Genomic DNA, 72089 nt, shown 5'->3' with positions numbered 1-72089 from the left:
GAAGAAGAGTTCTCCCATGAAACTAAGATCCTAAATTGGGCACCACCAAGTGACCCAACCATGTGAAATAGGATTCTCATACGTCCTTGGATGCAGATATATTTTCTAAGAAATTTTCTCCTATATTGTGATAATTAGAATGTTGATAAATATTAATACACATGGCTAAAATAAAATATATTAGTATTTATCAGCGGTTAACAACAGGATGTCTAAAAATGTGTGTTTTTAGAGAATGGTGGATAAAATGGAGTGCATCAGAGCCTTATGTGATAGGCAAATATCATTTCAGATAAAAGGAAAATTCTATAAAATATTTGTAAGGTTAGTTATGTTGTATGGATCAGAGTATTGAACAGTTTATAAACAATATATCCAAGAACCGAAACCATAGGAAGGAATTTAGGAATAGCTCCAATAAATTATAAAATGAGACAAAAGTAGATTGAAATAGTTTGGTCATTGACACAGAAAACCAACTATAGCACTTGTTTAGGTAGATTGAAATAGTTTGCGCCAGAACCTATAGTTGGGATGACTAAACGAGATTCATGTAGTTGATCCCAAATAGTTGGAACAAGGCTGATTTTAACGTCTATTTTTATATTAGAGTTGCATTTTATATTTAATGAAGTGTTCAGTAAGCAAATAGTTATTTGTCAAAAATACGGGAACTCAGAAACTCAATCAATAATATTTAATATATTGTATAAAATAATATTTAGTTGTCCAAATCTTCCTTTATGTACTCCTTAAAACCAAACCACATACCTTTTTCCAGGTTTGCATTTTTTGACTTTGGCCGAATTTCTAGAAGCAGCAGCCACTCTAACGTGGGCTGTTACAAGCTAGTCAAGGAAGTTGAGCTGTCCTCAATGACATTTTCCATCTCGTGAGAAAAATTAGGGCCACGAATAAATAAATTTGTTCATGAGGTGAAAATACAGAACAATGACTGTAGCTTTGTTCTTAAAAAAACAACAAAAATTGCGTTATTCTAAATGGATTCAGAACAATGACTACTTTTTTTTTCTTTCTAAATGGATTCATTTTCCTTGCTCCTCAAGTTAACGATAATAATTTGAGGCATTCCAATGTTGTATTGATGATCAACATTATGATGCATATTTCCATTTTATTTTAATAATTGTTGTTGATGGGGCTTTTTCTGATATTACCACAGAAAGAGTCTTAAAAGTTTTTTACAAGTATCAAAAAAGAATAGTGTTTTTAACTTTGGGTAAATTGCTGAAATCTCTGAAGTTTGGTAATTGCAATTCTTTTCTGAACTTTCTACACGGTTGTAATTAGACCCCTTTTGTTAAAATACTTTAATAAGAGGCTCCAAAATGTCTAAAATATCTATGCAGTTACTATTAAGGCTGTTTTCTACATTAAAAACAATACAAACTTTATAAACAAAATAAAAGAGTTTAAAGTTGCAATTTTACCTTTGAATAATTAATATGAAGAGAAAGTTTAGAAATTAAATTAATTTCAGAAAAGAGATTAGATGGGCTTGGGGCAGGGATTGATATGAAGAAATAATTTGGAAAATAATCATTTTGGCAAAAGTAAGCATGGTTAATTGGTTATTTTGAACATTTTTGTGCCTCTTGCACAGAGTGGATCTATTTGCAATTGTGTTAAAAAGTTCAAGGTAGGTGATTGCAATTACCAAACTTCAGGGAAGGTTTCAGCAATGGTCAAAAACTTCAGGAGAAGTTTTAACAATTTACCCTATAACTTTTCAAGTATAAAAAAGAATATGGTGTTGCAATGCATAATGTAGAGGACCATAGCAACATCTGTCTTTGTTCCATGGTATCATTACAATGAAGTTGACTCTTAGCAAGAGATAACAAATACTATCATTATAGGCACATATTGAGAACTTATCCCGTATTTGCATGTTAATATGTTATTGTTCATGGGGAGATGTTCCTGATCTACAGCTATAGTGTCCTGTGGGTAGGAGATCTGGATTAACAAAGCATCATTTTCATTCTACACATTTGCGTGTAGGATTAAGGCCAACTACCAAATGCAAATGCTCCCAACACTATTCCAATAGGTCATTGCAGTTGTGCATTGGGAACATCTCCCTGTCATTCATGGGGAGATGTTTCCCATGTAAGATAGCTAGTACCTTTGTTTTTAGGTTAACCAAAACCAAACCAGTACCCTTGTTTTTGAAAAATACCAAATGATCAATTCAGTTAATTAGATTTTTCAATTTGGTTCATCTCCCCTGTCATTCGTGGGGACTGGGGAGATGTTTCAGATGTACGAATGTAATATCTAGTACCTATGTTTTTTAGGTTAACCAATACCCTTGTTTTTGAAACATACAGAATGATCAATTCAGTTAATTAGATTTTTCAATTTGGTTTTCCAAGTTCAGTTCAAATTTCCAGTTTTTTTATGAACACCTTGTATCTGACTAAAACTATCCACCAGAAATCAACATAACAAGATAGTTAAATATATTTTGCAGATATGATCTTTAGAGGACAAGTAGAAGATGAAAATTATATTATAGACCTTTAAATAGTTAGGTGTTTCTACTTTCTACACTGCACAATCTACACATTGTTGAGTAAGCCAGTAATTGGACTAGATTCTAAAAGGATCGAGCTCCATTTGAATCCGATCTAATTATTAAACAGTTGGATCTAATTCTGATATGAATCCAATATGTTGGAGTATCCAGATTTAATTAATTTTTATCCAACTTATTGTGCTTGGAATGATAAAAATCTATATATCTATATACTACTATTAAAAGTGTGAATGAGGTCAAGATTTAGGAACTTTTTGACTAAAATACTCATTTTTTTTTTTTGAATTTGGTCTCCTACAATATAAGGGCAAAAATCATAATTTGAACCGCTACTTTTATTAAATTCAATATATTCTTCATCATTAAGTCTTATATTTAAGGCATTAACTCCTATTTATTTTCATTAAATCTTATATTTAAAGCACATTAAATAAATGAGCTATGTATATTTTTCTTGACTAAAACACCCCTATTTATGAAATTAGTCCCTCTTTAATTGTATGAGCAAAATATATAATTTAAAGTACTATTAATTTCCATTTCATTACATTCCCTTTCATTAAGGTATTAATTATCATTCTCTCTACTTACATAATTTATTTGAAGTATTTTAGTTCCTCATTAATAAATTCTACAAATCAAATCTATCTCCAATATTTTCAATAATTTAAAACCCATGTTCAAAATCAACACAAAAAATAATTAAATAAACCACCCTTTTATCCAAGTGGCAAGTAAATAGTTCAACCATCCAAATCAAATGGGTTAACCAATGTTCTCATAGTTAAATGATAAAAAATTAATAATAAATATAAATATTACAAAAATTATAAAAAATTATGAACAAATTAGGCACATCTCTAATATTATTTATTTATTATATCAAGCAACAATAAAACATGCTAAATAAAAGTATTTTTTATTCGATGAGAATGAAATTCAAGATTTAAAATTGACCAAAAAACAAAATCATTTTCCAATTCAAGTGATGGGTCAACGATTCCACCTTTTAGGTCAAATGGATCAACCCATGATATCATAAATAAATAATAAAATTTTTAAAAATGATGGAGAAAAAATTTGTTAAAAACATAAAAATTTTGTAAAAAAAAAATAGTTTGTGCATTTCTAATATTATGTATTCAACATATTAAACAAATATAAGTTTGATAAATAAGAGTTATTTTTATTAATGATAGAAATATAATTAAAAAGCAAACTAACATAAAAAAGAATCTAATTGATAGTCAATGGTCCATAGGGAGGCAAATTAGGTGGGCTTAACTAGAGCTCAAATTAACCTTAATTTTAGACATGCTAGCTTTGATTTTTGGTCATCGACTTGAGCCTTGGCCTAGGCTCAAAATTTATTTATTTATTTTCCCTGGTTGGGCCTAAGCCTGGCCCTTGGGTAACTAAGGTCATGCTTAATTCTACACATACAATCATAAATACATATATAGCACATATTTGCATTCATGCATGTACATGCAATTATACAAATACATTTTATGTCAAGTTTTGTCATGAGACTAATTAGGGGTGGCCATGAGTCAAGCTTCTCACAAGCTATTCAAGCTCAGCTCGACTTAGTTTAAACCGAGCTTTGAGCTAGATATATAGACTCATTTGCTAATCGAGCCAAGCTCAAGCTTAGAGAAGTTCGGCTTGTGAGGATCGCGAACCTAATCGAGCCTAGTATAAAAAAATAATTTTTATTATATATACATACATATACATATAAATATAAATAATAAATAATAAATAATTTTTATTATATATAATGTTTTTATTTTTATGTATAATAGTAAATAATTTTTATAATTCTTATTTTTTTTGTATGTATAATAATAACTATTTTTTATAATTCTTAATTTTTTGTATGTAAAATAAAAAAATATTTTTATATGCATAATTCTTATTTTTTAGAAAAAGCTTGGCTTGCAGTCGAGCTTGAGCTGAGCTGAGCTCAAACTTGCAAGCTTTTGAACCGAGCTGAGTTTGAGAACTCGAGCTCGAGCCTAACACTATTTCTATGAGTGAGCTCAAATAATCAAATATTTGGTTCGGCTTAGCTCGAATCCATGCCTAAGACTAATTGACATAACCATGTCCAAGGCTAACCCGAGTGCATCAAATTTTAATGCAGGTCGGGCCCAAGTTGAATAGACTAGGCTTGACTTTGGTTAGAAGCCTTAGGTCTAATGTATAGGGTTGGGCTTGGGTTAAGCTTAAATTCAGCCCAACCTACTTGCACCATAATGGTCCAATTGCTTGGGTAAATGGGTTAACTAGTGTTGTCATAATTAAATAATAAAAATAGATAGAAACACAAAAAAAAAGAAACATAAATTTTATAGAAAGTTTTGACATTTCTAAGATATTATAAACTTATCCCATTAAACAAAAATTATTTTTAGAATTAATTATGTAAATTGAACAAAAAAGTTAAAGTTGCTAAAAATGAAACTGTTTTCTTTCAACTTGAATAGGCTAGCACACGGTGTCATATTATATAATAAAAACTCAAAAAATAGATAGAAATAAAAATATAGAAAACACAAAAATTTGTCTACAAAATTTGTGCACATCTCTAATATTATATATTTATCATAATAAACAAAAATAAATATAATAAATGAGAAGTATTTTTTATTAACAATGAAAGTGAAATATAAAATCTAAATCCACCAGCACATCATGTTTTAATTATTTATCATTTTTAAATGATTCTAATAAGGATATTAAAATTATTTATCACTTTTATCTTATACATGTATAATAAATGTATGCAATTTAAAATTTATCAATTATAAATTTTATATTATTGTATATATATATAGACAATAATTTTTTAAGTAGACTCAAAATTTAATCTTATTATTAATAGAAGTAAGAGCGGGATTAATAAGATATTGTGCAAGCCTACATGATTAAATATGGGTCACTCCTTGGTTCCTTCCAATGCTAAAGAAGTGACTTGAATATGAAATGTCACTAGCTTTGCCTCAAGCTCATTCCTCGATCCTCACTACAATGTCAACGCCTTATGTATTCAATTCAAAATCCGGCCAGCCATAGGCTCTGGCCGGTCATCGGTGTAGCTGTGGACCTGTGGCCAGGGGATAAGGGACGTTTCCTTATATTTTGCAAGTTGCAATTAGAGACTGTTACACTCTGTACCCCTTCTACAACTACAAGCAATACAATGTGGCGTTGGGGCCTTGGAGGAGATCGGAAATTAGGAATGGACCCCCCAACCTCAACAAAAAAAAGAGCCGTGCTGCAAAAACAAGGTGGCCTCAGCCGTGACGTACCCTATACCCCATGCGCCACGTGTTCTACCCACGTCTTTATTACTCTATCTTGTGGAGCAATAATGATTCAATAGGAACGCTCGCCGAGAGATCAAATCAGCCCCCCATCACACAAGATTGCCCTCCCACAGTACATCTCTGCCGTGTACTGTGAATATCTCCCAATGATGTCGGGACGTTGTGGAGTATGAACACGTAGCAGTTCCAAAGCACACATGTTTATTCGCGAGTACATTCACCACCTGAAACAGCCAACAAGAGGTAAACTAAAACCGCATCGGAAATATTTTCCCCCAGGGAGATGTTCTCAATGCATAGGAGGGATGGGCTGTGGCCTGTGCGGCGCATAATTCGGCTTGAGCAATTTGGTGTTCCCACCGTTCGAGCAGTCCCTTGCAACCTTACAACAACCTCTGCGACGCAAGGGTAATGGTGGTATAAATGGAATTTGAGAAAATATAATTAAAAAAATGAAAGTTTATAATAAAAAATAATATGGCACGAGAAGAGCTTTGATGAATCAAAACGTCTTAGTGAATTTTGACGAACACTATACTGACTGATTGGCTCTAATTTTTTTTAATACCATTTTTCTTTGATTAGGGTTCCAGTCGATTCGATTTTGATAGTCTGATAAAAAAGAAAAAATTATGATTTACTGCACTCACAAATTTGGATTGTTTTTTGACGGTTTCGACTTACGAGTATATATGATACCACAAAAACATAAACCAATCAAGGATCAATGAGGTGATCTTCATAAATTTGGAAAAATGATGCTTCAGCTCAGGGTTAGAATTTTTGGGTTTATTTATACTTTTTCACATTTTAAGAAAATAACGATTCAGCCTAGGGTTAGTACTTTTAAGCCCAGCCCAAAGTATAATTGGAATGGATGCCAATTCGAAATTAATATTAATTTACGGCCGAACATTGATATATAGAATGGGGTTTTTGGCATTTTGAATATTTATAAATCTGCAGTGGAATTCAGAATATGTTTCCGCATTTTCCCCTTCTCAGTTCTCTCACATATTAATATTAGAGAGCGGGAGGGGGAGAGAAAGATTCTCTACTTCTCTTGATCACCGCGCTCGAGTCCCTGCTACTCCTGTTGTTTGGACCTTGGGCGCTCTAATTTCAACACCACGTGTCCGTGTCACGCTTGACGCTCCCCTCCTTGTCCATGACTCCATGGACAATAGAAAGCCCTAGAATACTTACCTCCTCATATTCTAATAAAAAATTACCACAGACCACGGAGAGTGGAGAGTTCCCCTCTCGTTCCCATTTTTCCTACAGTACAGGCCCAACAGTTTCGGGATTCTCTTTCTCTTCGATTGCTCGAATAGAGCAGCAGAGTCTCTTCTCCTCCTTTCAGTCTTCTCTTCCTACTGCTACCCTTATCTTTACTAATTACCTTTCCTTTTGCTCTTCGGCATACTAAACTACTTGGTCGAATCTGAAGTCAATAAGGACAATTTCAACTTCAGTTCTGCTTTTCTTTTGTCAAAAGTATTACGAGGAAGAATTCGAGCTAATCTATTCGATCCTTTTTTTTTTGGTTATTCGTTGTGAATATTTTCCTGGGCTGTTTCTTTTCTCCATTGTTTTTATCAGAATCTCTGGTGGGTTTTGGTTTATTTATTCTCCTCTAAGTGAATTAAAGTCTGTTTTCCATTCGATCCCTGTCTTTAAACTTCTTCTGGTTCCTTTTCATTTTCTATCTCTCAAGTTATTATTTGGGGCGGCGAGTTTTTGGTGTAAAGGGATGGGGGGCTCAAGGCATAGTTTTCCTTCATGGATGAGCGCAGCGGCATCAAGAGTCGATTTCGACGGGAACGTTTCTTCGATGTCTGACGCCATGTTTAAAGATAGGAGGGAAGTTTCTTCACCTCAATCCAACAATCCTAACACACTTCCCGATGCCAAATTGGGATTCGGAGAGCGTGCCTTCTCTGCCGCTGGTGCTGCCTTCCTATCAGCGATCCTTGTTAACCCCCTTGATGTCGCCAAGGTATCTATTGCTCCCTATTATGTATTCGATGGTTTTATTTATTATTTCTGCGATTTTAGAGTATGCCCATTTGTTACTTTCTTCCTTCTTTGAGACTGTTGCTCGCCATTGTAAGTTCTCTATTCGGTTTTTTATTTGTAACTTTTCCCTTTTTCTTTTCTGGTTCGATATTTTTCTTCTTTCACTATGTTCGAGATAGATAGGTCGTTACGTATCCTGCTTTCCGCTTCTATTCAAATGCAGTAGCTTGAAGCAATACAGTTCCTGTAGTTGCATTCTTACTTTTTTTTTTTTGTTTTTAGAATAACGACCAAAAAAATTTCTTTTGGTGAAATATTGGTTGTTATTATGCTGTATTTGTTTTGGAGATTGATGTTGCTGACTTGTGATTGTGTTTATGTTTGCTCTTTTGTTTCTTTCCTTTTTTTTTTTTTTTTAATTTTAAAAGATAGAACAAAATTTGCCCTTGCTTCTTTGTTTTTTCATATAACAGATAGGACATAGATACTCCATAATTGGTTCTTTAGAAGAGTGTTTTTTTTTCCCATCCAATTTTTAGTGTTGTTGTATACATGTTTCTGAGAACAATGGTTGATGCTCGTTTCTGCAATTTGGAAATTTGACTTTTCTGCCAGATGCTTTGACTACATTTCTTAGATTTAGGTCTTGTAATGGATCTAAATTCGATAAAATATATATATTTTAATTCTTCCCTTACACTTCAGACGAGATTACAAGCTCAGGCCGCTGGAGTTCCTTATTCACATTCAAGACATCAAGTTAATGGTTGTATGGCATCTCTTGGACCAGACACGGTATGTTGTGTTCAATCTTGACATTCAGATTCAAGTTTTATTAACAATTGTCTTAATTCTTGTAAAGAATGTAAACAGCAATTCAACAAGAGAACAGGTTTCTCATGATTTAGAGAGAGTTTGGTATAATGATATGTATATGTAATAATACACGCAATAGCTGTTAACCAAATAATATTCCTAACAAATGATGGTTTTGTCTTTGTGATTTAGATGTTAAATATTGCTTCATATGCTGGAATTCTCTGTTTAACAATGCACTAAACGGTGGTAGTTGGTAACATTGAGCTTGCTTATTTATTTACTTATTTTTGACAAATCATTGAGCTTTCTTTTTCCAATTAATCCCCAATTTAGGTAATTTATCTGCTACATAATCATCCATGTCCTTGAAAGCAATCGTCCTTGGCAATCTATCTCAAAACCAGGTACAAGACCCTAAAAGCAGTCATGTCACTGGTCTTAAGAGATAACCTCCATGTCCTTTTCCTCGATCTTCAACTAGTCTAAAAAAGTATTCTTGAATTCTCCTTTCCCCAAACCATGGGCATTTGATTCACATGGTTCCCAAGTCAGAAGGATGAGCCATCACCTCTGCTTTGGTTCTTTAATTCATTATTTTTTTTTGCCAATGTGGTTCTTATATTATTGAAATGGGACTTCTATTATTTTCCATCTTTGCGTTGATTGTGCCAATTAATTTTGCTTTGGAATATGTTGGTTCAGATGTTTTCAGACCTAAGATGTTCTCCATCATGCACCCGTGCTGGATATTTTGGTGCTGAAATGGCTTGCCCTCCTGATTGTTTTCGGTACAAGGGAACACTTGATGTCTTCTACAAAATCATTAGACAGGTTTATTTCCATACTCAATTTTCTTTTGAAGACAAAGAACATAAGGAAAAATCTATACAAGTTGTAAGAACTCACTGTTGTATATTGGTACTTCTTAGGGCTTCTTTTGGCAACGGGGAATTGAGGTTTTTGACCATTTGACCTGGGACCTGGTCCTCTTACCTTTGGTTTACCTTATTGACTTGCTGGTCGGGAGCCAAAACATTAGGCTGGCGGTTCCCAACTTTCTATTTTTATTAATGAGATAAAAATAAAAGAAGGGAAAACTACATCCTTGCCCTTGGCGGCACACCCTAATAAAAAACAATAATAAAAGACAGTAAACAAGCTGACAACACCCTAAGACTGACAGCATAAAATGCTATAACAGCAGAAACAACTAACAAATCATTCTAACAACACTCCCCCTCAAGTTAAGCTGAATATATCTATCATGCCCAACTTGTCACATAGCTCATTATGTCGCAAGTATGGAAGTCCTTTTGTGAGAATATCGGCCATTTGCTCCTTGGAGTTAATATATGGGGTGCAGATTTGATCCTTTTCCAACTTCTCTTGTATGGAGTGCTTGTCCACTTCAATGTGTTTTGTCTTGTCGTGGAGGACAGGGTTAGTAGCAATGTTTATGGCTGCCTTATTATCGTAGTAAAGAGACATGGGGCTATTAACTGGAAACCCAAGCTCTCCTAACAAATTCTTCATCCAAAGTGCTTTAGTCACCCCATGTGCCATAGCCCTATACTTAGCTTGAGCACTAGATCTTGCAACCACGTTTTGTTTTTTACTCCTCCATGTCACTAGATTTCCTTCAACAAAAGTGCAGTACCCACTTGTAGATTTCCTGTCATCTATAGCACCTGCCCAATCGGCATTTGTATAAACTTCCACTTTCAGATGGTTGTGCTTATGGAACAGTAAGCCAGTTCTTGGATACTTCTTTAGGTACCTAAGAATTCTTTCTGCAGCCTCCATATGTGGTGTCTTAGGGGAATGCATAAACTAACTTAGAACACCAACCGGATAGGCTATGTCCAGGCGTGTCATGGACAAGTAATCTTCCCACTAGTATGTGAAACTGTTTTACATCTTTTAGAGGTTCACCATCACAATCACCCAATTTATGATTAAAATCCATAGGGGTGTCTACTGATTTTGCACCTAGCTTGCCTGTATCTTGTAGCAGATCTAGAATGTACTTCCTTCTAAGAGATGAAGATACCCATTTTTGAGCGGGCAACCTCAATCCCAAGAAAGTACTTTAGAGGACCTAGATCTTTCACCTCAAATTGAGAAGCCAAGAACTCCTTCAACCTTGGTATTTTAGACTTCCAGTTCCTTGTGATAATGATATCTTCCACATACACTATCAGCATTGCAACTTGTTCTTGACACCTCTTAACAAAGAGAACGTGATTAGGCTGACATTGTTTGAATCCTATTTGTTGAACTGCCATATGAAACCTGTTGAACCATGCTTTAGGAGATTGTTTTAGGCCATAGAGGGACTTTCTCAACTTACACACCTTATTCTCACTTTCTTTGGCATAGAAGCCTGGTGGCTGAACCATATAAACATCCTCCTCCAGATCACCATTTAAGAAGGCATTTTTTATATCAAGTTGATGCAATTCCCAATCAAGATTTGTAGCCAAAGATAACAAAACTCGGATTGAATTTATCTTCGCTACAGGGGTAAAAGTCTCATCATAGACAATTACCCTAAACCTGAGTGTGCCCTTTTGCTACTAGCCTTGCTTTGCATCGTTCTATTGTTCCATCAGCCTTGTGTTTCATAGTAAGCACCCACTTACACACCCCACCGGGTCTTTTCCTTTTGGAAGATCCACCAATTCCCAAGTGTGGTTCTTATGGAGGGCATTAACCTCCTCCTTCATAGCATCTGTCCATTCAGGACAAGTTAGGGCCTTTGCCACATTTTTTGGTATGGGAATACTATCAATAGACAACAACAGATAAGAATGCATGGTGAGAGGGGGAAATATGGTTATAAGATACATAGTGGGTAATAGGGTGTTTTGTAGTTCACGATCAAACTCCCTTTCTGTGAGCAATCGGGATGTCAAGATCGTCCACAACCGAAATGGGAACAAGGGAATCAACAGGGACAAGGGTGCTTGGCTCATTTGGACTTGCCTCTTGGGAGTTTGATGGCATTGTTTGCTTAGTATCCAATAGCTCTACATCTTTAGAAAAATGTTGGTCTCTATGACGTGTATGTAGGAAGACACGAAATGGAGTTGGATCTGGAATGGAGGGAAGAGAGACTTAAACTGTTTTTCCTCCCCTGTACTACTCTCCCCTTGAGGAGAGGCAGGGTAGAACGGTTCAGACCCGAAGAAGGAAACATCCATAGAGACAAAGTACTTATGACCAACAGGATCAAACCATCGGTACCCCTTCTGAGAGGAAGAATACTTAAGGAAGATGCATGGAATAGATTGAGGGTCCAACTTGCCATGAGGAGACAAATCATGAACAAAGGCATGACAACCAAACACCCTCATAGGGATGGAAAACAGAGGGGATTGAAGAAACAACAACTGATGGGGTGACTTGTAGTTCAATACTCTAGAGGGCATGTGATTGCTGACATATGCAACGGCAAGAACAACATCTACCCAGAAACGTTTCGACACATTCATATGTAACATCATCCCCCGTGCTACTTCAAGATGTCTATTCTTTCTTTCAACACCACCATTTTGTTGTGGTGTTCTTGCACGTGAGCTCTTGTGAAGGGATCCATGGAAAGCAAAAAATTCATTAAGCTCACCATGGAAATATCCTTTCGTGTTATTTGATTGAAAAATCTGAATCTCAACATGAAGTTGTGTGAACACCATCCTCTAGAAGTCCCTTATATTCTTTGGGACTTCGTCTTTGGTATGCGTAGGAAATATCCATGTATAACAAGAAAAGTCATCAATCAAGGTGATGAAGTATTTATATCCACCCTCAAAAGTTATAGTAGTAGGCCCCTAGACATCAGAATGCACAATATGGAAAGGGAAACTTGCTCTTTTATTACTTGAATGAAAAGTTATTCTACAATGTTTACTCAATTGACACGTTTGACATTGAAAATCTGACACCGAACATGACTTAAATAAGGACAGAAACAAATACTTTAATATTTCAAAGGACACATGACCTAGATGATTATGCCACAAAATAACTTTACTCTTATTGGATTGACCCAACTAACAATGTGACTCTGAAGACGACCCAACTAAAAATGACACCAAGAAACCAGTCTTGTTGTCAAGAGTATAGTGACCATCTACCAAGCCTCTACCAATTGTCCTCCCAGAAGTTAGATCCTGAAAAATACATGAACCAAGAAAAAATGTTATACTACAATTTAAAGACTTTGTGATACTACTAATGGAAAGCAAATTGATAGGAAGTTTAGGTATGTGTAACACCTTATTAAGGTTGAGGCCATGGGGAAGAGATATTGATCCCTAGCCTACAATGGATGAGAATGATCCATCTACAAGCCTCACCTTATCTCTTCCGGACAATAGACTATAAGATTAGAAATGATTTGGCTTATCGGTCATGTGGTTCGAGGCCCTCGAATCAGTAATCCAAGGGGAATGAGTGGCGATGGAAACATGGAAGGCGAAGGTAGCATTACCTGATATAGATGCAAATGAAGTTGAGGGAGTACTAGTAATTGAGTTGTCCATCTGATATAGAGCCCTACCATACAATTCCAGATGATTACAGAATGAGTTCATGATATCTTCCTTAGGGTCAGAGCTCATGGACTGTTCCTATGTAGCACTAGGGTTTCCAGTAGATTGAGAATTTTGAGCTGCCATATTTGCTGCATAGTACTTCTTCTGGCCCTGCACCTTACCCTGCTCTTCCTTTTTTACAGCCCACTTCGGTTTTCCAAAGTGCTCTCCCAGCATGAAGTACGAGTATGTCTTGAGCGTCGACAGTGACTGCACCACAACTTATCCTTGTCATCAGCTTTCTTGGGATCACCACTTTTCTTTCCTACATTAGTACCACCTGTTGCAGCTAATGCAATCTATTGCTCCCCCTCATTTGCAATCATTAAATTCCGTTTACTTTCCTCAAATTGGACCAAGGCATACACCTCTTGGAGAGAAGGCAATTCATGACTTCCCAAATCTGAACTCTTAGAGGCTCATACATAGGATTCAGTCCCAACAAGAAATCAAAGACCCGCTGCTGATATACCAACTTCTTATAGGCTTTGGCATCATCATTCTTCTATTCTATAGTCTGATAGTGATCCAACTTCTTCCAAACAGAAGTAAGAGCTGAATAATATGCTGACAAACTGCGGACACCCTGTTTACAGGTTGAGGATTCAGCCTGTAACTAATAAATCTTAGTATAGTGTCTTTGCTCAGAGTAGGTAGTTTTAACTTGTTCCCATATCTCATTTGCAGTCTCTGCCCATATAAAATTCTTCTTTACACTTGGTTCCATGGCTGCAAGTAGCTAAGTCATTACCATACTGTTCTCCTGATCTCACCTGTCATGTTCAGCTGTCCCACCTTTAGGTTCTTTTACTCTTCCATATATGTATCCAGCTTTTCCCCTAGCTGTAATATATAATTTTACACCTTTAGCCCACTCTAGATAGTTCAAACCATTCAAAGGGCTGATTAGCATCGGAAAAAACATATTCTCAGCATTCATACCAGCTGTACCACGAGTTGGTGTAACCCCAGACGAAACTGAATCCTCAGTTTCCATGTTGGGCAGGTTCTACAATTCAAAAAGAACCACTGATGTACACAGAAATAGGTCTCTACCCTATTTCTACTACGCAACACACATGTAGGCACAAAACACACACCAATCTGCCTCCTAGAATGGAACACCTTTGCTGAAAGCACCACTACCAGTAACTAACAGACCCAAAAAATTAGTATCACCATTATGCCCCACAAGCCACACCCGAAAAAAAAGGCAGCACATACCTGTAACAAGGGAGCACACAACCTCCTATATAGCAACTGTACGAAGGTGAACATAACAAGAATGCAGCCTTCACAGCATCGGCTGTCACCCACTAGGGTTTCCTCGGTGTTACGATCAAGGAAGAACCCAGAGAAGTCACAGTCTGAGAATTCTGACCACTCCGATTGGGCTCTTGCACCTCACAGTTCAAGAAATAAAAAAAAAAAAAGAAAACTGATGAGAGGATATGTAGTTCAGAGAGAGAAAAAATCCTCCTATTGCCCAGAAGTTTGCTCTGATATCATGTTTTCTTCTAGGAAGAAGAGAATAAAGGGAGAAGAAGGAAGAGAAGAGGGAGGGAGAAGGAGAAGAGAGATTGTCTGTTTGGGAGCCAAAACATTTGGCTGGTGGCGCCCAGCTTTCTCTATTTATATTAATGAGATAAAAATAAAAGAAGGAAAAATTACATCCTTGCCCCTGGCAGCACACCCTAATAAAAACAATAATAAAAGACAGTAAACAAGCTGACAGCACACTAAGACTGACAGCATTAACTACCATAACAGCAGAAACAACTAACAAATCATTCTAACAACAGTACTCAACTCAACCAAGCCTTGCAAAACTATACTGGGTTGGCTACATCCTGTTTTGCCAATTCACTTTCTCGAGAGCCCTATTTGTTGTTGTAAATTGCATACTTGTCACTTCTTCAATCCATGTCCTTTTTGGCCTGCTTTCTTCTAGATCCATCAACTTGCAACAGATCACTTCTTACTAATGCAGTAGGTGATCTTATATGGATATGTCCAAACTATACATAGCCTACTGTCCCTCATTTTATTACCTTCTAGAGATACTCCTAGAGCTTAAGAATACACCTAAGTGGATATGCCTGTTTATACTGCACATTTTTATTGGTTTTATGATGTTTGAATGGGGTTTGCTTGTTCAGGAAGGATTTGCAAGGCTGTGGAGAGGCACTAATGCAGGCTTAGCACTGGCTGTGCCAACTGTAAGTTCTTCCCACTCCCCTTTGTTCCTTTGCCATTGGTTAAGCTTCATCTATATTTTTAACATTTCTGTTGGTGACTGATCCTGTATCAGTGCATCTTTACTGAACAGTTCTGTTGGGATGCCAAAATTCTTTTTTACAAGGCTTCTCATGGTGGCCAATGATTTTTAAATTGTCAACCAGGTTGGGATATATTTGCCATGCTACGACATCTTCCGTAATTGGATCGAGGAATTTACGACCAAGAATTCTCCTAGCTTGACACCATATGTTCCCTTAGTGGCAGGATCAGTTGCACGATCCTTGGCTTGCATTACCTGCTATCCAATTGAATTAGCAAGAACCCGCATGCAGGTATTAAACTTGTGGAACTACATTTTTATATGCTTATGAGTTATGATTATCAGCTCATAACTTGGCCAGTGCATCAGAGCTTTTTTGTTAAATGCATCTGATCTATGGAGATTTTGTAATTGGGTCAAGTAGGAGAGCTTACAACTAACTAAATCCCATATAATTAATCCATGTGGAGGAATTTAGTGACTGGTCTGAATCTCATCCGTTGGATAGGGGACCTTATGGATTAGCCATGTATTCATCCCTCTTGGTCCATATCAGCACTATACCCACATTGCACCGGAGTTTTCACCAAGCAACATGAACCATTCAAAGTATATATTTAGTGATGATAATCTTTTTTTTTTTTTTGATCAGCAAAGAAAATCATTTATTGATTTAAATCTGGATTTACAATATTGCCCTATTTAATGACGATAATTTTGCTGGAGCATTCATGCTGAAATCTGAATATAGTATGTAAGCAGCAACATGTTCATCACCTAGGCTTGAAAATTTAAAAGATTACAAATTTTTGTAGTCTCCAGATTCCAGATTTCAGATATTTTGTTAAATAAGCATTAAACACATTATGGGTCAAACACTTTATTGAGTATCCATGTTTCTGCATGTTCCACTAAATAGAATGGAGTGGTGAAACATGATTCATGTAACCGAACAAGATTAGGCTTAGATGATTCCAACATGTTCAGCACCACTTCCAACTTCTATATAGGCCCCTATAGAAGGTCTGTCTTCAACATGTGGCAAGGGGTTTTGAGCCAAAATTTACCTCATGAACAAAGTTCAGCAAGAGGAACATGTGAGGCCCTCTTTATATGGAAGGTCTCTGGGTCATTTAGACTCTTTTACTAAACAAAAAGCAGACACTATCCTTGTATATAAACTTTGGTTGTCAGATCATGCAGTTGTCTTGATTGTTTTAATCAACTGGTTGTTTTGATTTAGGTCCAGTATATCCCCAGGATAGTATCCCATTTGTTCAAATGAAATAACCAAATCAAGTTGTTAATTTGCTATCTGAATCCTATCTCATTTTGATAAACTAATCTGGATATGACATGGTAGCCATTATAACCATTATGCAAAATACATGAAGCTGATGAGAAACAACTAGCACCACTATTACCATTATCTCTCTCTTTTTTTTTTTTTAAGTTTTCTATGTATTTGACATAATTATTTTGTTGGAAAGCAGGCTTAATCTTCTCTTGAGATCTGCTTTTTTTTAATGTTTTTTCCTTGGGTTGAAATTTCAAGTGTGACTGTGTGAGCTCGTTCACTTGTATGTTCTGGAGTACTGGTCTTCCAACTTAGTTTACTGACACATCTATAATTTCAGGCATTTAAAGAAACTCAAACTGGTGCAAAGCCTCCAGGAGTATGGAAAACTTTACTTGGGGTCCTTTCACCTGTCAGGAGTGCAAATAGTAACCTAAATAACTGTAAGTTGTACCGTACCCACCCTGTGGCTGCTGTATATTATGATGTTTCTTTTAATAAAATTACCTTACCTTTTATATATATACACACACATTAGGACATTAGGCACGGTTTATTATGATTCAACTTGTTATGTGGCATTAGATTTTCTTTGATAAAGAATATAGTGTAAAAAGTAATCAAATAGTCTTACTGAACTAGTTTTGTAGGTATAGGTACAAATGCAGTTTCTGGGAGAGAATGTATGGCCAATATACTAATAGTAAATATACTGGATGGACAGCTGATAGTGAATTCATATAACAGTCATGCACATAAAATGCGTATGCACATATTCTGACACGCAAGGAAACATTTATCTCTGTTGAATCTTTTATTGTGCCTGAAAAATCTTGAACTCTTATGATAAAATTTGCCCACATGTTCTGAATATCTAATTACTTGGTACTATTCATTTTAATTGGTTTTATTTTGCAACAAAATTTCCATTATTTAGAAAACAAAAATGTTATTAAAATTTAAAATAAAACTTGAAAGTTTACATATACTCACCAAGCCACTGAATCCCCTGTTTTGGGGTTTGCTGAGTTTACATGTACTAGTTTCAGAATTCAGATGCTGACAATCTTTTATCTCCATGCAACATTTATTCATACATATAAAGTATCTGTCATATATCCATCCTTTTAGTATTGATTGTTGAATTGAATTTGGTAACCAACTTTTGACTCATGACAGATGGCCATATCTTGCACATATTGGAAACACTCCCTAATTTTTATTAAAGGAACCTGAATTGCTGAATGATAAATATTTCCCCGTTTGAAACAAAGATTTGTGGGGTTATTAAACATGGAACTAAGCACCATGCAGTGTTTTAAAAGCGCAAGGCGCTGGGGGGCAATTTGTGCCTGAGGCGCAAGCCACAAGGCGAGGCATGCACCTTTTTAAGAAAGGCAGAAAACTACAAAAAAAGCTAAGAAATAAAAAAAGTCAAATTTCAAAACAATGCCAAAAAAATTTAAAAAATGCAAAAAATATTAAACATAATGTTAATAAAAAATATAAACATAAATTTTGAAATAAATGTTTTAAAAAGCAAATTATCTAAAATTAAAATACATAAGCATAACATGTAAAGCGTATTCAAATGAAAATTTAAAAATAAAAGCAAATATATAAAGCATTTTCAAGCATGTAAAACCCACAATCTCTTTTTTTTTTCCCTTAATTGCATTGCTTCAAGTAGATAATGTGATGTAAATCCTATTGCATTCTTGATTTTATAAGTCGCCTTTGTACCACGCTTCTTGAGGCAAGCCCGAACAAGTCTATGCTAGGGTTTGAAATTCTTATTTCTTACATGAAAAATAATGATTTTATAACTTTAATTGCCTTTTAAGAAGATATTTTATTGGAATGAATGAATGAACAACATTAGCAAATAGGGGTTTTCATGTGAGAAATAAGAATTTCAAACCCTAACATAGACTTGTTCGGGCTTGCCTCGAGGGGCTTGGTCGGGGGTCCGGGGGCGGAGACAAGGCAAAAAGCGCAAAATTTTAAAAAAGCGCATGCCTAGGTTGAGGTGCAAGGCGCATCAGGCATACGCCTAGGTGCACGCCTAGTGCGCCTTTTGAAAGGGGTGTGCCCAGGACCTGGGTGAGGCGCATACCCCAAAATGCGCCTCGCTTTGTGTCTAGGTGCCCTCAGGTGCGCCTTTTAAATCACTAGCACCATGCAAGAATTTCTGGGACATAAGTAGACTAATATGTCTACTAATATTCAATTAGTTTCACAAGAAAGTGGTAAGCATTAAGATTAAGATTTCTATGCATTTCTATTGAACTAATGTGTTTTTGTTGCTTTCGTTTTGCTATAGTTCAAAGCTACCGCGTCTTATGGACAGGTGTTGGAGCACAACTTGCCCGTGATGTCCCCTTCTCTGCTATTTGCTGGTCAACCCTTGAGCCAGTGAGTTCCTTCTTTCAACCACTTCCATTGCTACAAGGTTCAAAATTTCATCATGTATTGGCTAGTGATTTAAAAGGTGTGCCTAGGCGCATACCCTAATAAAACCAATAATGTTTAGGTATGCGCCTAGGTCGTAGGAGCACAAGCGAGTTGCATTTCATGTTTAATATTTTATTGTGTTTAATTTTAAAACATTCACTTTAAAATTTAAGTTTATATTTATTTTATTAATATTATGTTTAATATTTTTTGATTTTTTATTATTTTTTTTGTATTTTTTGCGCCTTGCTTCAAAAAGGCATGCGCCTTGCCTTGTGCCTTACGCCTCAGGTGCAAATTACCCCTTATGCCTTATGCTTTTAAAACATTGGTATCAACCTGTATCGTATAGGTGACCCACTGATACACCAAATATAATGTTTTGGTATTTGACTTGTTTTAGGGGGGTAGAGAAGCCTAGAGGTGTAAATCGGGTCGTGCTGGGCCTGACTCGTTATTGTAGCACACGAGCCATGCCGGGTTGGATTTTTAGTTGTGTAGGCTGGCACGACACGACACGACACGACACGACAAAGTGGGTCATACTGGACACAACAAAGTCTGCAGCATGGCCCGACACGACCCATATTTAAATTTTTATTTTCAAAATTTTATACTATTTTATTCCAATTGTATTGTAATCTTTAAATTTAATTTATAAACAATTATAAACATCAAAATTCATATAAAATAATGCAAGGTGCCAACCACCTGGTTGGTAAGATTTTTAAGATTTTTTTTTAATTTTTTGCCTATTTTGTTCATTTATTTTAAAATTTTCATTATGTTTTCAATTTTTTTTTCACAAAAAAAGCCTCTCATTGCCTGGTGCAAGGATGGCACAAGTTGTGGCATGGCACGGCCCGGGTCCAGCTGGTCTCGTGCCATGGGCTGTGCCAGGCCTGACCTGTTAAGGATCCCAGAGGAGGTAGGCACAACCACATAGGCCCGTGGGCTGGCATGGCATGGCCTGCTAAAGCATAGGCAGCCCGCAAGGTTGTGCCGTGCCAGTCCGGCCTAGCCCAATTTACACCTCTAGAGAAGCCTTTTATTTTTTTTGATCAGTCTCTAGAGAAGCCTTAGACTGACCCTTCTGAGCAAGTTTCGAAAAAAAAAATAAAAGAAGGGAGATCATGGGGTTGAAACACCTGATATGCCCCATCCAGTGTATGCGTGCATCGATACTTTGAACCTTGCATTGCTATATTTGTTTTTCTAACTTCTCTATATGTGCCTTGCCTACCCTTTAAGACAATGTTTGTCTTTTCTTTGATTTTCTCTTTCTTTAAATTATACAGATTAGGAGAAGAATCCTTGGTTTGGTTGGTGAGGATGCTAATGCTGGGAGCATCCTTGGGGCAAACTTCTCTGCTGGTTTTATTGCTGGTAGTCTTGCTGCTGCTGCTACGTGTCCCTTGGATGTTGTGAAAACTCGAAGACAAATTGAGGTACAAAACAACTCTTTATGCTATGCACAGACACACACCCAGTAACATACATTTTGTTTGTCCAAGCACCCCTTTAAAACTAAAAGAAAAAGGTGCATGGAAGGGACTGATACACCCCTTCTGCAGTATTTAAGGGTATTAATATTTTGAACATTGATTTGCACAACCAATATATAAACAATGCCTTTTGGGTGCTTGGTTGGAATCAGCATGATCTCTTATATAAAGGGATTTGGTTAAGTACACACACCATGGTTTGTATCAACAACATTTGGCAAAGTCTCCCCATTTTATTACACACAATCCAAAATATCCAAAATATCCCTTATCCTTATATCTCCAATATAAAGATGTAGCCTGCCCCATGTAGTTGGTACAAATATTAGATGATGGTGCTCTATGATATATTGCTGTAAAGTGTGAGAACACTGGATCGAGTCTGAGAGTGGTTAAAATGCCAAATGTTAAGACCGTATGCAGCCTACCTCTCCCAAGACTCTACATGGCTGGGGCCAACATTGGATAATAGCCTCTTGAGTTCTATTGATAAATTAAACATCTAAGATTTATAATTTTAGAATACCACCTATGCTTTCTGATATTTCATTAAAACCATTAAGTTTTTTCCTGAAAGAACAAATGGGTAGTCTGATTAGTAATGATTTCAGGGTTGTATACCCAACGTCTTTTGGTTGAGAATGGAGTTTATATTTGACAGTCATCTTATTCTGGTTGGAAACTTGGAATTGTATTTGTATTCCCTATTTGCCCCAACTCCATGGGATTGACTAGCCACCCTAGGAATTCATAGGGGAATACTGGGCCCCTACCTCGTTGGAGGACATACGTTCTACCACCTCTTGATTTTCATACTTGAACCCTGAAACCTAAACCCTAAAATCTAAACTCTGAACCCTTAAACTCTAAAATCTCTAAATCTAAACCTTGAATTTATTGTATGAAATGCCTTTGGTAGGACACATGTCCTCCAATGGGGTAGGAGCCAAGTATTTTCCGAATTCATAGGCTTAACGACTAATATTTCTGATATTCATGCAGTCGAATCTAAAACACTTGTGGAATTAGGGACTATCAATGTCCTATGTTTTCTTCTTTCTTTCTTTGTTTCTTTCTGATTTTCTATTTTATTTTATTTTTTTTTTTTGGGGGGGGGGTTGATTCTGTGAAAGGATAGCTTATTTGTCGGTGGGTAGTGGTTGGTATGATCTGGTGCTCAACCGCTAACCATACTGACTAAGCTAGTTACACCTTCAACCAATTCATATCCATCTACATTTATAGATATACTCTTGATGTGTTAACAGATGGTCACTTGTACATAGCATGAGCAACACCCTAGGATGTTCTGTCTGATTAGTTCTAATTCACCAACTTGTATTTTGTTCATATCCAGAAGGACCCAACAAGGGCATTGAGGATGACAACTAGGAAGACATTGGTGGAGGTCTGGAGGTATGATTTGTTTTAATATGCACATATGAATATATATACCCATTGCATTGGCTCAAAACACCTTGCTACCTGTGCAGAGTAAGCTAGTATGCTGATATAATTGGGATATAACATTTGCATGTCTAGTAGATCCCCTATGTGGTCGATGGTCTAAATTGACCACAACATCCCCTACATGGCAGAAATAGGTAGGTTTGTATAGTTTAATCCCTAATTCACCTGTCTAGTGAATCTTTACCCACATGCATATGTATGTAGTAGGTTCTCTAGTTGAGTCAATTAGGGATGCTTTCCTAGACAGCCTGTATTTATGTCACATGGAGGAATTGCATGGCTGATGTAGATCATACATCAAATAGTGGATCACTGGATCCAATGGACTCACTGGGTGCTAAATCCTTCTTTCCATATTAACTATTTTCTTTTTGATAAATCATATTATTTAACCTTTTAATTTAAAAGTTTTTCACGAAGGGGTTATTCCGAACATGTAGTGAGATCTTTCTGGCTGAAAATTTTCAGGATAAAATGGAGAGAGGAAATATAGATACTATATTTGAGCTTCAAACCAACTTACCAGTTACCACATTGAATTTAGAATTCTCAGCTCATTTGCACATGAATTCTAGAGGACTCAGAAAACTTTCCATATTGCAGTTAATCTGGTGGGTCATAGTTTGAATTGTCCTTTGACCCTCCTTTTGTTTACGGGGAATAAATTTTGTCAAGCCCTCACAAATAAGCTCTTCATTGTAGGTTTTCTCATTAAAATTTGAAAATTTTGTTGGGGCAAAAATCCATACAGAACTGATATCAACACGGGTGAACATATGACCAATTCTGGGAATTCTCAATCTGATGGATTGTCTGGATCAGCCATATAGTAGCTCCACTCGACAAAACTAGGTTGGTCATCTGGGTGATTAACTACTCGATTCAGAAACCATGTTTGGGGATGTCATGTCCATCAGAAAATTTCCAATTTCTGTGCCTGGATACTAAGCTGAAGACCAACTTTACATGAAATGATCATAAGCTTTTTAATGTAATTTCGGCAATTTCTCAGAGAACTCCCTATTATTGTTCTTGGGTTTGGAGATTCTTCATATCTCAAAACTCCGTAAAACCATGGAAAGATGGAAATTGGTTGTTTCACAAGGATGTGCTCTCTTTGGGACATTGTTGATGGGGTTAAATGGTGGTTGTGATTTGTTAAATAAACCTGCTTAGTGATAAGAACCATTTCTTGTCCTTTCTATTTACACCTCATATGAATACACGCATAACCCCATGATCGACAAATGAGTTGTTTAAGAAACACGCTGAAGTGGGACTTTTTAAATGATGCCTTTGAGCTGCTTATGATCAAGGTTTAAAATATCACAATGTATTGGGTTGATACGGGCCCATATTGGTCTGTTTCGGATCTGTATTGGTCGATACAAGCCCGAAATAGGCCGATACAAACCACTTCGATTTTAATACCCTGGTCATTTGATTTTAATGTCCATAATTTCGCCACTAAACCAGAGTCAATTTTCTCTTTTCTTAGTGCTTATTAATAAATGCTGAAATTGATTATTAAATTTTATATACTAATAAATCTTAAGATAATTTTATTGGTTATTTGAAAATTGATGTATATAAATTCATATTTTAGTTTTTTTTTTTCACATTTCAGTTATTCCATCATTTTACTAATTATATCTCGATATCTCGCATTTTATATAAACATTAAATTATGGTTTTTTTACATTTAAATGACTTATTTACAATAATATAAAACTTGTAAGTATTGTTAATAATATATTTTTTATGATTTATTTGAATTATTAATATATTTATATGTATTTTGGTTTTTTGTCTGTATTTATATATATCTAAAATGTATCTCGGTACGCTTTTTAAAATCGTCTTTTCCATACACCTTGCGTTTCATATACTTTGGACCAATAACCTTGCTTATGATATGACTATTTTTTTTGCTGAATAGGGACGGGGGAATTAAAGGACTTTTTACAGGTGCTGGCCCACGTGTTGGTCGTGCGGGTCCATCAGTCGGGATTGTTGTTTCCTTCTATGAAGTAGTGAAGTATGTCCTACCTCAAAGAAGTGCATCTTCATAATGAAATGGGAGAACTTTGCAGATCTAGGATTCCAGTCCATACATCATACTTCGGCCAAGGAAAGAAGAATTTGGCACAGAAGAATTTCTTGCAAGCTCCTCAGTTTTGCCTTTGAAATGGTAGAGCTTAGAGGCAAAGAAAGCTTCCTCTGGATCATTTCTCGGGCTGATAACTGACGCTGGTAATCTCTTTCTTCGTGGCCAAGTCGACCCAATTTTGCCTCTATTCACGTAAAAGTTTCGTCAATAATTCTGAAATTTTGTTACATTTAAGTCGATTTTTTTCTTTTTATCGGTCGAGGTTGGGGTGGTTCAGTTCGGTGATATCTTTTTCGTCATCTTTTGAGGCCATTTCATGTGGTTTGATTACAAATTGGCGGATTCTTGACTGATATCCAACCCTTTGTTTTAGTTACAAAAAAAAGGACTGATGTCTAACCCCTTTTTGTGAATTTATATTTCTTTTTTTTTCTTTCCCCTCCGAGTAGCACAACGCCACAGCCCCGAGCTATCCGAATTGTTTCTCATGGTCGGTAGTTGAAGCCTTTGCGGGCTCACGATCACCGAAAGATTTGCTTTGATTGATCTCTGGTATACCATCTGCAACACTGAACAGGTATATGTTTCCCCGGGAAGATATTTTGACCGATTTGTTAGATATTTTTCTCTGCTTCTTCCACCACTAATAATTGTTGTAGTCCGCGAGGACTTATTCCGCATTTTATTTATAGTATAAGAAACAATCCAAAATTTTCGATATATTTGTCTATGATTATCAATCTGGTAAACATTAATATACAGTCTTTAATTGCAATTCTTCATTGTTCTTGTAATTGCGATTTAAAATTCTTTTTCTTTTAAAGCAACTTTGGTTGAATGAGCAAAAATTAGAAAGGGAAGCTAAAGAGTAGTTTTAACTTTTAAGAAGGTAGATTAACATGGGTAAAAGGTGTAAGAAACGATTTTAAGTAAAAATGAGAGAAGGTGATAAAGCAAGGTTGTTTACGTCATATACCCCTCATTTTTTCATTTCCCCCAGTATTCTCCTTAAAACTCTCTCTCCTTTCTTCCTGCTCTCTCATTAGCTCTCTCCTTCCTCCCTTCCCCTACCTGCTCCCCCAGGCTCCAAAACTAACTTAAGCAATATGGTTTCTTTCTTTATATGGGCTTATGTTCTCCCTTTTACCAAAGCTAACCGGTTGAGACTCTTCTCTTCCCTTTCTTCTGCCAAAAGTGAACTGAGACTCTATCCCCTGTTTTGGAGAGATCCTAGTTCTTCACTGAAACGGCAGGTTCAGACTTGCATTGTGTTTTGTGGAGATGTAGAGGAAAATGGGTTCGTCAAGGATTGTGGTTCTAATTATGTTTGATTTTGATGGTTGGGTTTGGATATGCAATCATGTAATAATTCAGATCTCCTGCCCACAAGAATCTTGCCCATGCCTACCCACATGATACAATAGCTGTACATTGAGAATATATTCATGGAATCTCCCCATGAATGGTACATGCGTACATGAGAAGTGTTCTCAATGTACAATTGTAATGAGGTGTGGATAGGGTTCTTGTGGGTAGGAGATCCAAGCTCATCATTTAAGCACCCCCCCTTTTCTTATTCCTCTTTTTTAGTTTCTTCATACTCATCACAATGGAATCCAAGCCTAGCCTACCACCAAAATGTAAAGTCCCAACATTATTTTCTATTTTTTCCATCTTTTTACAAAAAAAAATAACCATGATTGTTAGATTAAAATTTTTGGACCCAAGCCCAACTATTACATTTTGTGTTGGTGAAAGGAGAGTTCAGACCATCTCATCGATTGATGACCCAAGCCCAACAATTGGTCATTTTATTAGTTTTTGGCAAGGATTAAAATATTGACATGATACGCCTTATATGTATTGGGTGTATTTATCGGTATCGATTAGAACCAAGACAAGCTAAGATTCGAATTCGAGTCCTAATGCATGTGCCATTATGCGACTAACGTCTTGAGGCACTATGCCATCATGCAACTTGTGATATCAAGTAAAATAAAATAACTGTTATTAAGTTCATTATTAATATGCAACCTAAATAAATAGTATATTTTCAAAAAGAAAAATTTTAAATAAAAAATTAACATTAAAAATTGTTTTTTATTCAATAAATTTATGCAAATAAAAATATTAATAATAAAATAATTATTTTAGTACTTGAAATTCATAAATTTGTACATTATATGTATTTTCAAATTTTAATATTTTTTTTTATAAATTATTCATTGATATTTTAATTTAGACTAAAAAGTAACATTTATTATTTATAAAAACAAAAAATTTTGTTTACAAAATATTCAGAAATATAATATTAAATTAAATTTATCAAATCTACTAATTTAAATTTATATAAAAATGATTTGTTATTTTAGAAAAATTTATAGAAAAAAATGTTGATAATGGAATCATTACTTTAGTAAATAAAAATTATCAATTTCATATGATATTATCTTAGAAATTTTAATAGTTTTAATATATTTTTAGTTAAGATTAAAGTAAATAAAATTTAATATTTAATTGACTTTTTATTAATGTTGAAAAGTAAAATTAGAAAATAATTGTTATAGTAATTAAAATATAATAATTGCATATGTTTTGTGTCTTGGATTTATAGAATTCAAAGTAATACTGGTTTTATGCGTGTTTTATTTTGTAAAAAGTAGTCTTAGACTCTTGATTGATTATCAACAAGATTGTATGATATTTATGTATCTTGTTACATTAGTAATATATTTCTTTATCATTAAAATATACATTTTTATGTATTTATAATTGTGGCTATTTTAACTTTTAAAATTAGTGTAATTAATGTACTTATAAAATTTGCATCATTTCTTTAGTGTATTTATGTATTTTCATATCTTTTGTCCATATCCATGCATTTTTAAAGCACATCCAATTATTATTTAGTGTATCAATGTGTTTTCCACTACAATTAAAATATCTTTTGTCCGATATTTTAATTCGTAATTTTATGTCAGCCAATTATTTCCTATTAGTCACTGATTTCGGGCAATCTCTTAATATTGATATAGCAACTATTAACAGTGCCTTGCAACAACCTTTAATTGCAGTGATTTCAGTCCCCTGAACATTGCTGGAAACTGGTTGTTTCATGGGTTTTTGGTTGGCCCATCCCCTTTAACGAGTCATCAATTTCCAGTAACATGTCAATATGATTAATTTCCTACTATCAAGATATGTTTAATGCTTTCACCTGTAATCACGGCGAGAAAGATGATGTCATCAGTTCATGCAACTTGTTTTTCAATTGTTTCAGGGTCAAGGGTCTACCCGACCCGTATCTTTTGAACTTTTGCAAACCACCATTAATGCTAATCTGCCCTTAACTTGCACAACTGGCGGCGACTAAATTTTATAGCAATTAATTCATGGTATAATTATTATATGACAAGACAATCTATAAGACTACTAGAATTAATAATATATTAATTAACAATTAAGAATTAATAGTAACATATAGTTACACTTAATTATAGATTACCAATTAATAGTATTTCCTAAGTCCTAACCAATGATGGTTCATAGTTAACTAATAACCGTTAGATGCATGAAACAGATTATAGTGGGGCAAAACAGAGTTTCGCGTGGTCAGGGCCCAATGTAGGTGGGGTAAAACTGGTCGAAGTATAACATTTTTTCTCTTATTTTTTATTTTGGTTTAATATTTAAGAACATGGTTTGTCACAGTTAATAATGGAGATGTGATTTGAATGGATAGCTTTCTACCCAAACCCCAAAAAATGAAAAAGCCAATACATATCAACCAGTTCATCCCCAAGGCAATGGTATAATAATCTTCTGGAAGGAAGCATGTCTGTCAACTTGTGTATAGAACATGTTTAACCGTCGTGACAAACGCATTGCAATGCGTTATTTTGTAGAGTTACTATCCAAGAGAACCAGATATCGTCCACACAAACGTCAGTTAAGAAACAAGGGGAAACAAATAAATAGCCTGAGATCAACAAAAGAACAAAACCCAAGAGGAAAAAGAATATGTAAAACTGACGATGGAATGAAAGGAAACAAGGTTGGAAGAAGAGAGACCCTTTCAACTAGACCAACTAAACTCCCCACCAAAACAAAATGCACCACCCAAATCCAAAAATAATTGTCAACATCAGACAAAGAGAAATTCATCACCGTTTCTATTTTTATGATTCAACACCACCATCTAGCAAAATCTCATATCTTTCCCTGTGTTCTCTCATCCAAAGCAGATTCCCTTAATCATATCTTTTGATCATCATCAACCCAATTCAGAAGAGGTTGTAAGATGAGGCGTCCAATGGGTGGATGAGATACGTGAGCACTAAGGCCACTAACATCAGCACGTATGCAACTCCTTGATCGATTGATGTCCCTGTAGCACAATAACAACACACACCGTCACCATCAATTGCAATTAATACAATCTAAGAGTTCAACCCGGAGGGGAGGGAGAGGGCATTGGCGCAGAAAGATTTGAGAAATCAAAATTACAAGGTAGAGTTGAGAGTAATTGAATGTAAAACAAAGATCAATTCCAATATCCTTAAGGTATGTGTAGACAAAGCTACCACAAAGGTTTTACCAGAATATCATTTTGGGTTAACAATATATCCTATCTTGTCAAATCGAACAAGTAAAAAGAAATTAACAAAGACTCTAAATAGATTTTGAAAACAACAGGTATTCAGAACCACAGATTCAGATTTTTTTCCGCCAAAGGGAGGGAATCAAAATTACATATACTAGTAGAGCTGCTCTCGACATTTGTAGTATGACTATATTTACATGCATTATACGCCAGTTCATGAGCAATTGAGCAGCCGAGTTCAGATTCAAGGTGAGGAGGAAGAGGGGAAAACAAAGATGAAATTGATGGATATCCAAAGAAAGAGAGAAACTCGAGGATCTTAAAGAAATGACGTGTCCGCAAGCATTTTTAGTTATAAAACCTAGATACAAGAGAAAAAAAAAAAACTACAACTTCGATAAAAGCAATGAACTGAAACGCGTTAAAAATACATCAATGAAGTGGACGTAAGATAATCATCGAAAAATAGTAGTGAAGGTAATGTAAGTAGCGGCCATCCAAACTCATGAACCGCTCGCTCAATAGGAACAACGACATCAGCATAAACATACCAGGGCAAAAGGGCCAAAAAACATGAAATTGGAAAAGATGACGTGATCGACGGAGCAGATCTAAACTATAACGTTCGCCTTCAAGAGACTAGCACAATAAAAGAAAACGACAAAATATAACCTTACCGTCGCTTGTAGGAGCCGGAGCAGGGGCCAAGGATTGAGCCTGGACGGCAGGGAATGCAATGCTGAAGATGAGGGCGACGATCGCCATTACTACGAAAGAAACCCTAGAAACCGCCATTGTTTTTCTCCCGCGACTTTTTTTTTTTCTGCTGTTGTTCTTGTGAAACCTAGATCGAAACCTGACCCCTCTCTCTCTCTCTCTCTCTCTCTCTACGGCTTCTCTTTCGCTCGCTTGAGAAAAAAAATAAACCTAGAAGACTTAAAACGCTTGAAATCTCTGCAAACGGCTCCGGAGAGCCGCAGAGAGAGGTGGAGACGGAAGAAGGAAAAAATCACAGAAAACGAATCCGAGGCGCGATGTTCTCTCTCTCTCTTTGAACTTTTGAAGAGGAGGTGGATTGATGGATGTGTGATTTTTATATACCTCTCTCTCTATGTGGGCCCCGTCATCGTCTGCGCGGGCCCCACACTGCAACTCAGCAAAGCAAGGCAGCACCCAACCACACCCCCACCCACCCCATCAGTCATGACCCATGTCATGCGATCGTCCTTCCTGTTTACTCTCGGAACGCTCGCCAGTCTGTCTTCTGCTCAGTTGTTTCCAGCTTATACGATCCAGATGCTCCCACGTGGGATTCTTTAACTGATCTCACTTTTCGGTGGGATAAGAGAAGGTGCACGGGTAGCCCTACCCCCCCCCCCCCCCAAATGTCCAAGGCTCGGTTTGGGATGAATGCAAAAGGTAAATTATAATTTATAAATACAAATACAAATATGCATGTTTCATAATTCATATACAGGCACTCTTCCCAAACGGAGCGTAAATGGTAATTTCGTATCTCCACTCCCTACTCCCAGAGTCCCAGGTAGCAGCCAGCAGGCAGGCGTGGAGCAGCCTTTCCATAGAGTGACGATGCTGCCAATCCGTGTTCAACAACTGGCAATTGGGGGGTCGAGATTCGGGAATAAAAAAAAAAAATGGTAATGGGTTCGACTGTATTCCATTAAACCTCCCTGGGTTTTCTGAAACCTCAAGTTTGGCTCCCTTTCAAACTTCTCCTCACTTTTGGGGATAAAGGGACTTATATCCCTTTTGACTTTTGTGAGTGACAATTGCTCTCTTAAACTTTCAATTGGCCCAAGGGATGTATTAAATTATCAAAATATTTATATAAACTTATTTTTATTTTATTTTTCTCACTTTTTTTTTTCTCTTAAATCCTAATCGGCTCCAAAATACCTCCATTTTCTTTAAAAAAAAAAGATAAAAATAACAAGAATCATTTCATTGACATAGAAAAATAAATTTATTTAAATTATCGTTTTATTTCACTAACATAAAATGTCTCTTTTCATCTTAAAATATAATATTTATTCACTCCTTTTTCTAATAAACCAAGAAAACCAAATAAAATCTTAAATTTATATCTATTAGAAAGAAATCTCTACCATTTTATCTAAATATTGAATTTAGCCAGAAATCTGCAAAGATCTATTAGAAATTTTTAAACAACTGAATAAAAACATTTTTTCAAGTTAACTAATGGATCTCTAATGGAGTGGATATTTGTCACAAATGAAAGTTTAAGGGGTGTCATTTTTTTCATATGTCACGACTAAAACCAAATTTATTTATTCTTTCTATAACCACATTAGTACGATAAATCAATTCAACTAAACAATGAATGATTCTTGCCACATAGATTTTGCTGTAAGTAATTAGGCAATCTTCAACAGAGCCTTAATCACTACTTGTTAGGGTTGCAAATGGATTAGATCATGATCTTATTTAAATTTGAATTTGATCCTATTTTATCAGATTTGGGTATCCTCCTATTAGATTTTCAATCAGATTGGATTGAACAATAGGATCCAGTTAAAAATTGGATCGACTTTGGATCACTCCTATCTGATTGACCTATGGGTAATCAAACCGGATTGAATCAAATATGGATATCTGACATCCTTAGTAGATTCAAATTCAAATTAATCTTTATAAGATTTACCAAATCATCAGATTGGATCGGATATGGTATTTATATTATTTGACCGGATTTGGATATATTCCTATCCCAATTTAATTTGATCCATTTGCATCCCTACTACTTGTGCTTCACTCTCTAACTCCTTGTTCCAAAACAAACTTAGGCCTCATTTGTTTTTCAGTAAATAGAGGGAGGGTAAGATGGTCAATGGAAAAGTTGACCAACTTATCCATGTTCACATATTGGTACGTATGGGTCCTATGGTAAATTGATTTTCTCATGGATGTTATCCATCTCCCAAGTAGATAAGTAATTTCTCCACACAAGGGGAAAATTGCAAAAACATTATTACAAAAAATTGCCCCTTCTAAATAATGAAATTTATCTATACTACTAATACAGTGTGAATGCGTGTGGAACTTTTGTTTGATTAAGGTGATGTTTGGCATCAATGATGATTTCTTGAAAATCACTGCTATGTCGGAGCAACATCAATGTTAGAGGAATTGGCATTGAAATTTCTGTTTGGTTGGTCGATTTTGGTGATTTTCAAGAAATCAACTAAAAACCTATTCTTGAAATCAGCCGTTTTCAAGGATTACTTATTTTTTTTGGTAATTTCTTCCTTTTCTAGTTGATTCCAATTTTTTGAGAATGACATGGCATCCAACATGACATTGAATAATAATTCTAATACGGAAATAATTGGGCCTTGAGAATCAGTATCAAACAAACTAAAAGCTGATTAAAAATCAGCTTACATGGCATAGATGGTACCAAATAACAATTTTTGGTGATTTTTTAGAAATCATCAATTCCAGAAATTTGTTTGGATAATTGGCGAGGAGGAATCATCATCAATGCCAAACATCACCTAAAATATCCCAATTTTGACTTTGGCCCCTCTAATTATAAAGATAGAAATGTAATTTGAATAATTACTTTTCTCCTCATTCAAATCCCTCTCATTTTGTTTTGTATTTAAGGTATTAACTCCCTTTAACATTCATTAAATTCAATTCTTGACTAGAATATCCCTAATTTTGAATTTGATCCCTCTAATTGTGAGGACACAAAACGTAACTTGAACTAGTACATTTATCCTCATTCAATTCCCTCTTATCAAGCATTTTCAATGCCCTAATTAAATAGTAATAACAATTAAAAAAAGATGAAAGCACATAAAGTATAAAATACACAAAAAATTATAAAAATATTTGGTCACATCTCTAATATCGTATATTCATCATGGGCCAGGCTGGGCCGGGCTTTGCACTTATGATAAGGGATATAGCTTAAGCACATGCCTGGGGTTTCAGGCCTGAAACATAAGCCCTAGCCCAGGTCTATACGGACTTGGGCATGATTCCGGGCCAATATCACTTTTATATAAAACATTACATATCTATATATTAAATGACATAACATGCATATAAACTTGTTTTATACATTATATAATATAAAATATTACATATAATATAAATTATACATGCTATAATATTTATATATAAAATATATAATATAATGTAAAATAACATGTATACATATGTATACATTATATACAAAATGTATAAGTTTAAATATATGCGGGCCGGGCCGGGCTTAAAGTATTAAGCCCAAACCTGGCCCTAAAATTTGCAGGCCTGATATGGGCCTGGCTCGGGCCTGAACACAAAACCCAGGCCCAAACCCAAAATTTCTGTGCCAGGCTTGTGCAGGCCAGGCTGGGCCAGGCTAAAATGATCACCCCTAATTCTTATTGTGATAGGAATATTAAAAGATTTAGAAAATTTTGAAAACCTTATTTACTATTATCATCATTACAAAAAAAAAAAAAATTAACACATACAAAGCACATACCCACTTACTAGTGGGTAAAAATTGTCAATTGTTCAACTGGCTTGCTTGTGTAGTCTCATTAAGTTATTATAAAAATGCTATTTTATGGTGACGCAAAAGATATTCCTTTTAATTTTCCAGAAGTTATTTTTCAATTAGAGGTTGAGTCCTATTGCATTATATTATACTTTTCAATACTCATCATGTCTATTTTTCAAGAAGTGAAAGACCATAAAAATTAGGAAAATGATTCATTTTTCTATTGAATATCGTTTTTTTGGAAGAAAACCATTCATTTTCCTTTCCAAACCAAATGCAGCCTTAAACGCAAAAAAATTTTTCTACCAAAATTTGGTGGTTCTATCAGCAAGACTGTAATTTCCGGTTCATTACTCATTTGTTTGAAACTTTTTTTTTGTTCATTTGATTTCGCGGCAAATGATACCACATTATTTAATTCTACCCTTTTTTTGCTATCAAAATAGTGAGGGAGTTTGAATAGTTCCATGAATCACAAACTTTTTTTTGGGGGGTTTTATGATTTCGTTGTGTCTGCTTGAAATTGCTTTTAAGTAAAAAATTCTTTGGGACATATGACACCCACTTGGATAATAATCTTGAGAGTTGAGGCTTCAATATGCAATTTGCAAGCCAACAATTTTCTGGTACTCGCAAGTTGCAACCCACTTGTGAGCAATTCATTTACCTTTCAAAATAAATAAATAAATAAAGCTGAAGTAGATAGACCAGAAAATATGTGATGGGCTTCATGGCGCCATTCAATGTGTCTTCTGAAGAGGTTTTCCTTATCACTCCCGTAAACTTTTGAAATTGTTTTTCAATTGGGAAATCATGATGGTTGAGATGGGATTAGAAAACATTAAAACTGAGTCCAGCTGTGATTGTGAAGATTAAGAGCTGGAATAATCCTATGTGGTGCCGAATCCTTTGTATCTGAATGTTAGTTGGTGTCAGTGTCACAGTCATGGGATCCATTGTTGACAGGAACAACTCACTGAAGCAATTTCTGGTTTCATTAATTATACGTGGAATAAATCAAGCGAGGTCTTATCCATCTAAAAAGAAAAAAAGATCTGTGGTGTAATTTTGTTGGGTCTACGAGGATGGTAAATCCAAGAAAAAGGAGATCGTCCCCAAAGGAGTGGAAGTATTAGCTCAAGAAGAAAATATCTTAACCAGAGTTGCTGTTGTACAGTTGGACTGAACAAAGGCGCATCCGATGCATCCTTATGCCCATCTTTCACAGTTCACCTCCCAAACCCCAAAAAAGTTAAAGAAAATTAAATTTAAGGTGATACTGGCACTAGAGATTAGACCTTCTGGATCTTTGGTGTAAAGTTTAAAATATTGATATGTTTCGGCCTGTATCGGTCAATAAGACGTGTGTCAATCCAGGCCAATCAGTTTATATTCACATCAAGAATTGAAGCTGGTAAACGTGGCCCTTTGGCTATGTTTGGTTTGATAGGAAATGGGAGAAACAAAATGTTGAGGGAAAGACAAAAAAAGGTCCTGAACATGTGAAATTCCTACAGAATTTTCTTTGAATTTTGAATGAAAAAACATTGGCTGTTCATGTTGGACATCCTATGCTATCCACATGTTCTCTTCACAAGAAAAATATACGTCTGTTGGCTTAGCCTTCGGCTAAAGCCGTGAGTCACAGCCCTTGATGTATTGATGTGGCTCCACCTTCAATTAGATGAAATAACGTTAAGGTGGGGCTCAAAATACATTCAAAGGCTGTGATTCTAGGTTGAAGTGGACTTGTCTGAAGGCGCAGGTTGGCTCAACTACGATTTGTTTTTCCTCGGTCAAAATCAAAATTTTGATTAAACCAGATACGTATGTCAAATGCTAGATTGGAAAAATAATCCACCACAATCAAATATACCATATAAGGTAATAGTAGGTTTGACGGGTGACGGGTTCGACTATGATATGGGAAAGATATGATATCTGAAAGACTTCTGATCAATCAATTGAAATAAAAAACCTGGTAGACAATTAGGTGTTATTTATCAAAATTTATGAGTGGGTTTTGATTGGCCAAAACTCTTTTCATACTATATTTTTTTCTGCATCATAAATCTTTGTATCTAATTAAGTTTACTATCTCATAAATATGTCAATCAGTAGTTATCATTAACTAACGGTTAAGTGGCATTTGAGAAGACAAATGCTCTTCGAATGTCATCTAATTTTCTTTATCAACAATCCAAACGTTGATAAAAAATGAAGTCCTAAATCATTGCCTTTTCTATTAAAGAAAGTTAGAATCACCAAAATGTCCACTGAGATGTGAACCCAATTCTCTTGTACAAGAGGCAAAAATTTGTGACTGTTCATTTTTTGTCAACATTTAGTTGGTTAATAAAGAAAATTAAATGACACTAGAAAGGCATTTATATATTTTCAAATGCCACTTAACAACGACTGATACTAGATTGGCACGTTTTGAAAGTTCAAGCACTGGGTTGTCACGTTTTAAAGTTCAAGGACTAAAGTGGCATTAGGCCCAAAGTACAGGGTACCAAGGTTCAAAATATCGATACACCCAATACGCTGATAGAGGCGCATCAAGCAAATCAATACTATTTTTTTTATTTTTTTTTCTGAAACTGGTTCAGGGGGGCTAGTTTAGGGCTCCACCCCCTGAACCGGTCAGACCCCCGATACACACTATAGGGGCGAATCAGAGGGGTCCCAGAATGAAACATATTGGCCGATACGGGCCGATACATGTTGATACTTTGAACCTTGCAGGGTACTAATTGGGAATTTTCCCAAATACTAATTTATCTAACCTGGCTTTTTTTCTCAATCGTAATGAAAGTTTATTATAAAAATTTTATTATTCTTATAGTAACAGACTAAAAGCAACTTATTTTATTTTATTAATTGTCATGGTAAAATAATTTCTATTTAACACGAAGTATCTTCCATTCATTTGTTGGTAAAAAATCCTGGCTATGACTTTTTGGGAATGTCGATTCCCTCGTGTTTGAACTTTGAAGTCCATGCGTGATATACTCCAAAGTCCAAACTGCCGGAAACCAGCCTCTATTGCAAATGGTTCCTGGTTGAGCTATACAAACCTGTAGGAGAAATTAAATAGTAGTAAACATGCAGCAAGTGAGCATGATCACATGCAAAATACCTCCAAAGGCAAAACCAATGTTGTAGCCCCCGAGTTATGCCATTTTCGCACTGGATTTCAACCATGACAAGCACGTTAATCACATCCACTAATTGGATCGGACTATACTTGTCGAGAACTCTTCATAAAATAAATTCAATTTTGCTCCTTGGAAGAATTCCAAATTTCCAACCACGCTCCATTGGTTCCCTTGAATAGGCTACACTTCTAGTTTAGGATCCAATTTTCCTGTTGCATTGCCTTCTCCAGTTAAAACCCCGTCCGGGTCCTGCATAGAATGCAATTTATCAGCAAAGTATAATAGGAAATTGATGAAGGACGGAAAGCCATGGACAGATAAGATCACACCTCCACTCCCCATTTGATATAATCTGGTGATTCACAAGCTTTGTACTCATCAACCAAGCTCTCTATTATTTCTCGAGATTCGTCAAATTCAGAAAGATCGTTATCCTGTCCATATATGATGGGATAAAATCAAATTAAAGAACAATTACGTTTTTTTATAGAATGGAACCATAATACACAATGCACCTTGTCAGTTGCAGAATCAAATGTGAAAACTACATCATTGAAATGATTATAATTCCGAGAGAGGGTTTCCTACTCAAGTCTTTCGGTGAGATTCTCTAGACAATGAAGGAATCTTCCACGTGGCAAAGTTGTTCAGGAGTCCAAATAGGCCCCACATGCTCCTCTTGTCAGCTTCTGTTCATGGGGCAAATTTCAGCCCCCAAAACTTTGCCACATGTCAACAATAAGTCCTTTACCTCTTGCTAATACAAGGTAGGTTATAGAACTGACATAGAATGTGAGATTGAATACATGACAAATCCAGGACCAGGTCACCTAACTGGTGGCTGGTTTAGATTAGTCACATCATCCCTCTACATGGCAGAAATAAGCTGGTTGTACAGGGAAGCTCCCTACTCCCTACTTAACCCAACTGGTTTTGTATGATTATATATCTATAAGTGGAAATGTTTGTTTTTATATAAATGTGACTGTAGGAGATGCACTGAACGAACCTCTTGAAGTAGAATAACATTTAAAACTATGCTTTTAACAAAGATAATAATAATTTATGTTCTGTTGCAACACCTGGTATTGTTTTAATCAATTGTGCAAACATATCAGATATAAATTAAAAAGAAACTGAATTAAACACTATGAAAAAACATCCCTCAAGATTAAAGCTTATGACATGCACTTGGTAGCATTTAACTTACTGCAAACATGGGGAACTTCCGATAGTTGTCAAGGAAGGCTTGTTTCTTTCTCAATTTCTCATACTGGGTCAAACACTTGCTGAAGAGGTGCCTTATACTAGTGTGGCTTGCTAGCATAAGACCACTAACCTGATAAAAGGTATAATAATCCGACAAAAAAGGGGATAGGTATTAGTAAAACTTTCTCTCATATAAGTACTAAAGCATTTTTTATAAACACAATAAAAAACAACCCCACCCCTCAAAATAAATAAAGGATTGGTGCACAAGTAAATGAAATTGTAGGATGGAATGGAAATGAAAACATGATTCCCAGTTTTGGAGGAAGATAGGAAAAAAATTACTGATGTTGGAATAAAGAGAAAACAGAACAGAAATAATACAAGTATGACCTTACCCTATGAGCAGTTTGAATATATGGGGACTTCCTGGATAATGCAACCTGCAACAAGGAAAGTTACAATATAAGCAACAGATAACTAAAATGGTAATTTTCAAAGGGAATGCAACTTGGACTGGCCTGGTTGAAGTATTTGTTAAATTTCTAATGAGAGCTTGGCACAAGGCCTGAGGCCAAGCAGAGGAAGTTCTTCAAAAGAGGGTAACTAATTTGCACAGCATTGTATATACTTTTTCCCAATGGAAGAAATACCTGAATACTTGCAGGACCCCACTCAATAAAATTAACAAGCTTTCTTTCACGTATTCTTTGTAAACTTTCATGAACCTGATCCAAAGAACACATACATTAACATCATGCATAAGAAAATTTAAGCAATTTTTACTAAATTGAATTGACTAGATGTGCAGATCCAAATGATCAATGACAAAAAATACAGTCAAGCCATCTAAGCTTTGTCATTTGAATGATTTATCAATGGAAGAAAGTGGAAATCCTTCTAGATAAAGATAAAAGGTGCTTCTAAAAGCTGACTATTGATACTAGTCAGCTGTCTGAACCTAGATGTAGGCAAGCCACCCACAGGTAAATTTTCAACTTCAACACACCTTAGTTGATGTCTGTAAGGATATTCAACCCTAGGCTGATATTTGCAAGATACTGCTTAGACAAATATGCAATGTGTCAGACAAGGAACATGGATAAAATAGAAGTGTATGTGTAATGTAATATAATAAAAAAAAAATATTCATATCTAAAGATATATGGACCAAGTTTTTTTTTGACAAAAAACAGAGTTCTTATATGGATATGTAATTCCAAGGGCAAGATTAGTAGATGGTAGGTAAGAGAATAAAAGATGGTACAAAACAGAAAGGAATAAAAGATGATACAAAGCAGAAAGGAATATCTATATCTATATCTATAGATATAGATATAGATACATATCAGATAAGGTGGACTTTGTCAAAAGATCTATGAGAGCTCTAGATGAAAAAAAAGTGTGTTGCTTCAGAGAAACTTTGATGAAACTTCATGTGTCTTAGACATTTTATAAGGTGTCCCAGCATGTGGTGAAAAGGGACTTGACAAAAGTATTCACCAATTATGTCAAAGAGACAGGTCGAGAAAATAAATAATGCAACTTTCAGCTACTTAATACCTAAAACAGTAGCTATGGAAGAGCAAGTAAATTTGTTAGGTCCAATTGTCCTGTATCAAGCATTTAACTTGTCAGCTTTAAGAAGAGGTGGACTTGGTGGCTGGACTTCTCCAATAAGAGGCATAGATAGTTTTTAGCTTTATGTGCATGCATTATCTATGAAATGGAGGAGATCAAAGTCATGGTGCAAAATTGGCTTGGAGAATGACTATGGCCATGTGGAGGCTTCTTAAAATAGACAAATGGAAAATGGGGTAAACATAAACATTGAGAATGGAAGTTAAGGCATGACAGCACATGTATCTATTAAATGAAACTCCATAATGTTTTCTTCACTGTGTGATTGTGTGCATGTGTGGGGTGGGAGGGGGTTTCAGGGTCAAGCAATCCCCTCTTCTTTTATCTTGGTTGTTGGGTTACTTAACAAGATTCTTGAAGGGCTGGAGATTTGGGGCTGATAAAGTTTTAGAATGGAAGCTGAAGTTTCATGGATTTCTCAGCTTCTAAGGCATCCTTTATGTAGATAGCTTACCCAGATAAGAACCTCTAGAATTGATCAGGTGATCTCAAGAGGACATTACAGAGAATGTTTGTATCTGTTGTAGGGCAAAAGCAGAATTAGCTTTCCATCTCCTACACTGGGAGTATGCTACCAAGGTCTGGATCCATTTATCAAGCTCTTTTCGAAGACAATGGGTCATTCTAAAGCATGTTGCTGAGAGAGAGTTTCAAATTAATTTTATAGGAGTTCTTTTTCTTTTTTTTTTTTATAAGAAAAGTGTAACTTTCATTAATGACATTGAAAAGAGAGTACAGTTATCACCACCCAAAGGATGGGCGGAAAATCAGAACAAAATTCTTACAAACAAGCCCAAAACAAACTCTCCCTAATAAATCCTTGCTTAGCTAACGTGTCAGCCATTCCATTTGCTGATTTTCTTACCCAATTAAATTGCACCCCTAGTTCCCTTGCTAAGCTAATAATCTCTCTTAGAGGCTGTCTAAGTGACCATACTCCCAAGTTTCTAGATTGCACCCACCCTATTACCAGCTTGGAGTCTCCTTCCACTTCTAAGTGCTGCATACCCCATTGTTTCGCCAATTTCAATCCATGAAGTAAGGCCATAGATTCTGCCCTCAAAGAATCTCCCACCCCAATCGGGCCTGAGTAAAGGGCCAAAACTCTTCCTTCCTCATTTCTGAAGACACCCCCAACTCCCGACGGGCCTGGATTACCTAAGGAGCTTCCATCAAAATTTAATTTCACCCTGAACTGAAATGGTGGTGACCAAACCTCTTGAATTACAGGGGAAAAGGGAGAGGATACAGTTATAGAGCTCTAATTTCTAACTAAGCCAGCTGAGAAGTCTTTGAAAAGTTGCTGCACTTTCAACAAATGAAGAATCTTGATGGTAATGACCTCAACAAGTGCTTCTGTGGATTTTTCTTGTCCTTGGAAAATCCTATTATTTCTCTCTTCTCAAATTGTCCAAAGGACGGCTGCTCTTGTTACTCTCCACATTACCCTGCCTCTTTTCTTTGGTTGCCAGAAGAAGCTAGAGTCAAAGAGATTCAGCACACACGAGGGGAGATTCCATCCGCAACTAAAAAGAGAAGAGAACCAATCCCGCAAATAATAAGCAAAAGGATAAGAAATCAAAAGACGAGTCACCGTCAGTTGTCAAGGTGACGCCTAGGCAGGCACCTAGGCAACAAGGCGCCTTTGGAGGCTCGCCTCGCCAAATCACCAAGCAGTTTTGTACTTCCGATTATAAAATACTTTTTTATTATGTATTTTTTGAGATTACAACTATAAAATAGACATTATTAAACTAAAATATTCATTTTGTGTGCTTATATACTAATTTCTTTTTATTATTTTCTTATTTGTTAGGTTTAATCAACACAAACATTGCTAAATGCTATATTGAACCCTCAAAGACTTCAAAACCTGAACCAATAAGGTAGAACTTCAAAAACATAGATTCTTCTTCTTTTTCTTCCATATCTTCCATACCTTCTACTTTTTTCTTTTCTTCTTTTCCTATAACAAAAATAAGGGTTCAGACCCTATGTTTTTTTCAATTTTCTTTTTTTTCTTCTTTATTTTGTCATGAATATGTTGATTTTCTATACTTAAACATGAACTTAATAGTTTTCTTATGAAAATTATTAATAATTATTAAGGAAATATGGTTATGGTACCTAAGGAACTATTCTAGAATCTAATGTTTTACATAAGGCAATGCCTAGGCACCCACCTAGGCGACTAGGTGACAAGGCGCCCCCTTGTCGCCTAGCGTCACCTTGGTGCCTTGAAAACTACGGTCACCGTCCTCACTATTTCTTAAGCAAAGGCAACAAACATGTGGGTAAAGGCACCAATCTGGCCTTTTTCTTTGAAGTACATCCGTAGTGTTGATCTTTTGACAAGCCACTTCCCAGCAAAAAGCCCTAACTTTTGGTGGAACAGGTGTACACCACACTTCTCTAGCAGGAAAGGAGGTGGGCACAATAGAAGGCTGAATTAGGGCATTGAAAAAAGAAGAGAAAGAGAAAACCCCTGAAGAGGATTCTGTCCAAATTCTACTGTCTAGGCAAGAATGGTCTAGGAAAATTGAATTCAACATAGAGAACAATCCATCTGCATAAGCCAATTCTGAATCCCTTAATCCTCAAACCCAAGTCTCAGTTCCCCTCAGATACACAGAAAGAGAAAATGACTTTGAATTTATTTAGGGAAAGAGAACACATTACCGGTAATCTATCCTTAAGGGTGGTGTTCCCAAACCAAAGATCCCCCCAAAATAGAATTTTATTACCTAAACACAGATCGAATCTGATGAAAGGGAAAAAGGAAGGAAAGACTCTAGCAATGGCTTTCCATGGGGAGAAGTGAGTAGCCCTAGGGTTGACACCAACATCCCATCCATTAGCTGCCATCCTGTGAATACTTTCCACCACCAAGTGCCACAAACTGTCTTGCTCTAGGGGAAACCTCCACAACCACTTTCCTAACAATGCTATATTTCTTAATCTAATAATGCCAATGCCTAGACCCCAGAGTCCTTTTTCCTAGAAACTACTTCCCACTTCACTAGATGGTCTTTTCCGAGTCTCCTGGTTCCCACAGAAAATCTCTCATGATCTTCTCTATCTTAGTGGCAACTTTGATAGGTAACTTGAAGGTAGACAAAAAATACATCAGAAAGTTGGTCAAAGTGGACTTGATTAAAGTGATTCTACCCCTAGTGAGATATAATTTCTCTTCCACCCTGCTAGCTTCCTAGTGAACCTTTCTAAAACTGGGTACCAAAAACTTTCAGTTCTAAGATTTCCCCCTAGGGGAAAACCTAAATACAACATAGGCCAACCACTAACCTTGCAGCCCAAAGAGCTAGCCACCAATTGCACCTTGTCTTCTTGTAAATTTACTCCCTCTACATAACTCTTATTCCAATTGACTTTTAGACTAGAGACTCTCTCAAAGTGTGTCACTATTGATCTCAAATTATCCATCTCCTCTGCTTCCCCTTCACAAAAAAGAATGATATGGTCCGCAAACTATAGGTGAGTGACCACCACTTGTTGCCTCCCAACTCTCCAACCTTTGATTAGGTTCCTTGAATCAGCCTTGGAAATCAAGACACTTAAGACATCCACTACTAAGGTGAAGAGGAAAGGTGACAATGGGTCTTCTTGTCTAAGGCCTTTCTTAGCAGGGAAGAAGTCCCTAGCTACTCCATTTACTAGGACTAAAAAATGACAAGAGGTGATACAACCCTTTATCCAATTACACCACCTCTCTCCAAAACCCTTGTTCCTCAACACTTCAAGCAAAAGCTCCCAGTCCACCAAATCGTAAGCCTTTTCTAGGTTAAGCTTACAGATCATACCCCCTCTCTCCTTTTCTTTTTTTGTAATCCACACATTCATTGGCTATTAAGATCTGATTGATAATTTGTCTCCCTTGCACAAAAGCCCCTTGATTTGGCAAGATTAAGGAGGGTAAGACTTTCTTAAACCTTAGGGCAAGAACTTTAGATATGATCTTATACAAAGTCCCAATCAAGTTAATTGGTCTAAAGTCCTTAGGATGAATTGCCGGAACCCTCTTTGGAACCAAGGCTATAAAAGTAGCATTTGCACTCGCATTTATTTTCCCTCTTCAAAGAACTCCAAGAAGACATCCACCAAATCATCACCTAAAATACCCCAACAATCTTGATAAAAAGCCATAGTGAAACCATCTAGGCCCGGGGCTTTTGATCTTTCCACAGAGAAAATTGCCTCCTTTATTTCCTCAACCTCAAAAGGCCTCTCCAGGGGTTCCAACAAATCCCTTTCTCCAACAAGCCACTCAAAAGTCAATTAGAGTCTCTCTCACTCTACTGAGACTATCATAAATGGATTTAAAATGCTCTTTTATAGAAGTTCTTTGATAGTTTGATTTTGATTGGAATTCATTTTATAGGAGTTTCTGGAGGAAAATACAAAGAGACAAACTTGAAATAAAGTTGTAGCAGTCCTAGGTTTAATTTGAAAACTATTCAAGAGGAGAAAAGAAGAAAAAGAAGTGAAGGAGAAAAATGCATTTAGGATGACAAATCCAAATACTGGCCATCTTATAAATAAAAGACAATTTGGTTTTACAAGATAATAACTCTTTGTAAAAGGAATTTTATATGTAGACCTTAAAACGATGGATGTCAACAGAATATTACCTGAGTAGGGTCCACCTCTCCTTGAATGATATTTAATATTGATATGTACTTTGCTTTACTTGCTTCTTTTGTTCGTGCATAAGAGGAAACCATGATATTCTTAGTCTGCAAAACCTACGAAGTAAGAAACCTGTCCATCGACCTGGAAATTATTTACTCTTTATTTAACAAGTCATGGAAATAATGGGGACATCCAAATTAGTAGGTTTCTTGCCTGCAGAAGTCTTCTCATGACATCTAGTACTGTAGTTTTGCGAATTACACTAGCCTGCAAAAATGGAAAATTGTCCATCAGAATGCTGCAAAAAGCTTCTGATTGAAGCAAGAAAAGAGTAATTGAATACCCAAAGAACTCGATTGCAAAATTATGCTTATTTTGGCCTTGCAAACAATTACTTCACCATGATTTTATCATTGGTTGTTAGAACCCATTAGAACAATTGCAATGTGCAGCAATTGCAAGTTACAATATAGAAACTAAAATAAAGCTAAGTATGTTGAGAAAACATGGTAACTATAGCCTCATTGAATTGGGTAGAAGGCAGTCAAACAACCATTGGACTGAGTTGCTTCCATCAATGAAAAGAATAACCATTGTGCTGCCTAAGCAAGGTCTGGCTTACATGATACCTAGACAGAAAACCAAGGAACTAAATAAATTTGGGCATTAACCCAGAATCTCATATTTATGCAAAAAACAGATGACTAATACATGTAATGAAGCAACAAATTTTTATATATAATATATTGTAGATGATGCATGGTCCTCTTTAAGATCACTTCTCTCTTTTGGTCTCCAGTCCTTTTTTCTTTGAAATCCTAGTCCCTTTGTCTCTAAGTATTCTGTTCTTCCTACACCCCCTTCACACACATATAGAACATAAAGTACATTAAACTTATTGCATTTTAGCTTTACAAGAATAGCAACACAATTTAAAAAAAAAAAGAAAAAGAAAAGGTAACGTGGTAAGCATAAAAGAACACATGTAATAGCTCTGTTGGGTGTCACCTAGTCATGATTAGGTGGTTGTCTTGGGTTCACCTAGGCAATGGGGTATAAAGAAACACCTTATACAATGGCCTAGGAAATGACTTGAGTCCACTGCAAGAAGGTCATAATCCTGTTGCATCTGTGTAAGTAGGGATGGCAATTGGGTGCAAGGTTCAAAGTATTGATACTTGACACAATACGCCCCAAAGCAGGCATAACATATAGTATCTTTAGGTCTTTGATACACTTAATATAAGGTATCTAGAAATTTGGATTTAAAGAATTTAAATATATGATTGGACAGGTCTTCTGTCAAATTGTCAAAAAATCATTATGATTTTATTCAACTGAAACTCTTGATAGGCAAAAAATTGTGTATTGAGAGTATTGATACTTTGAACCTTGATTGGGTGAGTGTGGATTGAGTTACAACCCACCCATTTAACACCACTCTACATGTAACCTAATGGATGTGACCAAACCCATACCCACTATGACCCATCCCATTCTTGTCTATATAAATAGACCCAATAGGTACCTATTACCCAATCCACCTATTAAAAGGCATGCATGCCTAGGCGCACAGTTAAGGCACATTTTAGGGTATGTGCCTCACCTAGGTTCCAAGTGGAGTATTTTCAAAAGGCGCACATCTGGTGTACCTTGCACTTCAGCCCAGGCATGTACCTTTTGAAAATCTGTGTATTTTTTCTGTTTTTTTTTTTTGTTTTGTTTTGTTTTGTTTTTTTTTTTTTTTTTTTTTGTGTGTGTGTGTGTGTTTAGCAGCTAGGCCAGGGTAGAGCCCCTAAACCCCCCGACCAAGCCCCTCGAGCAAGCCCAAACAAGTCCCTATTTGCTAATGTTGCTCATTCATTCATCCTAATAAAGAATATTTTTAAAAGACACTTAAAGTTATAAAGGCATTCTTTTTATAGGGATTATGAATTTAAGACCCTAATATGGACTTGTTTGGGCTTGCCTTGAGGGGCTTGGTATATGGATGGCTTGTAGAATCAAGAATGCATAATGTTTAACATCACATTAACTATTTGAAGATGCAATTGGGAAAAAAAGAGATTAAGAGTTTACAAGGTTGAATATGTTTTATATTTATGCTTAATTTTATTTTTAAATTTTTATTTTAAATATGTTTTACATGTTATGTTTATGTATTTTAATTTGATATAATAGGTTTTTTAAGCATTTATTTTAAAATTTAAATTTATATATCATGTTTAATTAATAATGTGTTTAATATTTTAATGATTTGCATTTTTTAATTTTTTGGCATTTTTTTTTTACTTTTTTTTTTGTTTTATCTTGTCTTTCTTTTTTTTTAATTTCTTTTGCATTTTTGCACCTTGCTTCCAAAAGGCGCATGCTTCGCCTTGCACCTCAGGCACAAGATAGCCCCAGCCCTTTTTTTGCACCTTTCACTTTTAAAACACTAAACCCGCTACAAATGATCAATAGAGAAAAGCTTATATATGTAAATGATGGGTAGATCTAAGGAAGGCCAGCTCAATACTTGAGACTAATGGGACTAGCACATTTCAGATGAATTCCTTGATTTTTAGAATTTAGATACATTTACTAAAAAAACTTTACAAGTGAAAGCTAACCATCAGGGGCAATCATTTCCAACCTAGAACTATGGTGGATTTCTTCCTTGCTTTTTGAGGGATTAGACAAGGTGACCTCCTCCCTCCCTTTCAGTTTACCCTCATAAAAGTTCTTAGCAAGTTAATATCAAGGGAAAACTCGAGACATTTAGTGAGAGAGTAGTAGAGGTAGAATGCCAATTACCTACAATTTTGTTCTATAAAGGAGATGACTTGAGCTAGGTTAGAAACAATGTTTAAAAGTGCAAGGCACAGGGGTCAATTTGCACTCAAGGTGCAAGGCGCGTGCCTTTTTGAAGCAAGGCACAAAAAATGCTAAAAAATAAAAAAATGTCAAAAAAATAAAAAATGCAAAAAAATATTAAACATAATATTAATAAAAAATATAACTTTAAATTTTAAAATAAATGTTTTAAAAAACCTATTATCTTAAATTTAAATACATAAACATAACATGTAAAGCATATTCAAATGTGAATTTAAAAATAAAATCAAACATATAAAACATTTTCAAGCATGTAAAACCCACAATCTCTTTTTTCCTCAATTGCATTACATGCCCCTCGAGACAAGCTCAAACAAGTCCATGTTAGGGTCCTAAATTCTTAGTTCTCACACACACAAAAAAAATAATGATTTTATAATTTTAATTGCTTTTTAAGAAGATATTTTAGTAGGATGAATGAATGAACAACATCACCAAATAGGGGGTTCTCGGAGCTTCGGTGAAAGGGAGATATAATATTTTAAACCTACGAGCTGCCTTTGCTCATAGCTTGTCCCTATGCTCATAACTTGGCATTTTTTTTCCAAACCTAGGCGTGCGCCTTTTGAAAGAGCTGCACTTAGGACCCACTCTCTAGTTGTGAATAAGGAATATTCACAAAAAGAATTTGGCTTTGTTGGAGAAGTGGATGTGAAGATTGCCTTAAGATAGGGACAAGCTATGAGCAAAGGTGGTGGTGAGCATTCATGGGCTTTTGAATAATGGATGGGATATTGGAATAATTGGCTAGGGTAACTGGAGCTTCTAGCTGGAAGGCAATGTTATTTTACCATCAATCCTTCCTTTTGTCAAGTACAATCCTGGTATTAGGGACCATATTAAATTTTGGAAACATGTTTAATTGGGGATCTCCCCTCTTAAGGACTAATTTCCTTCCTTATTTGTGCCTTCTTACTTCAAAAATGAACCTATTTCCAAATTCCTTGCTCCTTCTAACTCAAGAAATGGGTTTGACTGAGATTTGGACTTTAGGAGAGGCATAAGGGATTCTGAACTAAATAGCATACTTGCTTTACTTCAAATCCTTGAAGAGGTCTACCTTGATCTCTCTAAACCTGGTGGCCAAATTTGGGTTCTCTTTCTCCTTCTGGCTCCTTTTCTTGTGTCCCTTTTTTAAGACATTAACTCAACCCTCTTCTAGTTCTCTGCAACATTTTCCTATCAGGGAGGTTTGGTGCAAGCCTAACCCCTAAGGGTTGGAGCTTTTTGTTGGGAAGTTGTGCTCATCCCCCAAAGGAATAGACCTAAGTGGTGCTCATGCCCTCGCTGGTCTGTCATGTGTAAAGCCAATGCCAAGACTTCCTATCACTTACTAATCTCCTATCCATTCATTGTATACAGTTGGAAATAGTTTTCCTCTTTATTTGGGTGTACATAGAATCCCCCAGTTGATGTACAAAGTCTATTTTCTCCCACTACTTTTTCTTGGCCAAAGAAAAGGGGAAGGCTCATGTGGAGATGTACAAGGGATGCAATAAGCTGGATAATGAACTCAAGAATTTTCTTGGGAAAGGATAAAAGCCAAGAAGCTATAATTGAAAATACCATGATTAGAGTGGCTCATTGGCTGAAGTCTTTAGAAACCTTCTCAAATGTATCAATGGATGGCATCCTTAGAAATTGGAAGGAAGTGGTTGATTCATCTATAAATGACTGTCATAAATCCTCAATGGTCTCCACCAGAAAGAGGGTTCATTAAGCTCAATTTTGACGGAAGCAGCTTGGAAAACTCAGGAATTTTAAGAATTAGAGGGATGTTTAGAGATAATGAGGGAAAAATAGTTTGCCTTGTATTCAGGCCTACTTGGTGCAGGGGACTCTTTAAGGGCTGAAGTTATGGAAATGCTCAATTCAAGGGAGTACAACAAGGAATTTGAATAGTAGGAAAACTAACCCAAGTTTGTTGCAGGTTGGCTACAGAGTGAGGAGGCTAAGTTGTGGAGTTACAATAATGAAAGAAAGAAATCCAGATGGCTGACACAAGACATGGAAGTGAGGCGACAACAATCGGCTAAAAGAAGTGCTAATTCCTTGGCTAACACTCTAGCTAAACAAGGGGTGGGGAGAGATCAACTTTTTTGGGCACAGTTGTAAGAAAAAAGGAAGAGTTCTGTGGGGAGAGACAAGAAGGTTTATCTGGCTGTATTCTTATTTTACTCACTGATTACTTTTTCTCCATTAATGAAATTCACATTTATTTCTATCTTGCTCTGGTCTATGGATATTTAAGGTTGTAGGCTCGAAAGTACGACCATGGCTATGTTCCTTATCATAGGTGCAAAGCCCTGGCCCAGCCCATTATCATTTCCCATCATACTTGTAAAAGGGTGTTGTACAACTGTGTCCTACCTAAGCAAGACAGCTTTTTTCCCTCTTTTACTGATGTAGAGGACTAAATATGATTGGATAAGATCAAAGACTGCATTAAGCAGGCCCTCCAGGCATTGCATGTGAGTGTAACATGCACACCAAGGGTCACACATTGTTTAGGCCACACCTGGAAGCTCAACAATTTAGGCTGGATTGAGAAGTAGAGCTCAAAAGAAGCATCAGAGTGGCTAGAGTATGCAAAGCTTCACCAGATATGGTGCGGGTTTATAAATGGATTGTTCAATAAAGGTATTACATTTCCCATAAACATGGTCTCTAACACTTCAAGCTATGGAGGTCTAAAAGACATACACATGCTATAACAGTCTCATCCTTTACCCATATGGCAATTTTTTCATGATACATTGCAAATACACTACTTTCCTAACCTATTTAATTGTTGAAAAATCAAGATACAAAAAGCTATTATTCAGAGGAAATTGTCATAATCAATCCTGACATGAGAAATAACAATGTGCAGGTGGTAATTCAAAGTTTGCAATACAATAGATGGTCTATATCACATCATCCCCCATGAGACTAGTAAAAAACCGAAGTTTGTTGTACTGTAGTAGTACTTAGTAGTAGTAGTAGTAGTAGTAGTAGTAGTAGGAGGAGGAGGAGGAGGAGGAGGAGGAGGAGGAGGAAAAGAAAATTCAAAAAATATAGGAGCTGAACCCTTATAGTAGTAGTAGTAGTAGAAAATGTGTTTGTTAGACAAAATTTTAAGTTCTTCCTTAATTATTGGTTCAGGTTTTAATGTCTTTGAGGGTTCAATACAGCATTTAGCAATGTTTGTATTGATTAAACCCTAACAAATAAGAAAATAATAAAAAGAAATTAGCATATAAATACACGGAATGAATATTTTAGTTTAATAGTGCCTATTTTATAATTATAATGTCAAAAAATAAAGAATAAAAAAGTATTTTATAATACATAGTACAAAACTACTTGGCAATTAGGCGAGGCGAGCCTCAAAGGGTGCCTTGTTGCCTAGGTGTCGCCTTAACAACTATGTACCCCTCCCAAGACCCCAAATAGCTGGGACCAACATTGAGTAATGGCCTGTTTCAAAGGCTAATCATTAAAGCTTTACTCACATTTCTGAAAAATACTTCAACCCAATCCTTAAACATCCCCTATCAGATAATTCAGATATTAAACATTATTGAATGCGACTAATGACTAATGTCTGAAATACCCTAAATGGTTGTCAATACCCAGACCCACTCTCCCACCCTCGTAAGTTGCCAACATCCACCCTCTCCCTCATCCCTCCCCCCTCCCCCACTAACACAGTTTTTTTTTTTTTTTTTCTTGAGTATCTATAAAAAAATTAAGAGGTGGGACAAAACCCCATACAATATTGTCTCACTTTATATAGGAATAAAAAGTGGATAAAAAAAGCAACCTTAAGGTTTCAGCATATATCACAACACAATTGAAGTACAGGCTTTTGTCTTAATGAGTTGAATAATACTCAATTAGGACTTCATTTTTATTGGTACTATCAATTACAACTATCTTCCTGTTTAAACAATGAATCTGCAACAAAAGCCAAAATATTTTCCAGTGCAGTAGAATAAAATATGCTAAAGCCTTATGTGCTAGGAAGTGCATATCAAGTCTAACCTGACTCTCCACAGTGAGTGGAGTGTATCCTGTCATTAGAAAATGGCATCTAGGAGTTGGAATTAATGATGCAAGAAGCCCGACCAAGTCATTGTTCATGTACCCTGGATACCGTAGAGTAGTTGTGCTTGCAGACATTACAGTTGAAACCAAAGAATTTGTTTGTGAAAAGGTGGGATTTGATAGATGAAGGCGTTCAACAGAAATCCTATTTAATGCAGTGTTATCAAGAACAACAACACAATCTGCATTCAGTGTAAGCCGCTTAAGAGTCAAAAGTGAATTGTATGGCTGGACCACCACATCACTTGTTTCCATCTGATTAGGAAATACACTGTATGTCTGAACAAGTTTTTTGTTGTAGCGATCATTCAGAGTCTCCAGCAAGTATGAACCCATTCCTGCACAAGTAAATTATAAATACAATATTGAAAAACCCCTAAGTTCCAGTTAAATATAATACATAAATTCTCTTTGGAAGTAAGCAGTATTGTCAAAGCATCAACTAGTCAACTGACTGGTCAGTTGAGAACTAGACCAACTGCATCAGTTGAGAATTAGACCAACTGCATCACTAACTAGTTGGTTGATACTCATAATGTAGTTGGCTGGGACAAATAAGAGTCAACTAGTCAATTAAAGCTTTATTTGTTTGTTCATATCCCTAATTGTTTAAAATAATAAAGAAAATGTATTTTGCTATAGTCATGATGTTACTTTAAATATTTTTGATAGAACATGATTGGCTGATGGTATATAAAATAGGAAAAGATATAAAAAGAAAAGAAGGCAGTGGAGGAGTTTTCTTGAGCTTTCTTTCAATCAATAGAGTGCAAGTATGGAGTTGCCACGAATAAAAGGGACATCAAATACTCAAGGTCGCATCCTTTAATTGGATCTTAGGATAGGCCTAAATTTTTACATTTGCAAAACAAAGACTGTAAATTAAATGTTCAATATCATTCTTTTCCTGCATGGCTGTTATATATATTAACTTAATTACAAGATTGCAATAATTTCTAAAATTGAGAACATATCTTTTTTCATCGACTAGTTAGCACCTAAGCACTGACTAGTCAATGCATCAACAAGAGAGACTAAAACCACTAGTCATCACCTCAGCGCATAGATTAATACTGGAAGAATGAGAGGTCCATAGTGCATGGTATAAGACCCTCTTTGATGCTAAATGAAAGAGAATAAATATCTGCAAGGTGCCAACCAGCTGGTTGGTAAGGTCTCCTGCCGGTTGTAGTAGAGACTTGGGATCAAATCCCACCTGTACCTGGGTTGGGGGATGGGCTACCCCCCCCCCCCCCCCCATTGTGTAGCCCTTAAGAGAGAGAGAGAGAGAGAGAGAGAGAGAGAATAACTATCAATTATTGAGTAAACGCCAAAAGAGAACATGTAAATAGTTGAGATTGAGAGAAAAAATAGTGATAAGGCATATTTCCAAATACTACAAAGGTTCCAAAAGAAACATAATAACAACACCACGTTGCAAACACTGCAATAGTAATAAAGATTTGATTATCTCCTCAAATGATGCCAAAATCTTTTTTAGAATAGTTATAAGAAAAGTCTTAACCAAGACAATGTCTTAGGACATATCCTTTAAAGTCTTTCTTATGACCTATATGTGGAAAACTGTTTATTAGTAAATAAATACACTTGTTTCTAGTTTTAACATTGACTAACTAAAACATGTTTGCATTCAAAGCCTAGGTGAAGTTAGGTTATGGATCTTACTAGTTACGCAGGCACCAAGACATTCATTCAGTCACTTGGTCAACTCCAGGAGTTTTTAGAAAACCAGTATATGTCTCACCTCAGTGTGGATTAAAATTCAATACTGATAATGACCCACGTGCAAACTTTTGGCATTCAGCACTCAACTTAAGATGCCATAACTCAACTATATGGGGTTGGCTACATGAAACCTGTTTCATCATTCTAACCTCTCAAGGGTCATTTGCTCTGCCAAATCGTAAGCCACCAAATCATTCCTTGCTGCCTTAACTTTGTCCTTTTTGAAGTTTAATAGCATCATATCTCATTGTCTTTGCAAAATCATAGAAGTCAGGCTTAAACACGATTCAAATTTATAAGCTTACAGAAATAATCAATAATGACCAACCACCTGGCAAAATCATACCTAAGCAAACTGTACATTCACATAAACACCAGGCAAGCTCCTAACCTGATATCACTTGGGTGATACATTACATAGCTCCCCAGCCTTGGGGAACCATATCTAGCAATGCTTCTGTAGTTCCATAAAAGACACTAAACACCCACTTAGCTTGGTCAGTTTTCAATAAATTGAGACAATAAAAGGACATTTTATTAGATAAATCTAATGGTAGATGTTATGATAAAAGAGATATAATGAGCTCCCCATCTACCAAGATGAGCTCAAGCCCAAGAGCAACTTTACAAACAATTTTCTTACTAAAATGAGAGAAAGAGAAAACAATAGTTCGATTTAGAAATGGCATCTCTCAAGAAAATCTAACAAATGATCTTGTTAACTAGAATTTGATATATTCTTAGTCAACAGTTCCTAGATATGGATCCTGAACAACTGCAGATACCATGAAAGAATACAAGAAAAAAGAAAGGCCAGGAGACATGTAAACAAAGACACCTTTAATGTAAATAAAAATAAAGAACTGATGGTTCAGAAGAAGTATGCCAACAACTTTTCTTTTCCTTCCAGATAACAGTATTATGAATTGTTAGAATGTTAGAATGAAGTCTCTTTGTATGAGTGTTCGGCTGATAAGAGTTCTTATTAGTCCATACTTAAGTTTAAGTTATCCTATAACTGGACCTGTGTTAATGGGCCTAAGCCTGTTTAATGTTTTAAGTTAACTGGGTGCCCCATCACTAATCAGGGGCATTCCAGTAATTACTTGTATCATTGTACTACATTCAAATATAAATAATAGCATGGTCGACTGAGCAGTTCAGTTCGGCATTCACAGCATACCAGTGGTGTTCTTCTCCTCTCCTCTACTTCGAGTACAGCTCTCAAGCTCACATGGTATCAGCTGCTTTGAGAAAGGACAAAAGACAACATAAGGGTCACACACCAAGTGGGAATCTTGCCACCAACAACAGTAGTGACAACTCACAAAGTACTCCGACAGTGTCCTCTTCCTCCACAGGGTGCCGACTCCTTTGGACCAAGTACTTTGGGCTTCACGGCTAGTGAGGTAGAGTTTCTCAGCCGGGCAATAGCCCGTCTGAAGAACAATACTTTAGCTTCCACCTCTCTTGTCAGATCAGGTACAATCTCTGCCTTTAGTGCAACTAGTTTCATTGATTCCACCTCTTGGGTGATTGATTCTGGAGCAACTGACCATATGACACATATGTCCTCCTTATTCTCTTCATATCATTTGTTGTCTGGCCAGGATAAGATGAGAGTAGTTGATGAGTCTCTCTCCACCATCTCTGGAAAGGGGGTGGTTGACTTAAGCAAAGACCTCTCTCTTAAATCAGTCCTACATGTTCCTAGTCTTACCTGAAATCTTTTGTCTGTTTCAAAACTTACAAAAAATTTGAACTGCAGCATAACTTTTTTTCCTGCTCATTGTGTCTTCCAAGACAGATTGACGAGGAGAATGATTGGGAGTGGTCATGAGTATGGGGGTCTCTACTATTTTGATGCAGACATCGGCTCAGCCCTACAAGCTTCTTCTACTACTAGTCTGAAAAGTGTGGAGTCAATAGCTAGGCTAGGTCATGTGTCTTTCTCTTCTTTAGCAATGTTGTTTCCCGAATTGTTTAAGGGAATTCCAAGTCAGAATTTAATTTGTGATGTGTGTCAAATGTCAAAATAATGTAGAACAGTGTATCCAACTTCTAGTAATGAAATTCAAGCTCCTTTTGATTTGGTTCATTCTGATGTTTAGGGACCTTCACCCATTGTATCCATTGATGGCTTCCGTTACTTTATCAGTTTTATTGACCATTATTCTTGGTGCACATGGATTTATCTGTTAAAAGGACGAGATGAAGTACCACGGATACCTATGACTTTTTGCAAGATGATTGAAACACAATTTTATAAGAAGATTAAGCAATTCCAGTCAGACAATGCGGCTGAATACTTTGAAAGATCCCTGAATTCATTCATGGAAGATGTAGGCATGTTACACCAATCATCCTGTGCTAACACCCCTCAGCAAAATGGGGTTGTTGAGCGCAAGAACAGGCACCTATTGGAGACAGCTTGAGCCCTACTATTCCAGCACAAAGTGCCCAAGCAATATTGGTCTCAAGCTATACTTACTGCATCATACCTAATAAATCGGATGCCATCTAAGGTATTGGGTATGAAGACTCCTTTCTTTGTTTTGTGTCCCACTCTTCCAGAATTTTCTCTTCCCCCACGGGTTTTTGGTTGTACATGCTTCACACATGTGAAGGATCCAAAGAAAACCAAGTTGGATCCCAAGGCTACAAAGGGAATATTTTTGAGGTACTCTCCTACACAAAAGGGGTACAAGTGTTATGATCCTGTCTCCAAGAAAAAGTATGTCACCAGAGATGTAATCTTTTTTGAGTCTCAACCCTATTTCTAGTCTTCTCAGAATCCTCTTCAGGGGGAGACTAGTGGGTTGGAAGAGGATTCTCGTTCTCCCTTCTTTTTTGTTTCCCTTTCATCACCTTCCACTACTCCTAGTTGTGACATTCCGGATCAACCTAGTGAGGCTCCCACTATGCCAGTTACTTCTCCTGATACAGCAGATGCTCCTGAAGGTTCCAGTAGGCAAGAGAAAGAGATACTTGCATACAATAGAAGGAAGAAGGGCCCTCAACCTCAAGATTGCAACCAGTTGAACTCAGATCAATCTGTCTCTGCAATCCAAGGTAATTCTGACTCACACACTTCGGATTTGGATCTTCCTATTGCTCTCCGTAAGCCTGTTCGTTCTTGTACCACCTGGCATCCCATAGCTAATTTTGTTTCTTACTCACACTTATCTCCCGCCTATCACTCATTTGTGTCTGCTCTTTCCTCTATATGTATCCCTTCCAGGTACTCAGAGGCGGCATCTGATCCAAGGTGGAAAGAAGCCATGAATGAAGAGACGAAAGCCCTAATGAAAGCAAGAACGTGGGAATTAGTGGACTTGCCAAAGGGGAAAGGCACTGTTGGGTGCAAGTGGGTATTCATAGTAAAGCACAGGAAAGATGGGTCAATCGAGAGGTACAATGCCAGATTTGTGGCAAAGGGATTTACACAAAAGGAAGGAATTGACTACAAAGAAACCTTTGCCCCAGTAGCAAAGCTCAACACAATCAAGGTTCTACTATTACTAGCAGCAAATTTCTCTTGGGAACTCCATCAACTGGATGTGAAGAATGCCTTCCTAAATGGTGATCTTTATGAAGAGGTATTTGTGGAACCTCCACCAGGCTATGATGTTGGAAAGAAGGTGTGTAAACTAAGGAAAGCATTATATGGTTTGAAGTAGTCTCCTCGAGCATGGTTCGAGAGACTTTGTATGGCCATGAAGAAAGTGGGGTACACTTAGAGCAGTGCAGATCATACATTATTTACAAAGAAACGGGATGGCAAACTTATGACATTCATTGTTTATGTGGATGATATGGTGATTACCGGAAATGACTTAGAAGAGATGAAGAGGCTGAAGGAGTTCTTAGCTTCAAAATTTGAGATCAAAGACCTGGGAAATCTGAGATATTTTCTTGGGATTGAAGTTGCTGGATCAAGAGAAGGAATCTACATACGTCAGCAGAAATATGTGCTAGATCTCCTAGAGCAAACAAGCATGATGGGGTGCAGGCCAGCATACACCCCAATAGAACCGAACCATGGACTACAAGAATCAATGGGTGAGGAATACTGTGATAAAGAGAGGTACCAAAAATTGATAGGAAAGCTGATATACTTATCCCTTACTCGACCAGACATTGCCTATGCAATGCATGTTGTCAGTCAATTCATGCACTCACCAAAGATCCCTCATATGAGAGCAGTGGAAAGAATTCTCAGGTACTTAAAGACTTGCCCAGGGAAAGGAATTCTATTCAAGAAAAACAACAAACTTGAAATTGAAGTCTACACTGATGCAGATTGGGCTGGGACTATTGGAGACAAAAAATCAACCTCAGGTTATTGTACATTCTTGGGAGGAAACCTGGTCACATGGCGCAATAAGAAGCAGAATGTAGTGGCTAGATCAAGTGCAGAAGCAGAATACCAAGCTATGGCACACGGGGTTTCTGAACTCTTATGACTCAGAACTCTTTTTAATGAGCTTGGTATTTAGGTTGAGGGTCCTCTCAGGCTGTATTGTGATAATAAAGCTGCTATCAACATTGCCAACAATCCCGTGTAGCATGACAAGACAAAACATATTGAAATTGATCAACACTTTGTCAGAGAGAGAATTGTCTCGAGAGAACTCAGTGTGCCTTATACTCCATCTGAGATGCAAATTGCAGATGTATTGACAAAAGGGCTGGCAGCAACAAAGTTCAGGGACATACTTGGCAAGCTAAACATGATTGATATCCATGCTTAGCTTGAGGGGGAGTGTTAGAATGAAGTCTCTTTGTATGAGTATTCGGCTGATAAGAGTTCTTATTAGCCCATACTTGAGTTTAAGTTATCCTGTAACTGGACCTATGTTAATGGGCCTAAGCCTGTTTAATGTTTTAAGTTAACTAGGTGTCCCATCACTAATCAGGGGCATTCCAGTAATTACTTGTATCATTGTACTACATTCAAATATAAATAATAGCATGGTCGACTGAGCAGTTCAGTTCAACATTCACAACATACCAGTGGTGTTCTCCTCTCCTCTACTTTGAGTACAGTTCTCAAGCTCACATGAATGATATAATTTTTTAGGAGAATTGGATAACAGACTTTAACTTTCTGGATATATATATATATATAAACTGTACAGAAGATCATTATTTCTGCACAACAGAGATAAAGAAGTATTTCAACTCATAATTTGAACTGCTTCAAAATAGAAGAAAATTACAGAAAATGAACATGATTCAACTATGTACATCAGAGGTAGCTGTGTACTGGTACAAAGTTAATGTAGAGAAGATGGGCCGAATGGCCCATAGACTGTCATTTCATGTTATGTTATGTTTCTCTCTGTTGTGGGCCTTATTCTGGGCCCATACTCTGTAATATTCTGTTTTTTGTATTTTCCTGCTCACTCAAGGGCCTCTCTGTAATTTGTCAAAGATTAACTTATTAATAAGATGTTTAGAGTGTTAGAGAGAGGTTATGTTCGAACTTCTTACTCTCTAACACTCATTGCCGCCAGCTCTCTCTTCTCTTCTTCTCCTGTTTGTTCATTTTCTGGTTTGCATCTAATCTCAAACAGTTCCATACATCAAGTGGGCTGTTTTTCAACTTGGTATCAGAGCGGGCCATTGCTTGGCGTGTCCCTCATGTGGTTCTAGTTCAGCCAACTACATGAGGAGGTTCTAGGGCTAAAAGTTTACAGTCATCCGCCTGGTTCTTGGAGGTCATTGGAGGGTGCCCAAGTTTCTATACACTTGGAGAAGGGTTCGGTGACCAGGAAGAATCAGAGAGCAAGTTGTTTGGCCTGATTTGAAATCAGAGAAAAGGACTTTCGAAGTTATCTTAGAGAACAAGTGTTCGGCCTGGTTTATAGTTCAAACCAGAGACTCTCTTGCTGTAAGTCTTTTCTCAGTTCTTTGCTGAGTTATTTTTTGTTATTTGGGAGGACTGTTAAAGCATTCAAAACACCTCCATTCGGCGCACTGTTGCTGGACTGATTTCCGGGTTATTCTGGAAGTGTGGTTCGGCTGTTATTGGGCTTCCAAACTGCCAAAAAACTGATCTAAATTGAGTGGTACAAGCCTCTACTTTAGTTCAGCTGCTTCTTGGACTTAGACAAAGTGTTCTTGAAGTGATTTCTGCTTGTTAACAGTGAAGTGTTGACTGTTGCATACATAGTGTTTGTAGAAAGTCCTCTTAGGTACTGTGGACTGTTTTCTTTGTTCTCCTTGGGAAATTATTGTTGGAAACCAAGAATACATATTGCTTGGAGGCCTACTGATTGTTCTTTGAAGGCTGAATCAGAGTTTCTCCTCTTTGAAAGTGCTGCCACCGAACTTGGTTCTCACGGCTGTCAGTTCTGAACTGAGTTTGTGTGTTGTTGTGTTTGCTATTGTTTCAACTCAATCTGAGTTCTTTGAAATCAGATCACTTTTAAAGGCCTGCCGAAACCCTAATTCAAGTTGTTACATAATGGACTTCTCAGAAATTGAGAGAATATGGACATAATTTGGGAACTACAACTGATTCCTTGTTGGCTGTAACTACAGTTAAATTGGATGGAACCAATTATTTGGCCTGGTCACAATCCGTAAAAATTCATATTTGCAATAGAGGAAAGTGGGGGTTTATCTCTGGGGGCAAGAAAGCTCCCCCAGAGGAGGATCCCTCTTATGAGAAATGGGTGCAAGAGAATTACACAGTGATTGGGTGGCTTGTGAACTCAATGCAGCCACAGATTAGCCAACATTACTTGTGGATGAACTCGGCTAAAGAAATCTGGGATAGTGTTGCAGAAACTTACTCCCAGAAGTTGAATGTTGCCAGATCTTACAAACTGAGAAGTGATGTGAAGAATCTAAGACAGGGGGAAAAGTCACTTGCAGCATACTTCTCAGCCCTAAAATCTATATGGCAAGAGATTGATTTGATAGAGGCCGTGACATGGGATACCCCTAAGGATGCTGAAACATATAGGAAATTGGTTGAAAGGAATAGGGTCTTTGAGTTCTTGACAGGGCTGAATTCTGAATATGACATTACAAAGCAAAACATCTTGTCCAAGGAAGATGTTTCATTGTCTCAAGCATATGCTTTGGTCAGCAGTGAAGAAAGCAGGAGGCAAGTGCAGGTTCAAGGGGTCAGTATCAATGATCATTTTGCAAATATGGGAATCAAACCCAAATGGGTTACAGGAGCCCCCAGTGGCACAGGAAAGAAGGAGGTGGTGTGTGAATATTGCAAGAAGCCGAAACACACTAAGGACAAGTGCTGGAAATTGCATCCCAGTCTTGTCCCTATCCGATTCCAGAAGAAAAATGACAGTAGAAAGACAGGAAGTGCACATACAGCCACAAGTACAGATACAGAGTTTGAGTCTGCAAGTGCACAATTGGCAGCCATGAAAGCTGATTATGAGAAGTTTGGAAGGATGATCAGTCAGCTTGAAGGTGTAACTTCATCATCCAACCCTTCTGGAAGTCCAGCCACCTCCGCATTTGCTCACTCAGGTATAAGGGCTTCTGCTAACCATGCATCTACCTCAGGTAATCCCAAGACCCCTTGGATCATTGACTCAGGTGCTTCTGATCACATGACCAACCTTTCCACTTTGTTTGTGTCATATGATTTGCTTCCTGGTCGTGACAAAATCACCTTAGCTGATGGTTCTCTTGCCCCCATTTCTGGCAAGGGAACTGTCAAGCCTACAGGCTCTTTACTTTTATCTTCCACTCTTCATGTACCTAAGTTAAATACCAACTTGTTATCTGTAAGTAGCTTGACCAAGTCATTGAATTGTTGTGTAACCTTTTTCCCTTCTCACTGTGTGTTACCTGAAGTCTCGGAAGGTGATTGGGAGTGGCCATGAAGCGAATGGAATATACTTGCTCGACACCCCTGGCCAATGCTTTGATCATCCCAAGAATGCTGCTTTTGGTTCTACTTCTTCAGAGTCAGTCAGTCAAATTATGTTGAGTCATTGTCGGTTGGGTCATTTACCTTTTTCTGCTTTAAGTCATTTGCTTCCCAAACTGTTTAAAGGAGTCAGTGTGTCCAGTCTCAATTGTGAGTCATGTCAGTTGTCAAAGCATTGTAGAAAAAAATTACCCTGTGAGCAATAAAAGATCATCTTTTCTTTTTCATATTGTACACTCTGATGTGTGGGGGCCTTACCACTTATCCTCTATGGGGGGCTACAAATACTTTATCCTGTTCATTGATGACTTTTCTAGATTCACTTGGATATACTTAATGAAATCCCGAGACGAAGTCCCGAGACTTGTGAGGCAATTTCATGAGCTGGTTTTGACTCAATTTGGTACCAGAATTAAGGTTTTCAGATCTGACAATGCAAAAGAGTATTTTGAGAAGAGCTTATCCTTGTATCTCTCTGACATGGGGGTTATTCACCAAAGCTCCTGTGTTAGAACCCCTGAACAAAATGGAGTTGCTGAGAGAAAAAATAGACATATTGTTGAAGTTGCAAGGAGCCTTTTATTTGCCTCACATGTTCCCACAAGATTTTGGGGTGATGCTGTACTTACTGCTACCTATCTCATAAACCGTATGCCATCCAGGGTTTTAGGGTTTAAATCCCCCTTCAGTCTTCTTCATCCAGATAAGGATCTCTTCCCAATTCCTCTTCGTGTGTTTGGTTGTACCTGTTATGTTCACATTCCAAGTGTGCAGAGACACAAGTTTGAACCAAAAGCCCACAAATGCATCTTCCTCGGTTACTCCCCCACACAAAAGGGTTATTGTTGTTTTGATCCAAAGACTGGCACCAGACATGTCTCTATGGATGTTACCTTTGATGAACTTTCTCCTTTTTATGGTTCCTCTCAGGAAGGACATTGTCAACAGGGGGAGAGTCTGTCACAAGTTTTTGCTCTTCCCCTTCCTGTCCCAGTTCAGTCTCTTGACAAATCTGTATCCTCACAAAATGAATCAAAGGAGGATCAGCCACTTCATTCCTCTTGTCCTAGTGCTCCTATTTCTTTACCTCCTCGTCCTACCCATAATCCCAAAGTGTATCAAAGGCAGAGATCCAGGAATGAGCAAGTGGTTTCCCTTACAACAGATGAGGCTCATACCCTCCCAATCACAGATGAGATAACAGGTATTGTTTCAGCTCCCTTGGAATCCCCCTTCCCAGATCTTGATGTCCCCATTGCTGTTCGGAAAGGAAAGCGGAAGTGTACTGCACACTGCATTTCCAAACACCTTTCTTATGACCTACTTTCCCCTTCATATTGTGCCTACCTCTCTTCAGTTGCTTCTAACCCCATTCCTAGGTCTGTATCAGAAGCTCTTGGGATTCCAGAATGGAGAGATGCCATGCAGGTTGAAATGGATGCTCTACATGAAAATGGTACTTGGGAGGTGGTGGATTTGCCTGAAGGGAAGGATCCAGTTGGATGCAAGTGGGTTTTTACCATTAAATACAGGGCAGATGGGACTATTGAGAGGTACAAGGCCAGACTCGTTGCAAAGGGCTACACACAGACATATGGGATTGACTATCTGGAGACTTTTTCCCCTGTTGCTAAGATGACATCTGTGAGGGTTCTTTTATCTCTGGCAGCTCACTTTGATTGGCCTCTCTATCAGTTAGATGTAAAAAATGCATTTCTGAATGGTGACTTACATGAGGAGGTCTACATGTGTCTTCCTCCAGGAATGTATGGGAAAGATATGCAAGGAAAGGTATGTAAACTGAAGAAATCTCTTTATGGCCTCAAACAATCTCCTAGAGCCTGGTTTGAGAGATTTAGAGCTGCACTTGTTAAATTCGGCTATGTTCAGACACTGTCAGATCATACTTTTTTTGTGAAGAAAAGTGGGTCTCTAGCAGTGTATCTCATTGTGTATGTTGATGACATTATAGTGACTGGTGATGATGCCTCTGGCATTCTGGGCCTTAAGTCTTTCCTCCGTACAGAATTTGAGATTAAGGATCTGGGGGAGTTGAGATATTTCCTTGGCATAGAAGTTGCCAGATCCAGGGATGGGATTCTTATTTCCCAGAGGAAATATGCCTTTGATTTGTTGTCTGAAACTGGAAAATTGGGTGCAAGACCAGCTGCAACTCCTATTGATATGAGTCACAAACTTTCAGCTTCGGATGGAACTTTGTTGGAAGACAAAGGGGTCTTTCAGAGACTTCTTGGGAAGCTTTTGTACCTGTGCATGATTAGGCCAGATATCGCGTATGCTGTCAGTTGCATTAGCCAGTTCATGCATGCTCCTAGAGATACCCATATGGCAGCAGCAGAACGGATTTTGTGCTATCTGAAAGGCTCTCCAGGAAAAGGAATTCTATTTGCCAAACATGGTCATCTGAAATTTGAAGCCTATACTGATGCTGATTGGGCTGGAAATATTGATGATAGAAGATCTACTTCAGAGTATTGCAGTCCGATGGCTGGTAATGTTGTCTCTTGGAGGAGTAAGAAACAAACAGTTGTGGCTCGATCCTCTGCAGAAGCAGAATATAGAGCCATGGCACATGGAGTCTCGGAATTATTGTGGCTAAGGTCCTTAATGGAAGAACTTGGGGTAGATCATGACAAACCCATGATGTTGTACTGTGATAATCAGGCTGCCATCAACATTGCTCACAACCCAGTACAATATGATAGAACCAAACATATTGAGGTTGATAGACACTTTATTCGTGAAAGAGTCTCCTCCGGTGAAGTGTGTCTTCCATTCATTACTTCTGAAGGACAACTGGCAGATTTTCTCACCAAGGGCATTTCCAAGGCAAGGCTTCAACATGACACTGGCAAGCTGGGCATGATTAACATCTATGCTCAGCTTGAGGGGGAGTGTAGAGAAGATGGGCCGAATGGCCCATAGACTGTCATTTCATGTTATGTTATGTTTCTCTCTGTTGTGGGCCTTATTCTGGGCCCATACTCTGTAATATTCTGTTTTTTGTATTTTCCTGCTCACTCAAGGGCCTCTCTGTAATTTGTCAAAGATTAACTTATTAATAAGATGTTTAGAGTGTTAGAGAGAGGTTATGTTCGAACTTCTTACTCTCTAACACTCATTGCCGCCAGCTCTCTCTTCTCTTCTTCTCCTGTTTGTTCATTTTCTGGTTTGCATCTAATCTCAAACAGTTTCATACATCAAGTGGGTTGTTTTTCAACTGTTAATTCAGAAATTCGGAGTTAAGAAAATAAAATATGAGATACAAAAGAAGAAAAATAGGAGACTTCAAAACATTGGAAAAAGAACCAGAAAAAAAAAGAAGGGGAAGAACCTGAGCCAGTTCCTCCAGCAATTGAATGGCATAGAACAAAACCCTCAAGACTATCACTTCCATCAGCTTCTCTATCAATCATGTCCATTATGTCCTCTTGAACCTGCTCTCCCTGATTAGAAATCAACTACCTTTCGTTAATCATCTCAGTTATCATAAGCTTATGATCCTAATGTCAAAATGCACTACAGCAAACAATCCGCAAGGGAGTGGAGGGGGGACTAGACCTAAGAATAATCAAAATAGTAAACAGAAAGAAGGGAATTGTAAATTTCCCAAGTTTTCCCAAGCTTGTATAGAAATCAGTACTTTGACTATATGAATGTAACAAATTAAAAATTCAGCGAGTTCAGAATGATGGACTTGATCTTGGAATGTACCCTTCTACCAAAAAAAAAATCTTGGAAATGCATCCCGCACTTAATCAACAATGTATAACCAATGAAGAGGGGTTGCCTAATTGCGATGGTTATACATGATAATCAAGGAAACAGAACAAATTATAGCAACTTCAAGCACATTAATAATAATAGCTTATAAACAATTAAAATTTAGAGCCTGGAACATTTCTTTCCACATGGAGGAATTGCATCCAAGAATTGGTTATTGAGTGAAACACTTTTGGGGCATGTAAAATGGTTAGATAAAGCTCCAACCTTATTTTGTTTGTACATGCCCTACATGCCCCTATGATACACAATTCATGTAATAGCAATTACTGTAGAATGATTATAGAGTAGTTTATCATTCATATTCGCAAACAAGGAGAAGATTACTAGAACCTGCAACATAAATTGAAAGTATGGATAGAATAGGCTCCTTTTGTTTATCTTTGTGTACTTTTTTGGATAATGGAGGGCTCAGGCATACAATAGGCTTTAATTCTCAAGGAGTTTAAAGTAACAACTCTCAAAGTTTTGGATGTAGTTAGTAAAAGGGGTACCTACAGAAATAAAATTTGAAAATGCATGCAAAGTTGACTTTGATAAAAGCTTTCAGGCTGAAGCATATAGAAATGGTGTGGGAACTTTCAAAATGACAAAGGAAGATACGCAGTATGTTGTTCAAACCAATTAGAACCACAGCCTAGTTAAAACTTGAAAGGGCATTGAAATCCAAATTATCTTGTCCAGAAGGTCAGTTTCTAAAGCAATTTGGATAATTCCATTTTCCTGGTACTAAGGAGTAGGAATAATCATTTCTGCCCTGGTCCGCATTGCTTGGCAGCCTTGGTCCAGCCCAGAAATTTAAGATATATAATATGCATTATATGTGTATGTGTTTGTGTGTAAAAATTAAAATTTTATACATAATTTTTTATAATTTTTTGTAACTTTGAATATAAACTTAGTTTTTTTTTAAATGTATTTTTATTAACTTATGTGAGCAACCCTGGATGCCCAGCCAGCCCGAGCCTGGGCATCTATGGTTATCAGGCCCAGGCAGCTCAAAATGATCTTACTGTACTGTAAAAACCCAGCCAGGCCCATCCCATCCCATGATCGTCCCTACTGAGGAGAGAGAACTAGGTTTGAGTGTCAGCTATAGAACAGAAATGGAAACTCTAATAATCTCATTGTGCAGTAACCCATGTTGATATACTAATAATCTCATTGTAACTTGGAAACTCTATTCCATAATGTCTGTGCTTGATACTTCTTTTAAAAGTGTCAGCTATAGAACAAAAAATGATGCTTTCCATTTTACACTTCAAACTCACAAGAAAGGTGTTTATATTTTTCTTTATCAAGAAATCAACAGATACTTTCGAATGTTGTCCATGAATGACACTTTGAACTTATGACAACAATAATATCTCATATTTTGTCAATGACAAAGCAAATTCTGTTAATCTTTCTAGCACAGCAGTAATTACCAATAAACTAAAAGAGAACAGAAATGGAAATAAATGATAAAGTAAGGACTAAATGAAAAACCTGGTGGTACCCACTAGCCCAATTGTTTCCAGCACCACCTCCATGGTCTGATACAAATATGTTCTCATGATTATAGAGATTCCGGTATTCGCTGTTTTGAATTCCATTAATTACTCTGGGTTCTAAGTCCAACAGGATAGCTCGTGGTACGTAGTGTTGATCGTCAGCTTGATAGAAAAACACATCTTTCCTGTCACCTCCCTGAAACATTCCAGAATGGAAAAATAAGCCAATATAAACTTTACCCAATCACCTGTAGAAAAAAAAAAAACAAACAAAGAAAACTTAAACAGTCCAAGAGTGAGAGACATACATGATAGAGAAGCAAAAATATAAATAAGTAAAGAAAAGTGCATCACACTTTTTATAATGGAAGAAATGCTTCCAAGAAAAAGTATACAACTAGGTTTGAGTGAGAAAGACTAATGACTTATGCGAGACTATGCATTACATGGTCATCAATGAAGGCTGAACAATTCCTATTGTTTATGAAGGATGAGCATTTTGAGGCTTCAATGTAAAAGATAAGCATGTTCTACTCTGGATAACAAAGTAGGACACTTTAATTTCTTGTAATAAGGCTTTCAGCAAAAATGAATATGACCGCTTTATATGTCAAGGGATCACACAACCAAAGGGTGCCTAAATATTGAAGTGATCAACTAAGAAACGGTGTCAATAATAGAGCATTTCAAAGAAAGTACAGGTTCAAGAACCAATCTAATAATTCAACTTAGCAATCACGTTAATATAAACCATGCCAAGCACAAGATTGTGGGGCACAAATAACTAAAACCAATAAGCTTAGTGACAACAATTTGAATAGCAACACATTTTTGGTGAAGTACGTGTTCAACTGCTGATCTTAGAATTAACCCAGGCAATTACATTGAAAATAAACAATATAAACGAAATTACATAAAAGACAGACAGCCAATGAAGATTAAAGGAAATCAAACAACCTGAGTAGCGAAATCCTCAAGATTTCCTTCCTTGCTGATGCCGTGTTCGAGGCAGAGTTGCTTCCAGAACTCCATTCCAATCTGATTCCCGCATTGTCCAACTTGCAGAGTGATGATTTCTCGGGGCATTTTTTAACATAAAATTAGGGTTTACTAAGATGGATTTGCTTCCTTCTTTCTTCCTGTTGTTATCTCACTCTGTGTCTGGTACGACTCTTTTTGAAAGGAGAGGGAAAAAAGAAAACAAAGGAAATTACTAGTTATGAGCTTGGCGCCTTTATATGTGAAAGGAGAGGGCTCATTGCCCCGTAGCAATTAGCGAACCAGTCATGATAACAAGCTAAGCATCTCAAGAGTCGTGAATCCTGATAACTTGCTCTGTGTCTGCGCGCCCTTAAACGGCAGTTAAACCATCGGTATAATCAAGTCTGTAACAACTAGCAATCGAGTCATGATGATGATGAAAGCTTTCTCGGGGCATTGCCTTCTTGTCATTCTATCCTTTTTCAGCAAAACAAACAGGCCTCAAAGTTCCTTATTATGACTTCTGGGCCTTAGAGATACCAAGCCCAACTCAACATTACAAGTTTACATCTCAGTGAATCGATCCTATTCCTGGACATATTGCCCAGTCTCTTCTTTAAATGATTCAAGCCCAGATCGCAAAAATAAGCCTAATAGCAGTCAACTAGAATATAGAATCCATTAGATCAAACCTAATGGAAAGTAGTATGAGCCTTAATGCCGTCTAATCCAGTCTTTCCATCTAGAATCCTAGATGCAGGCCTGCAGGGTTGTAAATGATCTGAGTTCATGGGCTCGACTCACATGAGCTAAGCCTAAGACTGAATCGGAGCTCATATTACATTTCATACATACATGATACATATGTAAACACGTCTATCTATACATACATGCAGGCAGGCAATTTTCCTATGTGGCTGGGTTTGTTTTTAGTGTAAAGCTTTTAAAATGTAAAAGTACATCGATTGAAAAGTGAATCGATCAGTTTAAATACAGTGAACAGTTAAAGCTCAGTTTGGAAGGAGTATAAATAAAGATATGTAGAGTGTAAAATCTCACATTTTGTATGTATTTGTACTGTACATATTTGTATTTATACTCCTTCTAAACTGAGCCTAAAGTGAAAAAATATATAATCTGTGCGTGTAAAAAATTACATTGATGTAGTCTTTACATCAACCATCGATGTAAAATTCCACCATGCATTGTTACACCAAAAATCGACGTAAACTCCTTTCACAATTCACGGGGTGTAAAGTTTATAGTTTACCCCAATTACATTGATGTAAACTCCTTTCACCAAAAATTACATTGGTGTAGTCTGAAAACAATTGGTGTAAACTCCTTTAAAATCATTTTTAGGGTCCATTTGGTTTGCAGTTGGAATCAAATCAAAATGGTCAATTTCCATGGTCTGTTTGGTTCAGATAAAAATGGGAATGAAAATTGGAATCAACAGAAATGGGATTGCATTCGTGAAAGGGAGGGAATGACCATTCCCTCAAATGGGAGGAATACCATTCCAGTAAGAATGGGAATGGGATTTTAATTCCTCCCAATCAAACAATTGGAATTGGAATAGGTTATTCCAATTCCAGGCCCCCTGGCCTTAATACATTAATCCCAATAGGCTTGCCAGATCCCAATAAATCAACCCGAGCCTATCACAAGCTTAAACCCAACCCATGTGACAAATTTTAGGGCCCATTTGGCAAAATGGGAATCGGTGTCTGGAATCAATCGGAATGCGCCAATCCATTTCCAACTGTTTGGTTGGATAGAATCAAAATCTCATTCTCATTTCTAGTGGAATAGCATTCCTCCAGTTGAGGGAATAGCAACTCCCTCCTTCTCGCTTGGGAATAAAATTCCATTCCAACTGATTTTATATTCCATTTCAATTCTTATATGAATCAAACAAATGGGAATGGACTGTTTTAATTCCAATTCCAATAGATTTTAATTTTAATTCTAACTCCAACCACAAACCAAACGGATCCTTAGTTCAGGCTGAGCCTCGGTTGAGGTAAATTGGTTTTAACGTAAGTCTCAATTCTTAAGCCCAAATTTTATGATCGGGTCTGAATTAACCTTAAATCCGGCCCAGCCCACTCAAAAATAAAGCTTCGAAGGATTAATAGTTTTATTCTGTCAAAAGTGTCGTACGGTTTTACATTTAGAAGTGCTGTTTATTCTCAGTTGGGTGTTCCTGACAACATTTTGACGTGGTGATATTTGTTTGGACTCGAAATTTGGGCTAAGTACGATCACCTCATACAAAAATAATATAGAGGTATTTAGGCTAATTTAACATCACATATGTGTAGCTTATAAAAAAAAAATCACATGTGTAGAGAGAGAAATGAATGTAAAGGGGTGGATTAAAATTTTAGGATGATCGTTTTGACGTGAGGCCAAGGGAAATATTGACATTATAGTAAAGTAGTAGATTCTTTTGACATTCCGTGGTGTTTCATTTCAGCACATCCGACGTAATGAAAATCATATAGTTCATGCTTTGGTTATTATTTTGAGATATTGTAGATGTGCTCAAATTTGGGATCATTCCGGATCCCCTCGTGTTATTTACAATCTCATCAATGACTAATTTTCATTTGCAGAAAAAAAAAAAAAAAAAAGAAAAGATGTAGATTTTCTGTCAAGCAAAAAAATGGGCTGTCAAAGAAATTTTAATAAGCCTTGGTTTGGAAAGAGTACAAATGCAAATATGTACCGTGTAGATAAAATATAAGGTTTTGCACTCTACATATTTGCATTTTCACTCCTTCCAAACTCAGCCTAAAAAGTGAACTCTAAGGTGGTAGTTGATATTTAAAAAGTCATGATAATAAACCCAAATGCGGGGAATTACACTTCTAAGGATGCACTCTATTTTAACTATGGAGTGATCATAGGCAATTTTTATTTAGGCTGCATTTGGTAGAGGTGTAAAATCGAACCGGGGTAAACTTTGTACGCTGGTTCGATTTTGCAGACATTTGGTAAACATATCATTTTACATCGAAAGTTGGTGTAAAATTACATTTTATCTTTTAATTACATCGATAATCAATATAATAAATACATTAAAATTTTTGATGTATTTATTACATCACTCGCACTCAATCTCTCTTTTCCTTCTTTCTTCTTCTTCTTCTTCTTCTTCTTCTTCTTCTTCTTCTTCTTCTTCTTCTTCCTCTCTCTCTCTCTCTCTCTCTCTTCCTCCGACAAGAATAGAGAGACAACGATCTCTGGCAACTTTTCCATCACTTGTTTCTGGGTCTGATACGTCGATTGCAACACCCGACAAGGACTGTAACCCGGTCACCAGATGAGAACGAGAACAGAGAGGCTCACTGCAACCCGGTCTGATATGCCAGTTGCAACACCCGGCAAGGACTGCAGCACCCGACGAGAACGAGAATAGATAGGCTCACATACGAGAGCCTCTCCTGTTGCAACACCCAGTCATTGGTTTATGGGTTTGATACGCCGCTCACCGCCACTCGCGGTGCTCTATTTCTTGGCCGACCGGCAAGGACTACAATCTCTTGGTTGCAATGGACTTTTACCTCGGTTTCCTTGTGTTCATTGTCGTTTCGTTCACAACACCATCCACAACCATTGTTTTCGCTCCCTCTCTCTCTCTTCCCCTCTCTATCTTCTTCTTTTTCTCTCTCACTTTCTGTTCAGTAGCTTGTTGGCTTCTATGTTCTCTTCCCCTTCCTTCTTCTTCTTCGTCGTCGTCCTCATACACTTTAACCGTTACACCAGGTGAGTGCAAAAGATGGAACCAATGATCTTCCAAACAAACATCAGTGTAAAACTTTTACATGACCCGTTCATCTTTTACACTTATTTGTGGGCCGTTTTTCAAATATATCGGTGTAATTTTGTATTTATACCGGATCCAAACTAAGCCTTAGGGATAAATGGACTGCAATCCACCTTAGAAATCTGAAATTGCAACCCCCTCCTAATCTATTAGTAGCCTCCGCCCCCTATAAACCGCATCTTGCTCATGAATTTGACATCAATCTACGGGCATGATTCATCTGACTTGTACGGTGGGGATCAGATTTTTGAGGTGGACTGAATCACTCGCCTTTATACTCTCATAGGAGTCGCATTTCATTTTTTTCTTGGCATAATACAACATTAATTTCTAGCAACATTCTAATAACTCTTTTCAAAATGGTGGGAGCCGATAGCAAGGCAAAACCATATCTCGTCTAGGACTACTCTATGGTAAGGGGTATGGTTGCAACTTGGGTTGGCCCAAGTTAATATTTCACATTATTTTGGTTTTGGACTTTTGGGGCTGAATTCATTTAAATGTTGATAAAATCCCAATCTAATTTCACCCAAGTTGGCTTAATAGGCCCAGCCCTTGATAGACTTCCAGGCCTACAAGTTTTAAATATTTGGGTAAAATACAAAAACTTTCTCTGAAATTTCGGACAATCATAAAAACCTTCCATATAGTTTTACTTTAACAAAAATCTTCCTTAAACTTTTTAGGAATTCGACAAAAACCTCCCTTTCGTTATAGACCCAGACATAAAATGTTAAATTGATGCATAAATCTTTTCCAAATACCCATTTTACCCTTTTGTAAAATAACTCGTGTTCAAGGTGTCCAAATGCAAAATTTTGCCACATCAACCACCATGAGCCATGTGTGAATTTCACAACTTAGGATCAGTTTGGAAGTAGTACAAATGCAAATATTTACATCATAAATACATACAAAATAATACAAAATATAAGGTTTTGCACTTTACATATTTGCCTTTGTACTCCTTCCGAACTCAACCTTAAGTATCCAACTCCGCTAAGATTTCAGAAGCAACTTCTTCTCCTCTTATTCGATTCCTAGAAATCTCTTGCTTTTATGAAAACTTGAAAAGCATTTCGCTTTGTCATTGGCCTTGC

The 72089-nt window shown here is 36.8% G+C and overlaps 3 protein-coding genes across 5 annotated transcripts; 1 reads left to right on the top strand and 2 right to left on the bottom strand.

The window, feature by feature from the left end:
* Positions 1–6879: 6879 nt before the first annotated feature.
* On the top strand, positions 6880–25223 carry LOC148879690 (mitochondrial carrier protein MTM1-like). 3 transcript variants are annotated; one of them, XR_016104307.1, is made up of 11 exons: positions 6994–7897; positions 8623–8712; positions 9439–9567; positions 15491–15550; positions 15734–15904; positions 17250–17352; positions 19233–19324; positions 20662–20811; positions 22226–22284; positions 22807–22949; positions 23041–23442. XR_016104307.1 is itself a non-coding variant. In XM_088961309.1 (10 exons), the coding sequence occupies exons 1-10, from the start codon at positions 7652–7654 to the stop codon at positions 24408–24410; spliced, it is 1233 nt and encodes a 410-aa protein (XP_088817435.1). In that variant the 5' UTR covers positions 6880–7651; the 3' UTR covers positions 24411–25223. The 3 variants fall into 3 exon arrangements, 2 of the variants coding, with proteins under 2 accessions (XP_088817435.1, XP_088817436.1); XM_088961309.1 differs by lacking the exons at positions 22807–22949; positions 23041–23442 and adding an exon at positions 24278–25223 and having other exon boundaries at positions 6880–7897; XM_088961310.1 differs by lacking the exon at positions 22807–22949.
* A 3155-nt stretch (positions 25224–28378) lies between these two features.
* LOC148879689 (arabinogalactan protein 41-like) lies at positions 28379–30119 on the bottom strand. Its single transcript, XM_088961308.1, has 2 exons — positions 29729–30119; positions 28379–28835 (listed from the first exon to the last, which is right to left on the bottom strand). The coding sequence occupies exons 1-2, from the start codon at positions 29844–29846 to the stop codon at positions 28732–28734; spliced, it is 222 nt and encodes a 73-aa protein (XP_088817434.1). The 5' UTR covers positions 29847–30119; the 3' UTR covers positions 28379–28731.
* A 6328-nt stretch (positions 30120–36447) lies between these two features.
* LOC148879688 (tubulin gamma-1 chain-like) lies at positions 36448–67638 on the bottom strand. The gene is made up of 11 exons (XM_088961307.1): positions 67131–67638; positions 66169–66369; positions 64232–64343; positions 51153–51553; positions 44463–44516; positions 44249–44353; positions 38615–38689; positions 38360–38404; positions 37963–38091; positions 37082–37186; positions 36448–37001 (listed from the first exon to the last, which is right to left on the bottom strand). Exons 1-11 carry the CDS (start codon positions 67257–67259, stop codon positions 36933–36935), a joined length of 1425 nt encoding a protein of 474 aa, XP_088817433.1. The 5' UTR covers positions 67260–67638; the 3' UTR covers positions 36448–36932.
* Positions 67639–72089: the final 4451 nt, after the last annotated feature.

This window comes from Nelumbo lutea, chromosome 1 (assembly GCF_056320005.1).
Source record: "Nelumbo lutea isolate HS-2025 chromosome 1, American lotus-T2T, whole genome shotgun sequence".
In the NCBI taxonomy this organism is placed as follows: domain Eukaryota; kingdom Viridiplantae; phylum Streptophyta; class Magnoliopsida; order Proteales; family Nelumbonaceae; genus Nelumbo; species Nelumbo lutea.
The sequence above is the reverse complement of the archived record's forward strand: the minus strand, read 5'-3'. Positions and strand labels throughout refer to the sequence as shown.

Excerpts from the sequence above, each read along its gene's own strand:
- LOC148879690 (XM_088961309.1), top strand. The coding sequence starts at position 7,652 with ATGGGGGGCTCAAGGCATAGTTTTCCTTCATGGATGAGCGCAGCGGCA. Across the intron at positions 15,551-15,733 it reads TAGCACTGGCTGTGCCAACT|GTTGGGATATATTTGCCATG; the intron begins GTAAGTTCTTCC and ends ATTGTCAACCAG. Across the intron at positions 22,285-24,277 it reads ACATTGGTGGAGGTCTGGAG|GGACGGGGGAATTAAAGGAC; the intron begins GTATGATTTGTT and ends TTTGCTGAATAG.
- LOC148879688 (XM_088961307.1), bottom strand. The coding sequence starts at position 67,259 with ATGCCCCGAGAAATCATCACTCTGCAAGTTGGACAATGCGGGAATCAG. Across the intron at positions 64,344-66,168 it reads GGGCTAGTGGGTACCACCAG|GGAGAGCAGGTTCAAGAGGA; the intron begins GTTTTTCATTTA and ends ATTTCTAATCAG. Across the intron at positions 51,554-64,231 it reads TGCTGGAGGAACTGGCTCAG|GAATGGGTTCATACTTGCTG; the intron begins GTTCTTCCCCTT and ends TTACTTGTGCAG.
- LOC148879689 (XM_088961308.1), bottom strand. The coding sequence starts at position 29,846 with ATGGCGGTTTCTAGGGTTTCTTTCGTAGTAATGGCGATCGTCGCCCTC. Across the intron at positions 28,836-29,728 it reads TCCGGCTCCTACAAGCGACG|GGACATCAATCGATCAAGGA; the intron begins GTAAGGTTATAT and ends ATTGTGCTACAG.